Source organism: Chiloscyllium punctatum, chromosome 37 (genome assembly GCF_047496795.1).
Source record: "Chiloscyllium punctatum isolate Juve2018m chromosome 37, sChiPun1.3, whole genome shotgun sequence".
Taxonomy (NCBI): domain Eukaryota; kingdom Metazoa; phylum Chordata; class Chondrichthyes; order Orectolobiformes; family Hemiscylliidae; genus Chiloscyllium; species Chiloscyllium punctatum.
Window position 1 is genome coordinate 7,690,116 of NC_092775.1, and position 72,089 is coordinate 7,762,204.

The following is a 72,089-nucleotide window of genomic DNA, read 5'->3' on the forward strand; positions in this document are numbered from 1 at the left end:
TGAGACGTTTATGACGTAGGGAGAGTGGCTAGGGTTTCTGGATGGGTTTTGTCTGCTTGTAGGGGTTAATTGCTGAGAAATCAGCGGAGTGTGTTCACTGGGTACCCGTTCTTTTTGAATACACTATGTAGGTGATTTTTCTCAGCTCTGCATAGTTCCTCTGTGCTGCAGAATCTCCAAATAGCGCGCGTGTGCTGCAACTTTTTGACGGGTTCCGCCTTTGTCCTATACAGGACAATGTTGGAGAGGTTATTTAGGGAAGGGGGGGGGGGGTTGAGGGTACACCCCTATGTAGAACTCCAGGGAAACTGTGTAGGAAGAGAAAGAGAGGGGTTGGGAGGTCAGTCAATTAGAGACGGTGCCCATGCTCCCATCATCCAGGACTGTTCTCAGCAGCACTTTTAATCACTGTAAACGTGATCAGTGTTGGATCAGCGAGCAAACCTGCATCCAGAACCTCAACTTGAGCTACAAATATTCTCAAAACTTACTATGGATAAAAGCTTTAAAAATCGAGCAAACCTATGATGCCCTTAGAGAATAATTATTTTGGAGGAACTCAAAAATTCACTGCCTGAAGTAGTGCAAACTCATGTGGAAGAGCAGAGAGTTAACATGGCAGGGTTAGCAGCTGAAGTGGCTGGTGATTATGAGCTGCTCCATAAAACTCGGTTTGGCTTCCAAAGAAGTTAAAAGCTCCAGTGTTCTCATTATAATCAAGTGGGCCACACAAAATCACAGTGTTCGTGGGCTAGGAGAAAGCCAGATGTAAGAAAACAAGACAAGCCTGGAAGTTTTGTTGGACCAGTTAAAACAAAAAGCACAAGGGAAGTTAGACAACTGCCTCAGAGTGTACAAATGATCAGAATATTGATTAAGGAGGAAGTGCCAGATCTGCTTAAAAAATATACACGCAAGGGTAAAGTTTATTCACATTTGCCAGGAGTAGCAGGTAAAGAGGTTACAATATTAAGGGACACAGAATCCTCAGTCTGTGATGCTGAAGGATGAGGAGATATGTACTCCTGAAGGACAATTCCAGAAAAGGTACTGGTAACAGGAATTCGTGGTGAATCAAAAAGTGTTCAGTTAGGTAAAGTGAGAAGTGAGGCTAGAGAGTCCAGAGAAGAGTGGAGAATTTGTGGTAGGAGTACTGGACAAACTCTCAGCTCCTGGAATACAATTTGTCCTTGCAAATAGCTGATTCATTAGTACGCATGCTGCCTACTCTAGTTGAAAAGCTGGTGGAGATGCTGGTAACTGAAGACATGGAAAATGGTTATCCAGGAATTTTCTGAGATTGTGTGATCAGAAGATCATAGAGGCACAAGCTGATGCAGGAGGGATCAAAAGGCACAGATAAGTGGCACAGAGGAGCAACTAGGTAAACATGCAAGTATCTTTAGCTCTGCTAAACTGATTGAATTACAGCAGAAAAATGAGAACTTAAAATAGTTATATCAAAGGGCATTTACAGAGAAGGAGAGTGAATGCATCTCTGTGTGTTATTAGTTAACAAATGATGTCTTAATAAGGAAATTGAGACCGTCATGCATTCAAACAAATGAGAAATTGGTAGAGATTCATCGAATTGTTTTGCCCGCAGGGTATAGAAAGGAAGTGTTGCGAGTGGGGCATGAGCTACTACTTGGATGTTATTTAGGGGTGAGGAAAACACGGGCTCAAATACAAAGACATTTTTATTGGTTTGGACTACACAAGGGTGTACTCAAAGTTTGCCAGACCTGTCATACATGTCAGCTAATTGGAAAACCATAGGCAGTAATAAATCCTGCACCTTTAATACCTATTCCAGCATTTGAGGAACTTTTCACACAAGAGTCTTGATTGATTGCGTAGGTCCCCTACCTCAAACAAAAAGAGGGAATAAATATTTATTGACAACAATGGATGTGTTGACTAGATTTCCAAGGGAGACAATCCCATTACACAACATCACAGCCAAAAGAGTTCTAGGAGAATTAATTAAATATTTTACTAAATATGGACTACCAATAGAGATCCAGTCAGACCAAGGATCAACCTTTACATCCAAACTATTCAAGGAGGTTATGGATAACGTGGGAATAAAGCAATTCAAATCTACTGTGTATCCAGAATCACAGGGAACGCTAGCGAGATGGCATTAAAGACTAAAGACAATGTTGAGGGCGTATGGTCAGGATTATCCAGATGATTGGTTGAAGGGAGTTCTGTTTGCACTACTTGTGACCAGAGAATAAATCAACCAAATTCAATCCATTTGAATTAATTTTTGGGCATGAAGTAAGAGGACCATTAAAATTGATTAAGGAGAAATTAATAAGTCAGAATTCAGAGACTACCCTTTTGGACTACGTGTCAATTTTTACAGAACAATTAAATAGAGCTGGAGAGTTGGCTAGACAGCATTTAAAAGTATCACAGCAGACAATTAATAAGAAAGCAGATAAGAAATCACAAATTCGCAATTTTGCAATTGGGGATAAGGTGTTACTTCCAGTGACAGGGTGAGCCTTTCAAAGCAAGGTTCAGTGGATCTTATTAAATAAAGAAGAAATTGAGTGAGGTGAACTACTTGTTAAGGACTCTACACAGGAAGAAATCTCACAGAGTGTCATGTGAATATGCTCAAATGGTATTTTGATAGGGAAGGAAAGCAAGAGGAGAACGTGTTAGTGATTACAGCACAGAAGGAAGAGCCAAGATCAGGATTCTGAACTGGATATTCCTCAAATCAAATTGGACAATGAGGAAATTGGACATTCCTCAAATCAAATTGAACAATGAGGAAATTGTCAAAAATTGGGATAAATTATTGGGTTACATTTCACAAGAAAATCAAAACAACCTGAAAGAGTTGGGGAGATATGCAGAAATAAATGGGGAAATACTAACCTAATTGTGCATGATGTAGATATAGAAGATGCTGTTCCCATTAAGCAAGATCCCAAAAGGCATAACCCTGTAAAGTTGGCACAGAAGGAGATAGAGCGCGTGCTCCAAGATGGCATAATCAAAGTGAGTTACAGTGACTGGAGCTCACTTGATAGTCATAGTGCCAAAGCCAGATGGTACCCGATGGTTATGTGTGGACTATCACAATGTCAACGCCGTTACAAGGACTGATGCAAATCTAATTCCACGGTTGGAGGACTGTGTCGAAAAGGTGTGACAAGGAACTTACGTTTCTAATTTGGACTTGCTCAGAGGCTACTGGCAAGTACCTCGGTCAGAGAGAGTAAAGGCAATTTTGGCTTTCATAACACCAAAATGGATTATAACAGTTCAAAGTCATGCCATTTAGTATGAAAAATGCTCCAACCACATTTCAGAGACTGACTAATAATGACCTGATGACTTTTACTCACTCATAAGAGAAACATTTACAGCATTTATCAGAAGGCAGGCTTGGTGGTAAACTGAGTTAAAAGTGAACTTCCCAAAGCCCAAGTCACCTTCCTGGGCCATGTTATTGGACATGGACAAATCGTCCCACAAGATGCAAAAATGAAAATAATTGGAAAATTTCCCACACTGTTGACGAAAAAGGCAGTACTACAGTTCCTGGCATTGAGTGGATTTTACTGAACGTTTGTGCCGATGTTTAGCAGTGTGGCTGCTCACTCACCGAATTGTTAAAAAAAAAGGGCAAGAAGTTTCAATGGACAGCATTGGACATTCCTCAAATCAAAAGGCATTTGACAGCCTAAAAACTGTGTTAACCACTGCCCCAGTATTAGCCACTCCGGATTACATGAAGCCTTTCAATGTGGCTATCGATGCCAGTGATGTGGGTGTCAGTGCGTTGCTCCTGCAGGAGGATGATGAGGAGACAGAAAGACGCATCAGGTATTTTTCCAGGAAGTTGGATGTTCATCAACAGAAATATTCAACGGTGGAGAAAGAGACTTTGAGGTTGGTGTTGGCATGACAACATTTCAGTGTTTATATTACCAGCAATGCATTGGAGACAATCGTATACATTGATCATAACCCATTGACATTTGTGGAAAAGTTTAAGGACAAAAATGCCAGACTGTTTAGATGGAGCTTATTGTTGCAGCCATTCAATTTGACAATTGTGCATGTGGCAGGTTGCAAAAGCATGATTGCTGCTGCATTATCGAAACTTGAATGTGATAGAGAGGTGTTCAGTGGAGGGTGTACCATGGCCTGAATTTGCATGTGGTAGTGCATGTTTGCATGTTAATAGTTAGTATAGTGTATCTGTGCACTTAAACTACTAACCAGGTTTTTGAAGGGTTAAAAATGAAGACATCTTTTGGTATTGATGGTTCATTGTTTTTTTAAGGGGGGAGGTTTCACAAAGCTAGTCATTTTTTACCTAAAAGCTGTTCCTTGGCTCAAGGAGACTCTGTCCTTGTTTTTTTCAGAGGGGTAATAAACTGGGCCGGGCTCCGATCGGTCTGGTTTGGTACAGAGATGAAAAGGATTTTGAGAGGTCTTTTGTTTATATGTAAACAGATGAGACTTCAGGCCAAGTGGTCATAGAGTCATAGTCATAGAGATGTACAGCATGGAAAGCTGTCAACATGTACAGCTTTGGTCCAACCTGTCCATGCCGATCAGATATCCCATTAGAAGTGACCTGTGGAATGAAAGGGGAATGGTCAGCTCTCTAGCTGAGTGGTTTAATTCAGTCCAGAACTAGTTGGGAGTTCAACAGGGAGCTGTGTGGAAATTCTCTCTTCTGCCCTTCTAACTTCAACCTGTAAGCATCTGACCCTTTTTTGTACTGTGTTTTAAAGGGGGTTTGCTTATTGGAACTGTTGCGTATATTCGGAACAGCATACTTAAGTCTAGTTTGGATAGATTGAATTCTATAGGGGTTCTTTATTCTGTTCTTCATTTTTCATTGTGTAATTTTGTGAATAAATATTTTGTCTGTTTTAAGCCTGGTAGTCAACCTCACTAACTTAATTGGTTAATCTTCACTGTACGCTTAACGAAACAAATTGCAAAGTTATGGTCTGAACTGCCTGCTTAAGAATCTTTTGAGTGGTCTGTACTAGTCCGTAACGAGTCTGGCTCTTTACTGATGATGCAAGGCGATGGTTACATTGGTTCTCAGCTTTTCACTTCCTGATCGAAAATTCACTCTTTCAGTCTCTCTCAATATGTTTTCTCATCTTTTCACTTTCAACAGGGGAAATGCAGCTTACAGAGAAAAGATGAGGGAGAGTAGCTAACTACAGTACTAGGGATTTTATTTACCACTCCACACAGAAGGGAGAGAGAGAGAGAGAGATGAATATTTTCTCTTCATAGGCTGGAGGCTTCTGCTGTATTCTCCAGGAACCAATCAAATGTTTGTTACTATGACCTCTCTTAGGTTCACAACACCTGGTGCCAAATGAAAAACAATCAAAAGACTGTCTCTGGACATAACTTTCCTGAACACAGGAGGTGCTGATCTGTCTGTGTTTCCCTACCAAAGGCAACATAACATAATGCACAATATACTCCTGCAACTTGTTTTTAAAACTACAAACTTCTTTTATGGTTTATACTAGTATTTTTTCCAATTTTTAGTCCACAGTCCAAAAAGCAATAAAACTGGACTTGATTTTTGCTTCTGTTGTCAATGACTTTAAATTGGTTTTTTTTCTTCAGAGAAAGGTGGGGAGGAAGTTTGGTAGAAAGTGTGTCGGATGATGAGAGGCATTGAGAAGGTGAAAAGGGATAGGGGTGGCTTGGTGGCTCAGTGGTTAGCACTGCTGCTTCATTGCACCAGGCGACTGCCTGTGTGGAGTTTGCACATTCTCTCCGTGTCTGTGTGGGTTTCCTCCGGGTGCTCTGGTTTCCTCCCACAGTCCAAAGATGTGCAGGTCAGGTGAATTGGCCATGCTAAATTGCCCGTAGTGTTAGGTGTATTAGTCAGAGGGAAATGGGTCTGGGTGGGTTACTCTTCGGAGGGTCGGTGTGGACGTGTTGGGCCGAAGGGCCTGTTTCCACACTGTAGGTAATCTAATCTAACTATTGGAGGGGTCAGCTCAAAGAGAGCATTGATTTAAAGTAAGAGGAGAGTTGAGGAGAAATGTATTCACCCCAAAGGATAGTAGGAGGAACTGAAAGGCTGGTTAAGTCTGAACTCCCATAGTATTTAAGCAGTTTTTAAATACTCTCTTACATTACCATAGCCTCCAATAGTTGGGCCAAGAGCTGGAAAATGAGGTTCATGCAGTCAAAGTTTTGTTAACTGCCATGGGCATCATGGGCTGAATGGCCTCTAAAAGGTGCAGTAGATGCCTATGAGTCTAAATATGAAAAATCATGAAGAGACTGGACAGAGTGGATTAGTGGAAGGAATGAGAAGATGTCACAGCTTCAAGGTAATTGGCAAAAGAAGATCTGGAATGCACTGCTTCATGTTGCTCAATTGTCCCATACTTTATCAGAATGTCCTTTATTTTAACTGTTTGTTCCATGACATGTATTATGTCTCTCTCGAATGTCTTTGGTCATACAAACATAAATATAAATGAGGCGTAGTTGGCCATTCGGTCCCTTGATGGTTTTTCTGTTCTTGTATGGGATGTGTGTGTTGTTGGCAAAGTTGACACTTGTTATCCATCCCTAGTTTTCCTGGACCTGAGCAGCTTATTAAGACCATTTTTAGGGTCGATTAGGAGTTGTAAGGGATCACAGAGTTTCCTCTTTTGGACGATAAATTAAACTGAAAGCTGGACTACCACACAGCAGAAATACCAACAAAGATTTGTAACTTTGAACAATCAAATACACACATTTTTAGCTGTGCAAGACTGTAGTGACTGAAATGAGGGCCAGTTGGATCTCATTGACCATGAGATTCTTAATGAGTGTTATTAAGCTGGGCCAATCAGGAAGCCCTGGCTGACAGATATGAACAGGAGATTGGGCACCCAGTACGGAGGAGGGAGGGCAGGTCCGAAGACCTCCTCGTGGGTCTGCTCCTGCTCCTGGGCCTGGCCAAATTGGCCATCAACAGGTCCAGGCAGCGGGCCGTGGAGGGGGTCGTTAGGGCCGACTGCCTGCCCCTCTTCCGGGGTTACGTTAGAGCCCGGGTGTCCTTGGAGAAGGAGCACGCGGTGTCCACCGACACCCTGGAGTCGTTCAGGGAGAGGTGGGCGCCGCAGGGAGTGGAGTGCATCATTTCTCCCTCCAACTCTATTTTGATTTGATCCCTACCCTCCCCTTCACTGTTTTGATCACACAGCATTGCCCTGTGGTTTGAAGGGCAGTGCTTGTCACTGGCCACTCGGGTGTCTTTCCTATCTTCCTGGTGGTGGAAATTGAATAAAGATTCGTGCACTTTGTGTCTTTTCACTGTGTCTCACACCTGCACACACACACCATGGGTGCTGGGGAATAAAAATAAGCACTACCGCACTTAGGCGGTAGTGTGGGGGTTAAAAATAAAAAAATAAAAAACATTAAAAAAAAAACAAAAAAAAAAAAATGAACAGGAGATTGGGCACCCAGTACGGAGGAGGGAGGGCAGGTCCGAAGACCTCCTCGTGGGTCTGCTCCTGCTCCTGGGCCTGGCCAAATTGGCCATCAACAGGTCCAGGCAGCGGGCCGTGGAGGGGGTCGTTAGGGCCGACTGCCTGCCCCTCTTCCGGGGTTACGTTAGAGCCCGGGTGTCCTTGGAGAAGGAGCACGCGGTGTCCACCGACACCCTGGAGTCGTTCAGGGAGAGGTGGGCGCCGCAGGGAGTGGAGTGCATCATTTCTCCCTCCAACTCTATTTTGGTTTAGTCCCTACCCTCCCCTTCACTGTTTTGCTCACACAGCATTGCCCTGTGGTTTGAAGGGCAGTGCTTGTCACTGGCCACTCGGGTGTCTTTCCTATCTTCCTGGTGGTGGAAATTGAATAAAGATTCGTGCACTTTGTGTCTTTTCACTAAAGAAAAAAAAAAAAAAAAAAAATGAACAGGAGATTGGCCACCCAGTACGGAGGAGGGAGGGCAGGTCCGAAGACCTCCTCGTGGGTCTGCTCCTGCTCCTGGGCCTGGCCAAATTGGCCATCAACAGGTCCAGGCAGCGGGCCGTGGAGGGGGTCGTTAGGGCCGACTGCCTGCCCCTCTTCCGGGGTTACGTTAGAGCTCGGGTGTCCTTGGAGAAGGAGCACGCGGTGTCCACCAACACCCTGGAGTTGTTCAGGGAGAGGTGGGCGCCGCAGGGAGTGGAGTGCATCATTTCTCCCTCCAACTCTATTTTGATTTAGTCCCTACCCTCCCCTTCACTGTTTTGATCACACAGCATTGCCCTGTGGTTTGAAGGGCAGTGCTTGTCACTGGCCACTAGGGTGTTTTTCCTATCTTCCTGGTGGTGGAAATTGAATAAAGATTTGTGCACTTTGTGTCTTTCACTGTGTCTCACATCTACACACACACACACCATGGGTGCTGGGGAATAAAAATAAGCAAAAGAAAAAAAAAAGTAAAAAAAAAGAAAAAAAATACTTTGGCCCCGCCCTTTGATGTGAAGGGCAGTGCTTGTCACTGGTCACTCGGGTGTTTTTTCCTATCTTCCTGGTGGTGGAAATTGAATAAAGATTCGTGCACTTTAAAGAAAAAAAAAATGAACAGGAGATTGGGCACCCAGTACGGAGGAGGGAGGGCAGGTCCGAAGACCTCCTCGTGGGTCTGCTCCTGGGGCTGGCCAAACTGGCCATCAACAGGTCCAGGCAGCGGGCCGTGGAGGGGGTCGCTAGGGCCGACTGCCTGCCCCTCTTCCGCGGTTACGTTAGAGCCTGGGTGTCCTTGGAGAAGGAGCACGCGGTGTCCACCAACACCCTGGAGTCGTTCAGGGAGAGGTGGGCGCCGCAGGGAGTGGAGTGCATTATTTCCCCCTCCAACTCTATTTTGATTTAGTCCCTACCCTCCCCTTCACTGTTTTGATCACACAGCATTGCCCTGTGGTTTGAAGGGCACTGCTTGTCACTGGGTGTTTTCCTATCTTCCTGGTGGTGGCAATTGAATAAAAATTCATGCACCTTGTGTCTCTCACTGTGTCTCACACCTGCACACACACACCATGGGTGCTGGGGAAAAATAAGCACTACCGCAGTTAGGTGGTAGTGTGGGGGTTAAATTTTTAAAAAATGAAAAATGTAAAATATTCTCTCCCTCCCCTTCACTGTTTTGATCACACAGCATTGCCCCTTGGTTTGAAGGGCACTGCTTGTCACTGGCCACTCGGGTGTTTTCCCCCCTTTTGGAGATTGGAAAAAAAAATGAACAGGAGATTCGGTAGGAGTACAGGGGTGGGCTGCCTTAGAGTGGCTGGAAGGTGGGAGGGACGGGGTGGGGGGCTTGCTGGGGGTTTGTATTTTATGCACCTTTTTTATGTAATTGAACTGCCTTAATGTACATGTCATTGTCACTATTTTGTGATGATTGAAACTGGGATTTGAGGTTTGTCCTCATTTCCCTGAAAACTGGTTGAACGGTAGGGTTTGGGGCCTGGCTTTGCTGCTCCTCTCCCTTGTAAAATTGCTGTTTCTCTGTGTACGGCTGTTAATGTTCACTGTTTTGTGAACTGTATTGTTCAATAAAAGAAAAAGAAATTAACAGGAGATTCAGAGAGTCATTCTAGGGACTGGCTTGCTGCCTATATATTGTGCACACGTAAATAGAGGGTTACTTGGTGATGAGGTACCTGCCTTGTTGGAGTTTTTTTTTAAAAGACAATATTCTCTTTCAAATAAATAAGGGAGATACGCTAAGACGGAATGGCGTCAAGAGTCCTTGCATTAAGGAAAATCTGCCTGAGAACAGCCTTTTGGGTTGAACTGCAGTGTGCTACAATGCTGGGCAGCTGGAGACATCCAAAATGCACAAATTAAAAATATCTCCCTTTCCGTCTCCCCTCTGTGTGAAAAGATACGAAAATTCAGAAAGTTTAAAAATAATTGTAACAATAAAATTCTAGGTCCATCCCATCAACCATCGAAGTGAAAAATGAACATTTCTTTACAAACTGTAATCAAAAGGAACTGAGAGAGGCAATTTGGTCTCTCTTGAAACCTGGACTTAAGATCTTCAGAATTCTTTTTCCTGTTGACAGTATTATTTCTCCGAGATAAAAACAATGACTGCAGATGCTGGAAACCAGATTCTGGATTAGTGGTGCTGGAAGAGCACAGCAGTTCAGGCAGTATCCAAGGAGCTTCGAAATCGACGTTTCGGGCAAAAGCCCTTCATCAGGAATAAAACCAATGAGATTGATATCAAGCTGCCTGTCTTAACCATAAATGAGTATGTATGTATTTGGGGTATTTAAAGGGGTGCAGATTAGGTCACATAGGAGATGATGAGGAATTCTTTCTTTTCTCTGTAAAGTTATTTTCTATTAATGGCGAAACCTGATGTGAATTGCTTTTGTCCTAAATTGTAGTCACAGGCAAATTGGGATTTTATATATTTTGTCACTGCTCATGAAACTGTGGGGCATAATTATCAGTGTGTCTTCTGAGATAAATTCTGACAACAATTTGGGGCTCTATGCTGGATATTTGAATATGGATAATGTCCGATTACAGATGGAGTTAGGATAATTGGGAAAAGATAAAGGGACTGAGACCATGTTTCTTGTACTAAAATAAGATGGTAGTACATCCTGATTCCTGAAGAAGGGCTTATGCCCGAAACGTCGATTCTCCCGCTCCTTGGATGCTGCCTGACCTGCTGCACTTTTCCAGCAACACATTTTCAGCTCTGATCTCCAGCATCTGCAGTCCTCACTTTCGCCACATCCATAAGCATCCACTTCATCTGTCCCTGTTGTTCAGTAGCAGCAATGTAAACCATCTACAAGGTGCACAGCAGAAATTCGCCAAAGATCCTCAGCCAGCACCTTCCAAACTCACAAACACTTCCACCTGGAGGAACAAGGCCAGCAGATGCATAGCAGAACCATCACCTGCAAGTACCCCTCCAGGACACTCACTATCTTGGCTTGGAAATATACCACTGTCCCTTCACTGTCACTGGGTCAAAATCCTGGAATTCCCTCCCTAATGGCATTGTGGACTGCAGCAGGTTAGGTGCATTAGTTAAGGGTAAATGTAGAGAAATAGGGTAGGGGAATGGGTCTGGGTGGGTTACTCTTTGGAGGGTCAGTGTGGACTTGTTGGGCCAAATGGTCTATTTCCACACTGTAGGGTTCTATGATTCTATGATAACAGTTCAAGAAAGCAGCTCAGCATCACCTTCTGAAAAGCAACTTGAGATGGCAATACATGTTGACTTAACAACATAAGGACTAGGAGCAGGTGTAGGCCGTCTGGACCTTCAAGCCTGCTCCACCATTCAATAAGATCATGACTGATCTTTTTGTGGCCTCAGTTCCACTTACACGCCCGCTCACCATAACCCTTAATTCTTTTACTGTTCAAAAACATTTATCTATCTTAGCTTTAAAAGCATTTACTGTGGAGGCCTCAACTACTTCCCTGGGCAGGGAATTCCATAGATTCACAATCCTCTGGGTGAAGATGTTCCTTCTCAATTCAGTCCTAAATCTGTTCTCCCAAATTTGAGGCTATGCCTTCCTGTCCTAGTTTCACCCAGCTGTGAGGTCCATGTCCCATGGCTGAATAAAAAAAGTCAGTAGCATGAGTCATGGAGAATGACAGTGTTGGTAAGAGGTAGGTAAGGTTAACTTTCACAAAGTGAACCTCCTATGGCTTGACTAACCAATACTGGAATACTGTAACTGTTAGCTAATTTTGTTTTGTACTAAGAGGAAAATCGACAGGAAGATCTAGTAAGATTATATCGAAAATTCAAGGAAATCTGTAGAGATATGCCACGCTGTACAATGTTAGCAAGACATCATCTGAATATAGGGAAATCAGTACAGATAAAACAATATCCTTATTGGTTAGGAACAGAAAAACAAACTCAACTGGAAATGAAGCTTCAATACATGCTGAAAATTGATCCCAGTCAAAGCAATCGGAATTCACTGATGGTGTGAGCTTCTAAGCCAGATGACTTAACTAGATTCTACTTAGATTATGGAAAAGTAAATGCAGTAACAAGAATAGACTCACATCTAATTCTCAGAGAGAAGACTGTGCCTCATTCCTTGCTAAGATTGATCAATAGAAGAGATACTGCCAAATATCATTAACATCAAAAGCTGAAGAGGTATCAACTTTTGTTACGTCAAATGGTTTAGATCAACGTTGAGTCAAGCCATTTGGATTGAAAGTTACCTCAGCTACATTCAAAGAATTATGTATCAAACTATTGCTAAAGTGCCTAAATGTGAAGTTTATTTTGATGATGTATTAACACATCTACAAAGGATATGTAAACAATTCAAGGGAAGAGCTGAAGAGCTGCTTAAGTAATTATGGTTCACTGGCTTTGAAATAAATCTCACCAAGAGCGAATTTGCAAATAGAATATAGAGGAAACAGACCTTTCGGGTCTAACCAGTCCAAGCTGACAAGGCATCCCAAGCTGATCTCATCCCATTTGCTAGTATTTCTCCATATCCCTCTAAACCCTTCCTATTCATATACCCATCCAGGTGCCTTTTAAATGTTGTTATTGTACCAGCCTCTACCATTTCCTCTGGCAGCTCATTCCAAACATACACCACCATCTGCTTGAAAAAGTTTCCCCTTAGGTCCCTTTTAAATATTTTCCCACTCACCTTAAACCTATGCCCTCTAGTTTTGGACTCCCTTACCTTGCAAAAAAGATCTTGGCTATTCACCTTATCCGTGCCCCTCATAATTTTATAAACCTCTTTAAGATCAACACACACACACACACACACCTTCCAATGCTCCTGGGTAGAGAGCCCCAGCATATGCAGCTTCTTCCTATAGCTCAAACCCTCCAACCCTTTCCAATCTTTTAAGAACCTTTTCAAATCTCACATCTTTCCTGTAGCAGGGAGACCAGAACTGAAGGTAACTCACCTAGGATGCATTGTAGGGTAAAGGATGTTATCAAGAACAGCAAAAGTGAAGCCTCTGATTGAATTTCCCATTTCTAAAACTAAATGGAAAATCATAAGGTTTTTGGGAATGTGTGGGAATTTATTTGGAAATTCATGCCTAACTTGAGCATAATTGTTGCACCTGTAAAAGTTGGTGATGAAAACAGGCAAAGCTAGTGTGGTCAGCAGAATATCAAGTGGTTTTTTGAGAAGCTGAATACCAGTTTCATAAATGAAACAGTATTGGCTACCCCTGCCTTTACAAAACTTATAAAATGGTGATTATTTTCAAGTGATTAGGGATAGGCGTGATCTTACTGCAAAATAATGAATCTTAAATAAAGATGCCAGAGGGATACTTTTCAAGAAAATTTAGCCAATGTCAAAAAAAGCACTCTACAGCGAAAAATTAGATTTTGGGTTTGTTACCTTAACATTTTGGATTCTATATCCATCACATGTGTAAAGAAACACTAATATTGCTATTTTTAATCAACTTATTCAGAGATGTTTTGATTAGGTAGACACCACCACTTCACTACAGGATGCCTGACATTCATGTATACTGACCACAATCTGCTACCTTTTGTAGAGAACATTCTCTTTTGCAGACAAATATAAGACTTGTATAGTAAGATTACTCCAATTGAGCGTATTGAGTGAACAAGTTAATGTGATAATTGTTCACATTGCTGGAAAAGATAATGTATTAGCAACGCTTTATCAAGAATGTGATTGTGCTGGAATACTTTAAGAATTAAGGGGGACAAATGATGGGAAATTATTTAAAAACTGAATGAGGAATAAATGAATGAATGTAATTTTCTTGTGCTGTATTGTATATATTTTATGATGCTTTGTGGTGAAATGCATTTAAACCAGTCTTTAATCTCTTTAAGCTTGGAAGTATGTAAGGAACCACATATTTTCCTTTTTGGACTATAAACTAATATGGAAGCTAGACTGCTATGTAGCTGAAATAGCCAGAGTGAGTAAATCAAGTGTGCAAGTATCTTGCTCTGCAAGACAACATTGCTTTCAATGATCTTTGGACATGCACAGCAAACTTCCTCTGGTCCTCTGTACTTCCAAGGATCCCACCACTCAATGTGTACTTGTTGGTTTTCCCAAAATGCACCACCTCACACTTTTCAGGATTAAATCCCATTTGTCATTGTTCTGCCAGGTGATCAGCCTGTCTATATTGTCCTGTAGTATAAAGTTTTCCTTCTCACTATTTACCACAGCAATATTTGTGTTATCTGTGAAGTTACTGACCATACCTCTTGCCTTCATGTCTAGATCATACAACAAACAGCAAAGTGACTGAGTGGTATGCAGCTGGACACAGACTTCCAGTAAATACACCCTTCAACCGTCACCTGCTGCTTATTGCCACAAAGTCAATTTCTGGATCACATTTGACAAATTGTACCGGATTCCATGGACGCTTTGCTTCTTAAGCAGTTTGCAGTGTGGGACCTTGCTGCAGTCCATGTCAACAACATCCCTCACCCACACACACAATCAACACATTGAAAAATTCAAATTTATCCAATTGCAACATTTAGGAGGCATTTGGGTGGGTAAATGAATAGGAAGGGTTTGGAGGAAAATGGGCCAGGTGCTGGCAGGTGGGACTAGATTGGGTTGGGATATCTGGTCGGCATGGACAGGTTGGACTGAAGGGTCTGTTTCCATGCTGTACATCTCTATGACTCTATGACATGGTCCCCTCTAACAAAGCCGTACTGTCTATCGTTGATTAATCCTTGCCTCTCAATGTAAAGATTTATTCTGTCCTTAGAATTTTTTCCAATAGGTTCCCTAGCACAGATGTTAGCTTCACTGGCTTGTAGTTTTCTAGTTAATTCCTACCATCAGTCTAAAATAATAGTACCACATTGGCAGTCCTCCAATCCTCTGGCAAATCCTGAGATTTGATCATTGATTAAGAGATCCTTATCTCCTGCAGCAGCCTGGGATACAGCTCATCTGGGCCTAGGGGTTTATCCACTTTCAAGCCTGCTAAGACTACTAATACTTCCTGTTTCTCAATGCCAGTTTGTTCAAGTACAGCACAGCCCCGCTCCCTCTAATTTCTAGACCTGATTTTGTTCAGTATTGTTAATTCTGAGGAAACGTACTCATTTAAAACCTCAGCTATTTCTTATGGTCCCGCACAGATTGTCATTTTAGGCCCTAATCTTTACCTGGTTATTCGCTTGCTCCTAATATACTGATAAAATGTGTTTGGATTTGTCATACTGTGACCCACTCATGTTTTCTCATGTCCCCTTTTCGCTATCCCAATTTATTTTTAAAGCACCCCACCTCCGCATTTCCTATACTTTTCTCAGACATGCACTTTTTAAATGTCTACTACAAGCTTCTTTTTGTTCTTATTCAATTCTGTACATCCCTTGACAATAGAGGGTTCTCTGGATTGTTGGTCCCACCCTTCACCTTTACATGGACACGTTGGTCCTGCACTCGCACTATTACCCTTTTGAATACATCTCACTGCTCTTACGTGGACTTTTCTGCAAGTAGCTACTCCCAGTTCACTTTGGCTAGATCCTGTTTAAAACTGATCTTCCCCCAATTCAGAACCTTTATTTTCATCAACATTTGTCCGTATCTATAATTACCATAAATATTACTAAATCATGGTCACTATCACTGAAAGACTCCCCCACTGCCATTTCGATCACTTTTCTGACTTTGTTCTCTAAAAAAAGGTCCTGATCTTTTTTAGGACTTCCTTTGTGCTGGCTTAAAATAGCTTAGTTGGAAACCTTTCTTAAATGGAGAAAGTGAGGACTGCAGATACTGGAGATCAGAGTCAAGATTAAAGTGGTACTGGAAAAGCACAGCAGATCAGGCAGCATCTGCGGAGCAGGAAAATCGACGTTCCTGATGAAGAGCTTTTTCAGCACCACTCTAATCCCAATTTTTCTAAGATGTCTGTCCTCTAAGCCTTACCTGCTTTGTCTATTCCATTTATTATTGGGGAAGTTTAAATTCCTAACTACTATTACCATATTATTTCTGACATGTCTGTCGAAAAATGTCGATCCATTTAACTCTTAGATTTGCGGATGCACTACTGTCCTCCAGCTAACAATCAAGCTTCAAAACCCAGCACTAAAACTGATCAACCACTGGTAATTCCAGTAACTGTGGTCATCCAGACTGCCAGGTCTATATATAATCTCCCTCATTGAGTACTGAAGACTGAGAGCCCTCAGGGAGAAAATCTTTTCCTCATCTCTGTGTCCTATTTCCTGGGTGTATTTTGGTGTCAAATACAATTCTGACATTGGAAAGGGAATTAGATCATTATCTGCAAAGCGAAAAAGAAGCAAACAAAACCAGAAATTGCTAAAAAACACACAACAGGCCTGGCAGCATCTGTGAAGAAGAAACAGAGTCAATGTGAGTCGTGTCCCTTCTTCAGACCTTTCTGCAGCATATACCTTTAAAATGCCACAAACAGGCACAAGAAAATAATCAAGAAGGCTAATGAAATTCTGACCTTTATATCTAGAGCATTGGAGTATAAGGATGCAGTTATACAAAGTCCTGGTTAGACCCCACTTGGAGCATCAGCACATCACACCTTTGGAAGGATACATGAGCCTTGGAGGGAGTACAATGTAGTTTAAAAGAATGATACGTGGACTTCAGGGTTAGGTAATGGAGAGACATTAGGTCTGTTTCCCACAGAATTTAGAAGGTTAAGGAGTGATTTAAAGTCTTCAAGATAATAACAGGAAAAGACAGGATAAATAAACTACTTCCAGTGGTTTGAGATTCTAGATCTTGGGCCATAGTCTAAAAATTAGGACCAGACAATTCAGGAGAGATGTTAGGAAGCACTTCTACAACCAGTCCCTGAGTTGTGAATGTGTTCCATTCTTGAGGCCATTCACAAGTTGGAAAACAATGCAGGACAATGGGAAGTATCTGTTCATAAGAATAGGAAATGTCCATAAAATCACAACCACGTATGGGATAAGTACAAGTGTTTATAAGTTAGATGTTTGTAAATTGGTGACCCCCATCCCCTTACACACAAAGGATAGTAGAGGTTTGAAACTTCTTCCCTAAATGGTAGGGAATGTACGATCAGTTGTTAATTTTAATTATCAGTTACATTTTTGTTAAGTCAAGGTATTAAGGGACAAAATCAGAAATTGCTGGAAAAACTCAACAGATTTGAAGGCATTTGTGGAGAGAAAGCTAAATTAATGATTTGGGTCCACTTCTTCAGAACTGATTGTAGCTGGGAAAATCTTTGTATAAATGCTAGAGAAGGGATGGAGGAAGGGTAAAGGATAAACTATAGCTGGAGATGGACCTAGAAAGAGAGAATAGTTGGGTAGACAAAGGAATGCATGAAGGAGAAAGTGAGGTCTGCAGAAGGAATGCATGAAAGTCAGCCTGAGATAATGATTAGCTAGGAGAAAGTGAGGAGATGCTGGAGATCAGAGCTGAAAATGTGTTGCTGGAAAAGCGCAGCAGGTCAGGCAGCATCAAGGGGGCAGGAGAATCGACGTTTGATTAGCTAGCAAGTTTTGACAAGATTTGTAACTCAAGTTGAGGTTCTGGATATAAGTTAGCTCACTAAGGTTCCATCTCAACAAGCAAACTTACATCCATAGTGATTAGCTGCTAACGGGCAGTGTTTGGCCATGATGTGGAGGTGTCGGTGTTAGACTGGGGTGGACAAAGTTAAAAATCACACAACACCAGGTTATAATCGAAAAGGTTTATTTGAAATCACAAGCTTTTAGAGTGCTGCTCTTTCAATAGGTAAACCTGTTGGACTATAACCTGCTGTTTTGTGACTTTTAACATTGTTTGTGGTAGCAGCCCATTTGGGGATTAGGGAAATGAAATGGGAGAAGGTGCTTGGGCCCTAAAATTATTGAACTCCATATTTTGTCCGGAAGGTGTCAGGATTTCCTAGTGGACAATGAGGTGTTGTCCTTCTAGCTTTGATTTGGAGATGCCGGTGTTGGACTGGTGTGTACAAAGTTAAAAATCACACAACACCAGGTTATAGGAGAAAGTGAGAACTGTAGATGCTGGAGATCAGAGCTGAAAATGTGTTGCTGGAAAAGCGCAGCAGGTCAGGCAGCATCCAAGGAGCAGGAGAATCGACATTTTGGGCATGAGCCCTTATTCAGGAATGTTTCGGGCATGAGCCCTTTCTGAAGAAAGGCTCATGCCCGAAACGTCGATTCTCCTGCTCCTTGGATGCTGCCTGACCTGCTGTGCTTTTCCAGCAACACATTTTCAACACCAGGTTATAGCCCAATAACCTGGTTAATTGGAATCACTAACTTTCGAAGGTCTGCGCCTTCATCAGGTGGTGGTGAAGTAGCTTGTGCTGGTATTAAGAGATATGGGCTACAGGCATGTATATGGAGTTGTGCCAGAGATCAACCATGATCATATTGAATGGTGGAACAGGGCCAATGGGCTGAATGGCCTCCTCCTGACCCTTTCATCCTTCTCTCTGGCCAAGCCAGAACCGGCGTGTGCACGAGAGCCGCGCGTGCGCAGTGGGCGGTTAGCTGATGCAATTCTGACCCCGGGGTGGGCGGGGTTAATGACGCATTTATTGACAGACTGTGAGTGTGACTAATCAGAGTGAGGGGGTCTGTGCAGGATTGGCCAATAGTAACGGTTAGGGGGCGGGGTGTGTCCTGTTGGCGGTGACAGGGAGTCGGCGAGTGAGCAGCGCGGTGCGGCAGCTTCTTTATTTATACCGAGAGAGGGGGTGAAACGTAACAAAAATTAATAATAACTAACACAAATCCTCGGCTCGATATTGTACATTTGGAGTTTACACAGCCCAGAAAGTCGCCATGTCTGGAGATGAGGTAAGTTTGAAGTTTCACGATGATAGAGAGAATGCGCCTCGGGCTCGAGTTCGAGCGGCGCCCGTCCTGTGTGAGGCAGCAGCCGGCGTCTGCCGGGCGGAGGGTCGGGGAGGAGCCTGAGGCCTACTGGGCCCCGCCATGCACTCTCACTGAATGGCTTTGAATTTAACTGTTTTACCACGTTTAGTGGGTGAAGTGAGAGGTAATAACGTCTGGGCGGAAGTTTACTGTCTTTTACGTTGTTCTCTTTTGTTTCTGAGGTTTTGGATTCACAGATTCCCTGCCCCACGTTTCGTCTAAATGTCACAGGCTGTCCCGCTGCAGTGGGCATCATATTAGACCTGGTCCTGTCCTTGTCCTAATGTTCTATAATGTACAGAATTCAAATCCCGATGTATAAGTTCTTGATTTAAATTCAGCAACTGTTGCAGTTAGAGTTGCAAACTCTAAATGTTAAATTCTTTTAAATGTTTTAAAGTGAAAGGAACTTGAGTAGCTTTCGGTTTTCTCAGTTTCCATTACTGTAGTCTTATTTTGCAAGAATTTGATTGATTAGATGCTTCCCTACAGTATGGAAACAGGCCCTTCGGAGTAACAAGTCCAAGCTGATCCCCTGAAGAGTAACCCACCCAGACTAATTCCCCTACCCTATATTTACCCCAAACTAATGTACCTAACACTAGGGACAATTTAACATGGCCAGTTCACCTGACCTGCACATCTTTGGACTGTGGGAGGAAACCGGAGCACCCGGAAGAAACCCACGCAGACACGGGGAGAATGTGCAGACTTCACACAGACAGTTGTCTGAGTCAGGAATAGAACCCAGGTCCCTGGTGCTGTGAGGCAGCGGTGCTAACCCCTGTGCCGTCTGTAGAAATTCTGACTCGTCCGGGATCTGAACCCAGAATCTCTCTCAAGTCTGCAGAGTTGAAAACCCAAAGCAAAAATCATATCTCTAGACCAACGAGCCACACTGCATCACTTGAGTGACGCATAGAGTCATACAGCATGGAAACAGACCCTTTGGCCCAACCTGTTCATGCCAACCAGGTTTCCTAAACTGAACTAGTCTCATTTGGCTGATATCCCTCCAAACATTTCATATCCATGCTCAACTGTCTTTTAAATGTTGTAGTTGTATTCGCCTCTACCATTTTGTCTCGAAGCTTGTTCCATATATGTACTACTGTGTGATAAAGCTCCCCCTCAGGTTCCTTTCAAATCTTTTTGTCTTCCCAGCAGATTTTTTAACATTTCGGGAGTAGTAGAAAATTGAGGGGAGGAACCTAGAACAAAAGGTATTGCGAGAGAAATAATACCAGGAAACCAGTGAGATTGTAAGGGCTAAAATGTTTCATGGAATGTAGATGGTCTGCATCTTCAGGTCTTTGTATCTGTGAAAGAAATATTGGTTATAATCTTCCAAATTTTCCTAGAATTTGAAAAGGTCCTCGTAGAATGGTGCTGCTACCCAAGAAAGACAATAGACAATAGATGCAGGAGTAGGCCATTCAGCCCTTCGAGCCTGCACCGCCATTCAATATGATCATGGCTGATCATTCCCAATCAGTATCCTGTTCCAGCCTTATCTCTATAACCCTTGACTCCACTATCTTTAAGAGCTCTATCCAATTCTTTCTTAAATGAATCCAGAGACTGGGCCTCCACTGCCCTCTGGGGCAGAGCATTCCACACAGCCATCACTCTCTGGGTGAAGTAGTTTCTCCTCATCTCTGTCCTAAATGGTCTACCCCGTATTTTTAAGTTGTGTCCTCTGGTTTGGCACTCCCCCATCAGCGGAAATATGTTTCCTCCTGCCAGAGTGTCCAATCCTTTCATAATCCTATACGTTTCAATCAGATCCCCTCTCAGTCTTCTAAACTCAAGGGTATACAAGCCCAGTCGCTTCAGTCTTTCCGTGTAAGGCAATCCTGCCATTCCAGGAATTGACCTCGTGAACCTACGCTGCACTCCCTCAATAGCCAGAATGTCTTTCCTCAAATTTGGAGACCAGAACTGTACACAGTACTCCAGGTGTGGTCTCACCAGGGCCCTGTACAGCTGCAGAAGCACCTCTTTGCTTCTATACTCAATTCCTCTTGTTATGAAGGCCAGCATGCTATTAGCCTTCTTCACGACCTGCTGTACCTGCATGCTTGCCTTCATTGACTGGTGGACAAGAACACCCAGATCTCTCTGAACAGCCCCTTTACCTAATTTGATACCATTGAGGTAGTAATCTGCCTTCAAAGGAGGGAGATGGAACAAAAAGTAACTTAGTTCCATTTTTCTAGCCTTTCCCCAATGTCCTGCAACTTTTTATTTTTCCACATTTCAAATCCAGTTCCCCTTTGAAAGCCAGGATTGTTGCTGCCTCAGATTTGAACTCTGATTTCTCCAGTTTCCTCATTTCCCCCCCACCCCTCGTCTCTGTCAAATCCCTTGAACTCAGCACCGCCTTCCTAACCTGCAATCTTCTTCCAGACCTCTCCGCCCCCACCCCACTCCGGCCTATCACCCTCACCTTGACCTCCTTCCACCTATTGCATTTCCAATGCCCCTCCCCCAAGTCCCTCCTCCCTACCTTTTATCTTAGCCTGCTGGACACACTTTCCTCATTCCTGAAGAAGGGCTTATGCCCGAAACGTCGATTCTCCTGTTCCTTGGATGCTGTCTGATCTGCTGCGCTTTTCCAGCAACACATTTTCAGCCTTGTTGCTGCCTCTGTCATTTTCTCTGGTAATGCATTCAAATGCAAACACTTTGTGTGAAAGTAATTTTCCTCAAATTGGCATTCACTTGAAATCAGTGATCTTTGATTGTTCTGCCAATGGCATCATATGACATCTAGTACTTGACACTCAGAAATTTCCTCCCAACTAAACATTAATAAGAGTGATTCTGGATTAGTGGTGCTGGAAGAGCACAGCAGTTCAGGCAGCATCCAAGGAGCAGTAAAATCGACGTCTCGGGCAAAAGCCCTTCATCAGGAATAAAGGCAGAGAGCCTGAAGCATGGAGAGATAAACTAGAGGACGGTGGGGGTGGGGAGAAAGTAGCATAGAGTACAATCGGTGAGTGGGGGAGGGGATGAAGGTGATAGGGCGGGGGAAGGGTGGAGGGGATACGTTGGAAAAGAAGATAGGTAGGTAGGACAAGTCATGGGGACAGTGCTGAGCTGGAAGTTTGGAACTAGGGTGAGGTGGGGGAAGGGGAAATGAGGAAACTGTTGAAGTCCACATTGATGCCCTGGGGTTGAAGTGTTTCGAGGCGGAAGATGAGGCGTTCTTCCTCCAGGCATCTGGTAGTGAGGGAGTGGCGGTGAAGGAGGCCTAGGACCTCCATGTCCTCAGCAGAGTGGGAGGGGGATTTGAAATGTTGGGCCACAGGGCAGTGTGGTTGATTGGTGCGGGTGTCCCGGAGATGTTCCCTAAAGCGCTTTGCTAGGAGGCGCCCAGTCTCCCCAATGTAGAGGAGACCGCATCGGGAGTAATGGGTACAATAAATGATATTAGTGGATGTGCAGGTAAAAGTTTGGATGTGGAAAGCTCCTTTAGGGCCTTGGATGGAGGTGAGGGAGGAGGTGTGGGCACAGGTTTTGCAGTTCCTGTGGTGGCAGGGGAAGGTGCCAGGATGGGAGGGTGGGTTGTAGGGGGGTGTGGACCTGACCAGATAGTCACGGAGGGAACGGTCTTTGCGGAAAGGGGTGGGGAGGGAAATATATCCCTGGTGGTGGGGTCTTTTTGGAGGTGGCGGAAATGTTGGCGGATGATTTGGTTTATGCGAAGGTTGGTAGGGTGGAAGGTGAGAACCAGGAGCGTTCAGTCCTTGTTACGGTTGGAGGGGTGGGGTCTGAGGGCGGAGGTGCGTGATGTGGACGAGATGCGTTGGAGGGCATCTTTAACCACGTGGGAAGGGAAATTGCGGTCTCTAAAGAAGGAGGCCATCTGGTGTGTTCTATGGTGGAACTGGTCCTCCTGGGAGCAGATCCGGCAGAGGAATTGGGAATACGGGATGGCATCTTTGCAAGAGGTAGGGTGGGAAGAGGTGTAATCCAGGTAACTGGGAGTCGGTGGGTTTGTAAAAAATGTCTGTCAAGTCGGTCGTCATTAATGGAGATGGAGAGGTCCAGGAAGGGGAGGGAGGTGTCAGAGATGGTCCAGGTAAATTTAAGGTCAGGGTGGAATGTGTTGGTGAAGTTGATGAATTGCTCAACCTCCTCGCGGGAGCACGAGGTGGCGCCAGTGCAGTCATCAATGTAGCAGAGGAAGAGGTGGGGAGTGGTGCTGGTGTAATTACGGAAGATGGACTGTTCTACGTAGCCAACAAAGAGACAGGCATAGCTGGGGCCCATACGTGTGCCCATGGCTACCCCTTTGGTCTGGAGGAAGTGGGAGGATTCGAAGGAGAAATTGTTAAGGGTGAGGACCAGTTCGGCCAAACGAATGAGTGTCGGTGGAAGGGTACTGTTCGGAACGTTGGGAGAGGAAAAAATGGAGGGCTTGGAGGCCCTGGTCATGGCGGATGGAGGTGTAGAGGGATTGGATATCCATGGTGAAGATGAGGCGTTGGGGGCCGGGGAAATGGAAGTCTTGGAGGAGGTGAAGGGTGTGGGTGGTGTCTCAAACGTATGTGGGGAGTTCCTGGACTGGGGGGATAGGGCAGTGTCGAGGTAGGTAGAGAGGAGTTCAGTGGGGCAGGAGTATGCTGAGACCATGGGTCGGCCAGGGTGGTCAGGCTTATGGATCTTGGGAAGGAGGTAGAACTGGGCAGTGCAGGGTTCCAGGTCTGTGAGGTTGGAAGCTGTGGGTGGGAGATCTCCTGAGGTGATGAGGTTCTGTATGGTCTGGGAGATGATGGTTTAGTGATGGGGGGTTGGGTCATGGTCGAGGGAGCGGTAGGAAGCAGTGTCCTCGAGTTGGCGTTTGACTTCAGCGGTGTCGAGGTCAGTGCGCCAGACTACCACTGCGCCCCCTTTATCTGCTGGCTTGATGGTGAGGTTGGGATTGGAGCAGAGGGATTGGAGGGGTGCGTGTTGTGAGGGTGAGAGGTTGGAGTGGGGTAGACAGGTTGAGTCGGTTAATGTTCCGGCGGCAGTTGGAAATGAAGAGGTCCAGGGCAGGTAATAGGCCAGCACGGGGTGTCCAGGTGGATGCAGTGTGTTGGGGGTGGGCAGGAACCCATTTGCATCTTAGAGACTGGAAAAGGCAGTGTTAGCCATTACTTGGATACACTGGTCAAAATTATTGTGGGGCACGCTTTATCATTTTTGTGTACATCAGAGTTAACCTCTGCAGCTGTGCCCTGTATGAGATTTTGGAATTGATTTTGAGTAATCACGAGAAATGACCAGTTACTGTTGAATTGCTTTCTAATTGTCACAAACCTATCATAGTCATAAAGCATGGAAACAGACTCTTCAATTTAACCAATCCATGCCAGCCATGATGCTGATCTAAAGTTGTCCCACCTGTCTATGATTGACCCATAACCCTCAGGTTTCTTATTCATGTACTTACAAAATGTCTTTTAAATGTAACAACCACTTCTGGAAGTTCATTCCATGTATGAACTACAATGTGTTTTTAAAAATTGGCCCTCATGTCTTTTTAAAATCTTTCTCCTCCCACCTTAAAAATGTACCTCCTAGCCTTGAAATACCCCACCCTAGGAAAAAGACACCTGGTGTTCATATATATAACATTTATATACCTCATGATTTTGTAGACCTCTATAAGGTCAATCCTCAACATCTTAAGCTCCAGTCTCTCCTTATAACTCAAACTCTCCATTCCCTGATAAATCTTTTCTCAACCCTCTCCACCTTAATAACATACATCCTATATCTTGCATGGCTTTTCGTTTCCCCTGCTGTTTGCTGCCCTCTTCCTCCTCCACTATGCCTGACAGTCTCTCCGTAATCTCTGTTTTGCTTGGCTCTAAGTCAATAGTTAATGTGCACTTGTTCCCCCAGATTTATCCAGTGCATCATCCAGTTTAACCATTGTGATGCATTACTAAAGGAATAATGCACTGTGCTACCATCCTTGGTAGCTGCCTATTAAACTTGTTCCATGATTCAACTGATTAATTTATTTTGTAAGAGAGAGTTCTGAGTACTCTGGAGAATACCCCTCAACCACTTTTTAAAAGAGGTTCTACAGTTGTACATTGCTGCATATTTGGAGATTTTCTCTTGTGTGAATTGCATTTCCCTATAGAAGACTTGGTGTAGTTATTTTTACTTAAGTATAAAGAAGTTATTTGTGATTTTTGAGAAGATTTGTAGCTCACGTTGAGGTTCATGTTGTAAGTTTGCTTGCTGAGCTGGTAGATTTGGTTTTCAGATGTCTTTGTCACCATGCTAGGTAACATCATGAGTGAGCCTTCGGTGAAAAACAGCAGCGCTTCACCAGAGGCTCACTGATGTTACCTAACATGATGGTGAAACATCTGAGAACAAATCCACCAGCTCTGAGCAAACTTACAACCTGAACATAAAGAAATTATTTATAATTGGAAGTGCAGTGGACAGCAAAGAAGGTTACCACAGATTACAATGGGATCTTGATCAGATGGGCCAATGGGCTGAGAAGTTGCAGATGGAGTTTAATTTAAATAAATACGAGGTGCTGCAGTTTGGGAAAACAAATCTTAGCAGGACTTATATAACTTTTTTTAATGGTAAGGTCCTAGGGAATGTTGCTGAACAAAGAGACCTTGGAGTGCACATTCATAGCTCCTTGAAAGTGGAGTTGCAGCTAGATAGAATAGTCAAGAAGGCGTTTGGTATGCTTTCCTTTATTGGTCAGAGTATTGAGTACAGGAGTTGGGAGGTCATATTGCGGCTGTACAGAACATTGGTTCGACCACTGTTGGAATATTACGTGCAATTCTGGTCTCCTTCCTATCGGAAAGATGTTATGAAACTTGAAAGGGTTCAGAAAAGATTTCCAAGAATGTTGCCAGGGCTGGAGGATTTGAGCTATAGGGAGAGGCTGAACAGACTGGGGATGTTTCCTGTGGAGTGTCAGAGGCTGAGAAATGACCATTACAGTAGAGGTTTATAAAATCATGAGGGACATGGATAGAATAAATAGACAAAGGCTTTTTCCCTGGGGTGGGGGAGTCCAGAACTAGAGGGCACAGGTTTAAGGTGAGAGGGGAAAGATATGAAAGAGACCTAAGGAGCAACTTTTTCGCACAGAGGGTGGTACGTGTATGGACTGAGCTGCCAGAGGAAGTAATGGAGGCTGGTACTTTTGCAACATTTAAATGTATTTGGATGTGTATATGAATAGGAAAGCTTTGGACGGATATGGTCCGGGTACTGGCAGGTGGGACGAGATTGGGTTGGGATATCCGGTCGGCATGGACAAGTTGGACCAAAGGGTCTGTTTCCGTGCTGTGAATCTCTATGACTCTATGCTAAATAAATACAAGTTGATCTACCTTCTCTTCAAAGTGCAGACATGATCAAACATTGGAGAAGAAATTGAGAAGCTGTTTTTTTTCATCTAGGTTTTCCTAAACATCTATAGGTAGATGGTCAGTCCTTCCCATCAATTGGCTGATCACAATAAACATCTTTCTTCAGCTGTTTGAGAGTACAGGTGACATTGTCAACCCATGCTTGCAAGCCCCATACCAGAATGTCTACTATTACATATGATCCAGCCCGAATGCTCTAATTGCTACATCAATGGCAGTTGTTCAAGGGATCAGTCGAGTTTGTAACACATTGCTTCAAACAGAAAGTGTAAATGAACCATAGATATATAGAGGGATCGGGATGCTGCAAATAAATGGAATATGTTTAAGCCTTGAGCATCTCTAGAATTGCCCAGTGCTCGACGAACCTAATGTGTGAGCCTGAGATTGGCAGAGGCACTACTACAATCAATTTGCCAACTGATGAATGCCTTTTCCTATTACATGAATTATGATTGTTTGAAATTTAGCATTCTTGCATTTGTCCTGATGAGAGTAAGGTGAACAGCTACAGCAACTTCTCTCTTCACCAATAATTCAAGTTCTGTGATACCAGCTGGTGCAGAACATAGAACGTCAGAAACAGTGAAAGCTTTTCATTTCCACCCAATGTCTCTAAATCTGCCTGTATATCTGAAATTATAAGCACTTTGCAGGGGGGGGGGGTGTAAAAATGGAAGGAAAAGTTTGGACTTCTGGATCTGTAGTTACCTGTCAGTTTCAGAGAATCATATAATCCCTACAGTGTGGAAACAGGCCATTTAGCCCAGCAAATCCAAACCTACCCTCTGAAGCATATTCCACCCCTACGCTACATTTTGTCCTGACTAATGCATCTAACCGACATATTCCTGAACACTACGGGCAACTTAGCATAGCTCATTCACCTGACCTGCACATCTTTGGATCGTGGGAAGAAACTGGAGCACCCAGAGGCAACCCACGCAGACACGTGGAGAATATGCGAACTCCACACACAGTCACCTGAGGCTGAAATCGAACCCAGGTCCCTAGCTCTGAGAGGCAGCAGTGCTAACCACTGAGCCAGCGTGTTGCCCCACAACTGTGAATTCACTTCCCTTAGGATCAGAAGTGGAGGGCTGTACACCAGACCATTCCAGTCTGATTCAAGGTTGCCACATGGGTAAAGTAGTCTCAGCCATCTAGAAGAATGTACAGCACTGTAGGAAGAATATATGTCTTTTATCTACATCTCCACCAGGATATGGTTGGCAATCTTCTCTCTGATACCTCACCCACTTTCCACTAAGGCTCATAATCTACTACACTCACTGTTGCCTGTAACGTCTTCCCCATTTACCCTCACCCATTCTAACTCTCAACACCTCTAACCTTATATGCTCTCTGCACTGTCTGCTCACTCGCTTGGAAAACTTTGTCACCTGCATCTACAGTAACAGGTGTCACCCAGTTTTTACTCCTGTAATAACTGCTCTCATTCCAGGAGGGAAAACCCATAATATGGCAAAGAAAAGTCAAGATGAATGATATGCTTCCTATCACTCAGCTCCCCACCTGTTTTGAGAGGATACTGAACTGATTAAGTTTTTTGAAGAAGTAACAAAGAGGATTGATGAGGGCAGAGTGATAGATGTGATCTATATGGATTTCAGTAAGGCGTTTGACAAGGTTCCCCATTGGAGACTAGTTAACAAAGTTAGATCTCATGGGATACAGGGAGAACTAACCATTTGGATACAGAAATGGCTCAAAGGTAGAAGAGAGAGGGTGGTGTTAGAGGGTTGTTTTTCAGACTGGAAGCCTGTGACCAGTGGAGTGCGACAAGGATCGGTGCTGGGTCCTCTACTTTTTGTCACTTATATAAATGATTTGGATGCAAGCATAAGAGGTACAGTTAGTAAGTTTTCAGATGACAACAAAATTGGAGGTGTAGTGGACAGTGAAGAAGGTTACCCCTGATTACAGCAGGATCTGGACCAGATGGGCTGAGAAGTGGCAGATGGAGTTTAATTCAGATAAATACGAGGTGCTGCATTTTGGGAAACCAAATCTTAGTAGGACTTTAATGGTAAGGTCCTAAGGGAGTGTTGCTGAACAAAGAGACCTTGGAGTGCAGTTTCGTTGTTCCTTGAAAGTGGAGTCACAGGTAGATAGGATAGTGAAGAAGGCGTTTGGTATGCTTTCCTTTATTGGTCAGAGTATTGAGTACAAGTGTTGAGAGATCATGTTGCAGCTGTACAGGGCATTGGTTCGACCACTGTGGAATATTGCATGTAATTCTGGTTTCGTTCCTTTCAGAAAGACGTTGTGAAACTTAAGGGTTCAGAAAAGATCTACAAGGATGTTGCCAGGGTTGGAGGATTTTGAACTATAGGGAGAGGTTGAATAGGCTGAGGCTGTTTTCCCTGGGGCATCAGAGGCTGAGGGGTGACCTTCTAGAGGCTTACAAAATTATGGGCATGGATAGGATAAATAGACAGTCTTTTCCCTGGGGTGGGGGGAGTGCAGAACTAGTGAGATGGGAAAGATATAAAAGAGACCTAAGGTGGTATAAGCTAGCACAGTTGCAACATTTGAAAAGGCATTTGGATGGGTATATGACCAGGAAGGGTTTGAAGGGATGTGGGCCAGGTGATGGCAGGTGGGACTAGATTGGGTTGGGATATCTGGCCAGCATGAATGGGTTGGACTGAAGGGTCGGTTTCTGTGCTGTATATTTCTATGACTCTATAACAGACATAGTCATGCAACACGGAAACTGACTCTTTGCTTGCATGGATTAGTTGGACCAATGTTCCCAAACTACACTCATCTCACCTGCCTGTGCTTGGCCATATCCGTCCAAACACTTTCTATTCATGAATTTATCCAAATGTCTTTTAAATGTTGTACCTATATCCACCACTTCCTCTGGCTGCTCATTCCATACATGAACCTCTGTGTTTTGAAAAAAAAAGTTACCTCCATGTCCCCTTTTAAATCTTTCTCCTCTCACCTTAAAAAATATGCCTCCTAATTTTGAACCCCCCTCTAAAACCCCTAAGGGAAAAGACCTTTACTATTCACCTTTTTTGTGCCCCTCATGATTTTATAAACCTCTATATGACCACCCCTCAACCTCCTCGGCTCCAGTGAAAAAAAAGTCTACCATGCAGAATCTAGTCAAAGGCTTTACTAAAGTCCAAGTAAGCAACATCTGCCATCGTTAGTCTTTTTGGTTACTTGCTCAAATCCAGTTTGTGAGACTCTTTCCCCAGCACAAAAGCATATATCAATATAACTGTTTCCCTAATCGTTCCTTGCCTCTTCAAATGCACATAAATCCTATTTTTCAGAATCCCCTCCAACAACCTACCCATTGATGTCAGACACTCAGGTCTATAGTTTATAGGGTTTTCCTTAAATATTTCAGAAGCATGTTTTTATTTAACTAAATTATTAATATATCCATCGGCATCTAAATTCCAAATGGAAACTTTTGTTGCAGAAGTTCAGAATTTAAGCTGAAGAAGTTTTTTTTTATTTGCACTTGATTTATGTTTAGCATTCAGTGGACTTTTCCCTCCTCCCTCCTATGTCTCCTAGATCTAAAACCTCATGCCTTGTTCTTCAGGCTCAGGACTGTTTAAGCCAAAGCACCGATTTCTCCTGACCTTTTTTTCAGTCCATCCCGATTTTTCTCCCCTCCCAGTTTTCATCCTAAGATGCATTGTGAGATTATATGCAGTTTGGACATTGCGGTTGTAGGAGGGGATTAGGGCTTCTGACAAAGTGGAAATGTCACTCGATAATCAAAACAGAGTACCATCCTTGTGGTGTGGGAGTGAGGGCTCAAACGCCACCACATGAATAGGTGAAATTTAAATTCATTAAATAAATAGAGTTTGTATCTATTGCTGATTTTGTTGTAAATACTGGATAATGTCTAGGGAAGGAAATCTACTTAGTTTGGCCAGCCTGTTTGCTTCAGGTGTAGATAACTGTTCTTAAACAGTACTAATCCGCACTCTGGCAAAACTACATGGTGGAATGCTGAATATTGGTAGCTTTGAGGTCAGAGGGTGTGCATCTATCGATTCTGAGCATCGAGGACTGAGGGATGACCTTGCAGAGCTTTATAGAATCATGAGGGGCATAAGTAGGGTAAATAGACAACCTCTTTCCCGGGATGAGGGAGTCCAAAACTAGAGGGCATAGTTTCAGGGTGAGAGGGGAAAATTTTAAAAGGTGCCTAAAGGGTAACGTTTTCACACAGAGGGTAGTGCTTTTGTATGGACTGAACTGCCAGAGAAAGTGGCAGAGGTTGGTACAATTACATTTAAAAGGCATCTGGATGGGTATATGACTAGGAAGGGTTGAGAGGGATATGGGCCAAGTGCTGGCAAATGGGACTAGATTAAGTTAAGATATTTGGTCAGCATGGATGAGTTGGACCGAAGGGTGTGGTTCTGTCCTGTACATCTGACTTTATGAAATGACAGTACGGACAGTCTTCTGAGTCTTGGTGAGCACTTAAAGCTCTGCATTTGCTTTAAGTTCATATGCTGATTTGAATTGATGGTCTTAAGGAGGCTTTTGGTAGTAGTGTCCATTCCTCTGGGCCAAAGAGGGCTAGGTTCAAATCCCACCTACTTCAGAGGTATCAACACAACCTGACAGGTCAGTTTTTTTTTTAAACGTGTTGCTTTGATGGCCTTTGACATAGCCTTTTTTTATTAACTCTTGGATGGCACTGACTGGGCCAACATCGGATGGAGACTCTTGGTTTTATTTCTCTTCAGTTTAATGTTACTTCAAATATTTCATTTAAATTGCAATACTGAAGTATCTTTCTAGTATCTCATTCCTTTTTCTGTTTTATTTTGCTAAAAATGACAAATAGTCTGAGCTGAACACACCCTTTGGTCCAATTCATCCCTGTTGACAAGATAGCCTAACCGAATCTAGTCCCATTTGCAAGCACTTGGCCCATATCCCTCCAAACCCTTCCTGTTCACATACCCATCCAGATGCCTTTTAAATGTTGTAATTGTACCAGCCTCCACCACTTCCTCTGGCAGCTCATTCCAGTCACACACCACCCTCTACATTAAAAAGTTGCCCCTTAGACACTTCAACTCAAACAGCAAAGGCAGTAACCGTGCAGATTCACTGCTGTGTCAGACAGCAGTGTAGGTTTCTTTCTTTCTCTGACCATGTGGTCTCTACCTTTTTTGTCTTCCTTTTTTTAAAGTGCTGTTGTTTTGATCTTTTCTTTCCCCATATGTTCCGAAACATGCAACAGCTTATAATATAGTAATTGCTACTCCTGGAATCCGAGAAAATCACCACCTCCCAACACCTAAACTACCTCAAAAAGAAACCGCTTTTACAGCCACAAGTTCTCTTTCTTCCCCCCCCCCCCCCCCATCTTGGGTAACCTAGATAACCTAGAATTCAGTCTCCAAACCCTTTTCAAATTTGATCTAGTTCTAATCATTGGTATTAACTTAATTGATTCCTTAAATACCCAGTTGTATCAACTGATCTGCAGTTCTCCCAATTTGCCAAGAGTCACTTATCAGCAGTCAGGATGACTTGGTAAAAATGTGATCATGACTTCAAACCACAACAAATCCAGGAAGTCAGTTTTTTTGTTTTTGTTTCATTTCTGAGCTGTGTATACTACTGACAAGACTGACGCATCTTGCCCATTTCTACTTGGCCCTGTGAAGGTGATCATGGGCCTTCTGCATGGTCTGTTGCAGCTTGTGTTCTGATGGTATTTCCACATAGTAGAATGTAGAGAGTCTGATGGATTTTGACCATAATGAAATAATACCAATGCATATCTAAGTTGGGTTCGTGTGTGCCCTGAAGGGGATTTGCATGTGGTTCTGTTCTTGAGCACTTCTGAACTTCAGCTCTGCTGAAAAAAATCTTGATGAGTTGGTGTCCTGCATCTTATTAGGTAGGTCACTCCACCATTGGCAATCATTGGAGTTGTATCATAGAATCTCTCTAGTGGGGAAATGGGCCATTCCGCTCAACAAGTCCACACCGACCCTCCAAAGACCATCCCTCCTAGGCCCATTCCCCAACATTTTCTCCTAACTAATGCGCCTCTGATCTCCACATGAACACTATGGGCAGTTTAGCATAGCCAGTTCACCAACCTTGCACATCTTTGGGCTGTGGGAGGAAGCCCATGCAAACATTGGGAGAATGTGCAAAATGCACAAAGACAGTTTCCCAAGGCTGGAATCTAATCCGGGTCCCTGGCACTGTGAGGCAGCAGTACTAATCACTGAGCCACTGTGCTGCCACTGGTGTAGGTGTGTGGCTGTTTAAGCAATAGATTAACAATGTGGCAAGCGGCTTTGCCCTCCTAGATCTTTCACTCTCCAAGCAGCCACATGATTCCCCCTCAATCACTTCCTATGTGTGACTGTCATATTTTGGCTTACAGCATAGTTGTTGACATTCTGAGGGCTCAAACCTAGCATGCTGCTGCCTAGTTCATGTGTTGCATTTTCAGAAGTCAAAGGGATTTGTGAAGCAGGACATTTTCTTGTAGTCAGTGCAGGCTGTTTTGTTATTAATAGTTAAATTATTTGACAAATTAGAAAATGAATGCTTTGCTACTTCAAAATCAAGCTTTTCAAATATTATGGTGCACTTAACCCAGGAGTTCTGATTCTGGAGAGTGTATTTGAATGTCAGTCATGATCTTTGTGGAAATGCCTTTGCTCCTCCGGTGGAGGTAATAAACTGGATCAAATTGGTATCCATGATGTGGAGGTACTAGTGTTGGACTATGGTGGACAAAGTCAGAAGTCACATGACACCAGATTATAGTCCAACAGATTTATTTGAAATCACACAAGTCTTTGCAGCACAACCCCTTCATCAGCTGCAGAGAGATAGCAGGGCACGTAGACACGGTTTATGGGTGAAAAGGTCAAAAGATCATACAACTGGTGTGAGTGGAGTGTCAGATAATAAAACTCTACATGTGACCAAAAGTGTTAGACCGTGTGTAAAGTGTTTATAAAGTCAATGTAAGTGCTGTGCTATATGACAATCTGGCAGAACGATAGGGATATACAAAAGATGACACCTCTGGTCACACAGTGAATTGTAGGTGTGAACGTTTGTTCAGAATCTGGCTCCATTTTAACCTAGAATCAGGTTGGTTTTATTTTGAAAGCTGGAATTTATAAGATGCCACATTGACTGTGACTACAAATTGTTTTTTTGAACAAAATAGAATGTATCTGCAAATAAATGTCTTGGATGAAGTGATTTATAGATTTAATATAGATGTATATGAGTGTGTAATAAATAATTCAAACTGTACAAACTAAGGTAGAGAGGTGTGGGGGAGAAAGTGTGTGTGTGTGATTTATGCTTGAGAGAGGACCCGTGTTTGCGAGGGTGTGTGGTATCGCAAAACATATAATTTATGCTTTCTTTTCAATTTAGCTCAAAATATTAAAAGAGAGCAGGGTTTCTAAAGATATTTTTAGTAATGTCCCTAATACTCCCTTATTTTGTGGTCAAAGCATTAAAAACATAGTCCTCCAATATGACTTTAAGTTTTTTGTGTTAACTGATCACCGCTAACAGAAAACAAAAACATTTTGTGCCAGTCACCCTGGCATTGCTCATTTCTATATTTTTGCAGCCGCTACATTTGTCCTCAAAATTTGAAAGCAGTTGACTAAAGGTCAGTCTATTTTGGGAATGGTGCTCATTTTGGGTCAAAAACCATGGTTGGAATACTTTTTTTGAGACTTGGCATCATGAAAATCACTTAATATTTGCACTGGAGTCTATAACAGTGCTTGAGTTTGAAGCTGTCATTTGCTATTCTGATGATCTAGTTGTGAATGAACAGATTGTACTTGAATGGACTGTAAGATTCAATTGCTATTTAAGAAAATAATTCTGGGCTTGTGTGCAAAACTGCAAGTATTTCGTTTTGAATCTCAGGAGCTAAATTTGAGCTAAATTCTATTTCTTGAAGTGAGCAATGGAACATTGAGAATGTAACTTTTAAATTGTGCTAACCACTATCTGATCCAATGTTTGCTGTTTCCCATGAAAAGATGATTTTCGATCCCACAATGACAAAGAAGAAGAAAAAGAAGAAGAAGCCCTTCATGCTGGAAGAAGATGGGATTGAGCAACCAACCGAGGAGACACCAGCGACTGAATCCAAGGAAACTGTCATATCAGAGAACGTGGAGGAGAAGGTTACAGAGGCAGATGAAGAGGACAATAAGAAGAAAGGTATCTTGGTTCTTTAACTATATTCAATTTCTTTTGACTGGAATTCCGAGTCATTTTGGGAATTCAGTTTGGGAATTGTGACTTGTATTGATTTAGGAGATGCACAAAGATGACTTGAATCTTGTCTCCTTTTAAGGATGTTTCATTATTGTTCCAAAGTTGTAGTGAGAGGTTTGAGATTTTTCAAGGGAACAACCTCTTTGGACCATTACACATTCTAAAGAGTCCTTGTTGAGTCCTTTTGGCTTCTTGGACAGCTCTAAACACAGTCATCAACTATTTAAACATTGTGGAGGTATTGACCTGCTAAATTTCCTTCCAAATGTTTTATCTTTAACGGTTTGGGATAGAACTTCATGTGCTGGATTCCCTTGTGGCTGGAATGACTTGACATGCAGCCAATCAATGTAAAGAAAACACTACTCAGTTGGAGTCTGTACTACAGCTACTGGGCTGAAAAAGCTAAAAGGAGCACATGTGGAAAGCATCACAAGTTAGATTCATATAAAATGCTTTAAAGGGATTTTGAGTCTGCACACTTTGAAGGATGGAAGTGATGAGATCAAGCAATCTCTGGCAATACACTGTATGATTTCTGTTCTCCCACCCAGGGAGAGAAACTCAGCACTTCTACTGTTTTCCCCCTGTTGTGCAGATGATCATGTTGTGAACAGAAACTGAAAAGCACATTGATACACAGATCTCATTTGTTTCAAGTGATGGGTGGTTTCAGCAGAAGACACTTATCCAAACAAAGATCAAGTTTTCTTGAGTCATAATGTCAGGCGGATATTATGATCAGTTGTTTTCTATTCAGATCAGTCAGGCTTTAACTGCTTATCAGCATTACAATATGTCTTTAATTCTTTCAGCCTCTAATGGCTCGCAATTTTAATGAAAAATAGCTGTTCAGTGCAATTTCCTTGCGGTATAGTCTGCTACTCATTAGTTATCAGGTTGAAATCCTCCTTTCATCTCAATAGAGCTTTTGTTCTGAGATGGTGAATCATGAGCAAAGTTAGTTTTGGGGTTTGTTGTATTTCACATATATTCCAAAGTCTTCTGTAGCTGAGCTAACAATCCAGGCAGTTTAAAGATCATTTAAAAGACCAGTACATTCAGGAGATTTGTGATGAAAATCAAATAGTCATAACCAAATGTTATTTTCTGCATTCACATTTTGTGCTGTTATGTTTACATACAATATGAAATTATGCAGTGGAGTAATAAATATTTGCAACCTTTATTTAACCCCATTCACCTGGCACACATTCAGCAGCCCAACTCATTGTAAATCTACAGGGGTGGAACAAAACTTGTGTAATAATTGCCTCAGTTTCAACCAAGGACACCTGCGACATTACTGCATTTAATATCAGAAAAAAATAAGACTGAGCTTGGTGATTTTTGTGTGGTATGTGATGGCTTTGTAATAACAACCATACTTGAGCAAATTGACATAAAATCTGTTTATTTTCAATGTTGTCCTGGAATGTAAGAAAAAGTGAATATTGTTGTCTGGAATTTGTCCAGTAAGACTAAGTTGGTGCTATGAATTTAATCTTTGATGCAGCAGGTTACAATCACAGATCCCAGTATCAGCACCGATTGCAAAGATCTCTCTCTCTCTCGCTCTCTTTCATGCGTTCTCTCGTGCAATCTCCTTGGTTTAGTTTTGATGTAATGAACACATGATACTTGTATCATTTCTGGAAATGGCACAAGTAAATGCACAAATGTTTTTCCATGTGGCTTAGCTCCTGTGATTGGGTTAAATCTTAATTTAACATAATGATAAAAAGATCATTTTAAGAAACATTATTCATAATTTCACATTGAAAAGGCTACTCTATAAAATCACATAGCACCAGACATTTAAGAAACCACAATGCAACCAGCATAATAATTCCCAAAAAAATTGCTTGTAAATAGCTTATAAAAGTTGTTCTGTTATAACCCATCCAGTTTGTTTTTGTGCTAAGGGTTGTCATCTTGTGACATATGGGAACCTTGGAAGATCTCCTTTTATAGATAGTCCCCTACAAAGATTGATCACTATTTGTTTTACCCATATGCTTGAATTTGTCTCCTACTTAGATACAACAGATGATTTAGATGACTTGGACTTCTTCAATCAAAAGAAAAAAAAGAAAAAACCCAAGAAACCTATTGGGATTGACAATGGTGTAAAGGTTAGTGTTGACAGTAAGCAGGGACTCTGAGAACCTTTGGAATTTGCAAGAACTTTGCCAAGCTTATTCTCTCTCAGTCCAAAATTGCAGACTATTGATAACAGTTGAAAAGTTATATCTCAAAGGTGCAAATTGTCATAGCAGGAGGAGGCCAATCCTACTCTGCCATTTAATATGATCATGGCAAACATGCTGATGCCAAACATTGAATGTCAAAAGATTCTCCTGTTGGAAATCTTTCTTGTCTATCTCTTCTAAGCAACCAAAAGCTGCACATTATCCAATTGAAAAATGTTTTTGCGTTAATTTTTGTTACTTCAAAGAGTTGTATGAATGTGTGAGATAAAACATTTGTCTGTCAAATATTGGGTTTCACTTCAATGTGGCAGCTCCAATGAAAATAATGTCTTTAATACAATGATAAATTCTGCAGATGCTGCCAATCTGAAATAACAAAATGCTGAAAGCACTCAGGATCAGGCAGCACTTGGTCAATCTTCTGTTGATAGGTCATTTACATGCAATGTTAACACTGTTTTTCTTAACACTGTTACAGTCAGACCTGCTGAATATTTACACCATTTTCTGTTCCTTAGGATTATAATATGCCCTCCTTTCTCCAATGAATTCAACTTAAAATTGATTTGGTATAAACTCCCATTAAAATGTTTTCAAGAACTGAATTGTTCTGTTTTACTATCAATTGTACATGTACCTAATCCCCTGAAGAGGGTGTTCAAAGGAAGAAAGGGCTGAAAACTTGTGTGAGCTTTACTTACACAATCCATTCATTTAAACAGTGAAACTTAGCAGGCAGCTCACAGAGAGAGAAAAAAGTGTCTAATAGCAGTGCATTTGCTATCAAAATGATTTAAAGCTGGGCCTTTTGGATAGGGGGAATAAGTTGCTTGGAGGGGACTTATGTGAGGGATTAATGATAAATCCAGAACATTTCTTCAAATTTAATTTATAACAGTGCACATTAAGATTGACATATTTAAGAGTTGATGTATACAGTTCCTCAAAATATGATCAACAGCTGGATTGGATGCCTGGCTGGTGCAGTTAAGTCAAAACACAAATCATTTCAAAAACAGTTGAATGCAGTGTTTCCTCTTAAGATCTGGAGCCAAGCAGTAATCTGGAATATACTCTATTAAAACATATAAGTCACTCTCAAACTTCTGAAAGTGGTGTCTTTTTAAATGTGTAGGGATTTTGTTTTATTAAATGGCAGTACTTGTGTGTTAGTAGACATTCAATACAAAGGTTTAGAAGATACATTGCTTTGAAGACTTTTTAATTCTGTTGGATGTGAAATAGACTGAAAACAAATGTGCCTACTTCAACCACATCAAAATGGCCTTTTCACATGTGAGATGGGTACAAGGGGAATGCACCTCTGCAATGCAACATTCCTATCTTGCAAAAGTATGCTAGTGAGAAAAGGAAGTTTCCCAAATTAGCATTCTTATTGAAATTTAGGTTTGAGATAAAGTAGTGAACATCATTCTGTGTCCATCTTATTATGCTGTGCCTGACTTGATTTGTACTTTTCTCTCTTGTCCATAGTACAGTTTTCCTTCTCTGCATTCCTTTTCCAGATCTAGAGAATGGGCAACAAGATTGTTAATGGCTGTTCAAGTGTGTCAACTAATAGGGTCTCTAGAGAATCTACAGTGATCTGTTCAGTGTCTGCCCTCTCCTCTTATGTAACAGCTGGCTACTTGTAGAACCCAGCAGTTTGTGAGCATAGCATCCTGTTCTGCTCACAATCAAGATGCTGTGTCTTTTGAGTGTAATGTTCTGGTTGCGTGCAGAGCCACTATATAGCAGGCACATATTGCTTACAGGTGTTTCCTGACTTTATCCTGGTATGTTTTCTTAAAACAGTCTGGTTTAAAGAAAAGCATTTTAGCCTATTTGGTTTTCCATGCTATTGTGAAACATTTCACTAACAAGAACTCTGGTGTTACAGATTGAGACTGATGTCACTGAGCAGGGAGAGGTTGATGATGATGCCTTTGACATCAGCATGATGAAGAAAAAAAAGCCAAAACCCGTGACCTTTGTGGTTGAGGAGTTAAATGAAAGGACAGATGACAGTAAGTATTTCATATTTGGAAGCCATCTTTGTTTGCCCCACACTGAGGTTATCGGATGAAGTGTATACGCTGCATCAGTGGCAAGGGAGTTTAATGGATGAATATGGCTGAGATTTATTGGAGTGTGACAGTTCTTTTTGGGGAGGCGAGGGGGTTGGGGGGCACATACTTTGAATGGGAATGAAATAATCTTAACAGCGAACAGCAACTGAGATTGCTGATTACCTAATTGCAGATTATATGGAATATGGTCTGATCATCTCTATGTACCTTTTTAAAAAATAAAGCTGCAAAAATGTGTCTAGTTTGCTTTTATTTTTAACAGCATCGTGAAATTATTTAATTATTGCTAAAACATAATGTTGCTAGCACATGTACTAGTGGTGTCTGTATTCCTGTACTTGCGGAAACAGATTTTGGAGATAAAAGTCAACCAGTGCAACTGTCATCTGTCTCCCTTTTTCAAAGGATAAAAGTCCTAAATGATATTTAATAAGACTTCTATGCAATACACTGGCTTGATCATACTTCTGGAGTGGTGAAAGAAGAGAAATAAAACACCCAAAATTATTTTGGGAGATAGATTAATAGATTTAAAATAGTTGATGGCATTTTCGTTTTGGATTTCCATACCAACTTTTCATGTAACTTCAGTAAGTTTTGTTTGTACCTGCAGCTGCACATAGTTTGAATTATGTAACTGCCCTGATATGCCAAGACAAAAAAGTATCTAGCAAACTAAACATGAATGCAGGAAATATGGCAGTAAATTTAAAGTTGATTGTCAAAATTGGTGCATGGTGAAGACCATGGCCTTTAGACTATGCGACAATATAAATGGTAAAGCAAATGGCATTTAATCCTCAAAGGTGCGAGGAGATGCGTTTTGGGAGGGCTAGCAAGGCAAGTGAGTACACAATGAATCCTAGGACCTTTGGCAGTATAGAGGATCAGGCGGACTGTGGTGTGCATGTTCCCTAGATCCTTCAATGCAGTAGGGCAGGTAGGTAAGGTGTTTCAGGCAGCAAATGAACTTAGCATAGCAGAGAATTGAAACTGGTTAAAATTTAACTTTGGTAACTTTTAGCATGGCAACTCTTGGAGTTAAAGCAATATCCTGGGTTTCATGACAAATTGTAAATGGAAAAACAATTTTGAGCAAAATTCACTGATTTAATAGGTTTGTAAATATGATGCGTTCATTCAAAATCAGCAGCCTTGGAACTGAGGTCCTGCTGAGTTTGGATTTTTTTGGATTTCAGTTCAGGTCAGTCTGGTCAAAGAGTTGCTTGTCAAGAGTGGGAATGAACCACTGCTTGAGCAATGTACCTGATAACAAGTCCAGCACCATGCAGTGCTGAGCGAAATGTAGAAATGTAGAAATGTTAACCAATTTTTAAAAAAAAATATATGCACAGCATTTTATAAAAATGTCTGCGTTTCAGACCTATCATTCTACTTCCTGATGTTTTTACCCACGTGGTGGGGAATGTGCAGACGCTTGCACTGTGTTGTATGAACTTTTGAGGAGGATGTGTGTTTTGTATATCGATCTCTTCCTCTCTGATGCTGTTTACTTCTGCAGAACTTGATGATGATGAAAGTAAAAGGGATGATGGCATCACTTTTTCCACTCAGAGTGGTCCAGCCTGGGCGGGATCAGAACGAGACTACACTTACGATGAGGTAAAAATACAAATTGCATTGATGTGTGCCCATTCGCTCTTTGTTGTTTTTTCCCTTTTTGTGTTTTCAACTTAATTCATGTAATTAATGGAATGAAGAGAAGGAATAAATATTTCTTCAGCAAATGTTTGTTGCAGACATTGAGTAGGTATGGTTTTTAAACCCTTCGGTTTGATTTCTTGCTACAGAAGGCCAGGGTCATACATATTTTGCGGGCCATCTGCCATTCGAGTCCTAAACTATGCTGTGCAGTTGTTTGTTAAAATATTCAGTAATCTAAGTATCAAGTGAAGATATGTACAGGGGAGCCTCGATTATTGGAACGAGATGGGCGTGCACTATTTTGTTTTGGGCAATCAGTTATTCGGTTAATTGGTTAAATGCCTTTCCTCTGGGGCTCGGAGTTTTTAAAGTCTGCTCTCCGTTCAAGAGACTGCAGCAGCACACAGCATGCAAGACCCTGGCCCCAGCCCACCCAGTCCAGCGCTGCCCTCTGCACCCCCCCCCCCCGGCCCCCCGTTCAACGCTGTTCTCTGCCCCTTCCCCCAACACCACCCCCCCCCCCCCCCCCCCCCTCCCTCCCCAGGGCAGCTGGACTGGACACCAACAATAAGACTCCTGCTGCCTTTGTGGGGTAAGTCTCCAAATTACTCTCGCGCACGCACACACAACCCCCTGTAGAACTCCAGGGAAAGTGGAGAGAGAGAGCGGGGATGGGAGGTCAGTCATTTGGAGACAGTGCCTTGGAGACAGTCATTTGAATCACTGTAAACCAAAGGGGTGATCACTGTTGGAAACACGTCTTTGATGTAATGTTTCTATCAGGACCTCGAGATCTCCTTTGGATAATCTGATTTTTGGATAATTGATGTTCAGGTAATCAAGGTTCCTCTGTATTTCATCAAAGTAATGGCAAAAAAACTATGTCCCTTTACCCTCTCTTTATTGTCTGCATGGCAGAAACCCCACCATTCAAAGTAACTAATGATGGCTTTTATGGCTGACCCCTTTGTCCAACCCAGTACTGACTGTCTGTCTACCAAGATGCTGTTTCTCTCCCTCTTTTTTTTTTTATATATTGTACTGAAACATCTCAGTACATCGCACCCATTTATTTTTCCTCCTCGATTTGATGTCCCCTCAAGACCATTGAGTATAGGAGTTGGGATGTCATGTTGAGGTAGTACAGGACATTGGTGAGGCCACCTTTTGGAGTGCTGTGTGCAGTTTTGGTTGCCCTGTTATTGGATGGATATTTTTAAATTGGAAAGTGTTCAAGAAGGACTTACCAGGATGTTCCCAGCAATGGAGAGTTTGAGTTATAAAAATAGGCTGGACAGGCTGAGACTTTTTCACTGGAGCATAGGAGATTAAGAGGTGACCTTGTCGAGGTTTATAAAATCATGAGCATAAATAAGGTGAAGAACAAAGGTCTTTTCCCTGCAGTGATTGAGTTCCAAACTAGGGTGTATATTTTAAAGATGAAAGGAGAAGGATTTAAAAAGGACCTGAAGGGAAACATTTTCACAGGGTGGTTTGTATGTGGAATGAATTGCCAGAGGAAGTAGTAGATGCAGGTACAGTTAGAACATTTAAAAGACATTTGGGTAAGTACATTATTAGGAAAAGTTTAGAGGGCTATGGGCCAAATGCAGGCAAGTGGGCAGAGTTTAGTTTGGGAAACTTGGTCAGTGTGGATAAGTTAGACCAAAGGGTCTGTTTCTGTGCTGTCTGACTCTAAATCTATAGCAGAATTAGGTTGTTGACATTCACTGCCAGTTTGGCAGGTGTAGATGCAGTTGTCTTGATCAATCTTTTTTTCTGCCCCTTTCAAATAAGACTTCCTAGCATGAGGCTTTTTTCCCCAATCTGTATTGTTACAGATGTGTATTTTGCTATTACTTTCTAATGAACATATCAGCTAGAGCGTTAGCAATATGGTGACATTTCTCATTCTCATTATTATCAGTTTGGGCAATTACTCTATGCTGTGCTCATGACTGTGTTGCAAGATCCAGAGCACTTCTACATTCCTGACTGCTTTTTTTTTATAGAAGACAATTATTCATAAAATAATGAAACAGCGGTTTTCTCCCACATCCAAAGATGTACAGGTCAGGTGAATTGGCCATGCTAAATTGCCCAGTGTTAGGCGTATTGGTCCAGGGTAAATGTAGGGTAGGGGTGGGTTATTCTTCAAAGGGTTGGTTTGAACTTGTTGGGCCAAATGGCCTGTTTCCACACTGGGGGAATCTAATCTGAAAAAAAGCACTTGATTTAAATGTTGATTCAATTCTGTAGTAAATTAGCAGTAATTATTGCTATTTCATGCTCATTTGTTTCTGTTTTCATGATGTATGAATATTAATGAATTTGTACTGAGAAACTTAACACTACTGCCACTATCCCTCTACGCAAACAGTGAGCCAGTCCACCTGGTTATCATTTCTTGTTGCAGCAGATAGGAGTATCTTGATGTTACTCCTTTACTCCTCAGACTTTTTAAACATGTTTCAGTTCTGTCCAACATTTTGTTTCTATATTTGTCAGCATGTTAATTCCATATTAACAGCACAATGGTCTGTGACATTTGATTCAAAGTTTTACACTTATGTTACGTGGTTTTCTGTCTGACTGGCACAGAAATGTATTTTCCAAAGCAGCAGCAAATCTCTTGTCCTCACTATTGGCTCTCTATTGTTGAGTGTGGCACTGGAAGGGCACTGGAAGAGCACAGCAGGTCAGGCAGCATCCGAGGAGTAGGAGAATTGACGTTTCGGGCAAGAGCCCTTCATCAGGCTTGTGCCCGAAATGTTGATTCTCCTGCTTCTCGGATGCTGCCTGACTTGCTGTGCTTTTCCAACATCGTGCACTTGATTCTGGTCTCGGGCACCTACAGTCCTCGCTTTCTCCCCATTGGTTCTCCATTGAGTAGATGTATTTATATGTACAGAAATGTGTATTTTGAAAAGTGATTTCTGATGTTAATACCAAGTTCTTGTTTCCATGTTCAGTTGACTGCTGTATAAACAGTATTAGCGATACATCTCACCACTCAGCCTAAAAGCTTAGTGAAAAGTGCGATGTGTTATTTTGGGAATTAACAATGTTAGGTGTGTCTAACCAACAATTCTGTCATTCTACCCTATGTACATAATATAACAAAAAACAGCTTGACTGTTTTATTGAAGATTTTTTTTGCATGTATGTCTTCACAGCAGGAGTGCAGAGTTTACAGTGCGTGACTGAATTGATTAAAATATTTCTTATGTATGGTTTTTCACAGCACTTCAGTTGGCAGCATCTCAATTTACCTTAATCTGATACAATTTTTATATAGGCATACAACTCATTATCCAAAATGCTTGGGACCAGCTGGTTTTTGGAATTCAGAATTTTTCGAATTTCAGAACAATTGACAGTTTGGTGAAATTGTTTTAAAATCTTATCAATAGCAGATGTACTGTAAGCAAAATGGGCCCTGAAGCAGAATTGAGGCCTGCCAGTGCTGGGCCATGTCCCCACACGTTGCATCTGTGTGACACTCATCGAGTGGGTGTGGAGTTGGGTTAAGTCTTTGCACGCCATCAACTTTGTGAATGAAAAAAAGCTTCACGAAAACGTCTTCGGAATTCGGAGCTTTTTGGAATTTCGAAATAAAGGGTTGTGTACCTGTATTATGTGAAAAATAATCTATTTAAACACTTCTGCCACCTTATTTCCCTCCTGGTACTCATTTCCATATTTGTAATATAAACTCCTTTTATACAATATATCCAGTGCTTCTGAGTACTGCCTTGATATTAAAATGTGCATCTCTAATATGACGATAAATAACTAAACATTTTAAAAAATCATAAATTCTTCTGTCCTACACCTTTCATATATTTGCATTGTTTTAGCTCTGGCCTGTTGAGCATCCCAGTTTTAAACTTTTTTGCAACACACTTCATTGTTACTTAGTATGTAGTGATAAATGTCTGCAAGGTACTTATGATTCAGGCTATAGAGTCATAGGGATGTATAGCATGGAAACACACACTTCACTCCAACTTACCCATGCCGACCAGGTATCCTAAATTAATCTATTTGCATTTGGCCCATATCCCTGTAAACTCTTCCTAATCATATACCCATCCAAATACCTTTTAAATGTCATAAATGTACTAGCCACTTCCACCTCCTCTGGCAACTCATTCCATACATGCATCACCCTCTGCATGTAAAGGTAACCCCCTTGGGTCCCTTTTGAATTTTTCTCCTCTCACCTTAAACTAATGTCCTCTAACTTTGGATTCCCCTACCCTGGGGAAAAAGATCCTGAATTGTTTATATACTTCGGTTCAGTTTGTCCAACCATGTGTTGCCAGCTGTCCAGGATTAGTCTTGGAGTCTCCAAGGTTTAAAGATGAATCTCCAGTTTCTTTAAATCCCTTTTTTTTTGGGGTTGGGGGGCACATTGATTTGTTGTAATAGTGGAGGAATGTGAGTGGTAGCTGCCTGATGATTGGAGGTGGAAACCTTTCAAGTTTGTATTCAGAGTTGAGAATTGTATTTTTGTTGAAGATAACATTCCCTCTTGACTACCTATACTACATTTTCACGAATGTCACTACATAAATTTTTTTAAAAAAGGATTCTCCAAGAAATGAAAATTTACAGCTATAATTATCCCTTGAATGAAAGATACTTCCAGTTATGCGATTGGACCTCAGTGGATCCCAAAAATATTTTATTCCTATAAGAGTTTAGTGAGCACTTTGTTATTTCCTATACACTTTGATTTCAAGCTAATTATTTACCTGTTCTTCATGTGTCTGCAAGTCAGGCTGTACTAATTATGTTAATGTGCATTCTCATCTCCTGTCCTTCAGTTGCTGACTCGTGTATTCAACATCATGCGAGAAAAGAATCCTGATATGGTGGCTGGAGAAAAGCGAAAGTTTGTAATGAAACCACCTCAGGTGGTCAGAGTAGGAACCAAGAAGACATCGTTTGTGAATTTCACAGATATCTGTAAACTGTAAGTTTTCAGTACTAATCACTTCCTCTGTGTTGTGTTAGTGGAGGTTTCCAGAGATTAGTAACAATATTAATCCAAAGAAGTAAACTCCAGATCATTAAACAAGATTTTATTTAGAGTCATAGAGATGTACAGCACAGAAACAGACCCATATTTGGATCCACAGAACATCGAGATCTACATTCTATCCCTTATTTCTTGCTCCAAGATGGTCTTTGCCTTCATTTAGTTTTTAGATGCCTTGTGCTGCTGGTGTTTTGTCTTCTGTGGAAATAGACAGTCTTCATTTAACACATTTGGCATTTCCTTGCCCTTTAAAAATCATATTCTGTCTGGCATTCACCTTTTATTTATTTTTAAAAAATTTTTGTCACACCCTTACAGTTCTATTCCCTTTGTTCCTTGTTGCTTTTTATAACTGTCCCACTAGTTTCCCTTTATACCACAAATATTTTAGTTCAGTTTTGCCTTTGGTTTGTTGATCATGCTTGTTTAATGTGATAATGAAGTCTTTGCTTTTTTAGGCTTATGGGTTTTTTTTTTGCACCAAATGCTGTTTTTGATGCTTCCCGCATTTTGAAAAACTGGTATTTTTAGAGCGTACAATATGAGAACACTTCGAATGTACTGAAGTATTTAAAAATATGTTCTGAAAGTTTTTGGGATGCAATGTAATGATTAAAGTGATATCATTACTGCCCAGTAAATTATGGTTAATTCCATAAAAGAATATTCCGTCTACAAAGTTTTGTTGTAATACAAGTCCAGTTTTTGTGTATAACCTTTTTTTTTCCTACACTTAGTTTTATCCCAGAATGGGACAATGCAGTGATTTATTTTTTGGTTGCTGTATGATCTAGTGCACCTTAGCAGGAACATTACAAAACTAAGACTCAGGCAGCTTTCTTCAAAATGAAAAGATGCAAAGTATTTCCCTGTAATACTGGAAGCAACAAAGGTACTTGTTATTTAGTGGGAGGTGGCACACTGGTTGTTTGTGAATGTTAATTCTTCTATGGAGTCATAGAGATGTACAGCATGGAAACATGCTAAGATAGAATGATTAAGCTCTGAGGAATGAGATTTTCTTCGAACAGAAATTGCCGGTTTGAATCAAACATATACAAGTAATGTCTTAATGCTTGTGAGTTGATAATTAGATAGAAATTTACTGTAACTTTAATTTGTGGCAATACAGTAAAATGTGTACAAGTTGCACCAAAAGCAGTGCCATTTAATTATACAATTTGTAAGGCAAAGTTAAGATTTTTTTTGTTCATTCCACAGCCTCTGCCATTGGGTCACCATACTACAACTTATTAATAGCATGTGTTTTGCATGAGGGCCAAGAAGATATCACATCACTGTCAAAACCATCTTGAAATGATAGTTGGCCTTTTTAAAGTTTGGGATATGGAGGCTGCTGATGCAGTTGGCAGGGAGGCTGTGCAGGGCGGTTTTTTAAACTGCTGAATTTAAGTAAAGTGTATTTGGGTTTTCTACTGGGTTTTTCAAGACTGGAATCAGGCCTGAGAATGGACTAGTCAGACCATGTCTGCTAAAACAAACCAAAAACCTAAAGGAGTCACAGAGTAATTAGCTCTGTGCCAGAACTCCTTGGCAGATTTGTTGCCCCAGAGCTTTTGACTTCAAAACTTCAGCTTTGTGACCCCATTTTGCTGCAGTAGCTGGCTGATCTCGTCTTTCTGCGTTCAACTCTGTATTTTGCTGTTTGGTTTGTGCTGTTTGTTGTGTTTGGAACCTTGCCTCCCCTTTCTTGCATGATAGTCCTTTCTCTTCCTGTTCCTTTTGGTGCTTTGATCCTGTAACAGCTATGGTGTCTGCAAATGAAGACACCTTTTCTTTTGATTTTGTAACTAATAAAAGATGATGGAAGGGCAGAGTTACACAAATACGTAGTGGCTTTAGAATGTTCTGTATCCTCGCTATACGATAAGTGAACCCTTGTGGCAATTTGTATGGTTGTAATTAAACAGTGTCTCTCTTAAATGTCTGTAATACAGCTGGAACTTTTTTTTTTAACCTGAGCAGAGCCTCAGCATTGAAATGCTGAATCATGCTTACTGCAAGTTGTTATAATACAGGACGTGGACATTTTATTTCCCTTAAACTGTGAGCCTACTCTTTGTTTGTTCTACACTCGTTCCTAACATTCCAGGTTAAGCTAAATTTCAGGGGATGGAATCAGATTTTGGATGTAGATTTGCTCGCTGAGCTGGGATGTTCATTTTCTGACGTTTTGTCACCATACAAGGTTAAATCTTCAGTGAGTCTCCAGACAAAGCACTGCTGATGATTCCTGCTTTCTATTTATATGCTTGGATTACTTTTGGGTTGGCGATGTCATTTCCTGTTGTTTTTTCTCAGGGGGTGGTAAATTGGGTCCAAGTCAGTGTGTTGATAGAGTTCTGGTTGGAGTGCCATGCTTCTAAGAATTCTCGTGCATGTCTGTGTTTGGCTTGTCCTAGGATGGATGTGTTGTCCCAGTCAAAGTGGTGTCCTTCCTTATCTGTATGTGAGGATACTAGTGAGAGAGGGTCATGTCGTTTTGTGGCTAGTTGGTGTTCATGTATCTTGGTGGCTAGTTTTCTGCCTGTTTGTCTGATAGTGTTTGTCACAGTTCTTGCACAGTATTTTGTAAATGACATTAGTTTTGCTTGTTGTCTGTATAGGGTCTTTCAAATTCATTTAGCTGTTTTAGTGTGTTCAAGACCATCAATAATACCCTTACTGGCATAAAATTCACTAAAGAGGAGGAAAACAACAAACTGCCATTCCTAGATGTCACAATAGAGTGAGCAACCAGTGGGGAACTTCAAACCAGCGTCTCCAGGAAAACAACACATACGGATCAAATATTGAACTACAGAAGCAATTGCCTCAACATCCACAAAGCTGCATCAGAACATTATTTCAACAAGCCAACACACTGCAGCACAGAGGAACTACACAGAACAGTGTATTAAAAAAGAATGGGTATCCAATAAACGCAGTCCGCAGATTTCTCAGCAACATTCCCAAACAAGCTGACAAAACTCATCCAGAAACCCTAGCCACTCTTCCCCCTACATCAAAGACATCTCAGAAATGACTGCCAGACTGCTTGGACCCCTTGGCATCATGGTAGCACACAAACCTACCAACATGCTAGAACAGCAGCTAATGAACTTGAAAGACCCTATTACAGACAACAAGCAAAACTAATATCATTTACAAAATACCGTGCAAGGACAGTAGCAAGCATTACATTGGACAACCAGGCAGAAAACTAGCCACCAGGATACATGAACATCAACTAGCCCTCTCTCACTAGTATCCTTACATCCAGATGGGATGGGACAACACATCCATCCTAGGACAAGCCAAACAAAGACATGCATGAGAATTCCTAGAAACATGGCATTCCAACTGAAACTCAATCAACAAACACATTTGACTTGGACCCCATTTATCACCCCTTGAGAAAAATAACAGGAAATGATGTCACCACAGGAAATGACATCGTCAACCCAACCAAAGATAGAGAGCAAGAATCATCAGTGCTTCAATTGGAGGCTCACTGAAGATGTTGCCTAGTATCTGAAAACATCTGAAAATGAACTTCCAGCTCAGCAAGCAAACCTACATGGAGAACCTCAACCTGAGCTACAAATCTTCTCAAGACTCGCTAAAACTGGACTTTATTGGTTCAGGGACAACAAACTTATATTTGTTTTAAATTTTGCAGCAAAGCAGTTGTATTTACATTTAAGCAGTATCTCTCACAGGCTCAAACTCTCCAGAGAAAGTTCAGCAGCCAGTAAAGCACTTTAATGTTTAGTCAGTGTTGCCTTCGGTGCGCATGTCAGTAACTTCACAAGCTGAAGGTATTTTCTAATCAACTTGTTCAGAGATATAATCACTTTTTTATTTGGAGCAGATTGGACTTGAACCTGGGTTTCCTGGCTCAGGTAGGGCCACTGCCACAGCTTCACAAGACCCCTTCTAATTAACCTACAGTATAAATCCAAAGTCTGGTTAAAACACCAGGGATTGACAATGAATAATTGGGTCGCTCGAAGTATTTGTGGCTGTTGTGGGCCATACTGTCTACTTGTTTGGATAAGTGCAGCTACAACATTCAGTTTGTTTTTTCTGTATGTGGGATGTGGGTGTCGCTGGTCAAGCATTGCCCTTTCCTAATCACCTTGAACTGAGAGAATTGCTGGTTAGAGGATTTTGCTGTGGGCCTGGAGTCACATGTAGGCTGGACCAAGTAAGGATGGCAGATTTCCTTCCCTAAAGGGCATTTATTACCCATCTGGATTTTTAGGACAATTGACATGGTTGCCATTAGACTAGCTTTTTAATTCCAACTTTTTAGTGAATTCGCATTTCACTGTGTCCCCAAAATGTTCCCCTGGGAGCCCAGACTGCTAGTCATGCAACATTACCACTGCACCAGCTTCCCCTGTGGCCTTCAGTCATTCCACCACCAACACTGAGTAGCAGCAGTGCATGGCATCTACAAAATGCAATATAGAAATTCTCCAAAGCTTTTCAGACCGATCCTTCCAGACTTATGCCCACTATCGTCTCGAAGGACATGAGCAGCAGGTTCATGGGAACACCAGCACTTGTAAGTTGCCCTCTAAGCCATTCAGCATAGGATCATAAGAAATAGGAACATGAGTAAGCTGGTCGGCCCCTCAACGCTGCTTCAATAGGTTAGTGGCTGATCTGATTCTCCTCAATACCACCTTCCTGCATTTCCCTATAACCTCTTAGATTCTTGATCAGCAACAGAATAAATCTTGGCCAAAATATGCGCCAGGACTATGCCTTCAAAGTGGTCTGTGGCAAGAAGTTCCAAAGGTACTCAACCACTTAATCTTAGTCTTAAATTGGTGCTCCTTTATTCTGAAACTGTGTCCTCTGGTACTAGGCGCTCCCATGAGTGGAAACATCCTCTCAGCACTTAGCCTGACAGGCCCCTTCACAATATGTTTTGATGAGATCCCCTCTCGTTCTTCTCATCTCCAGTGAGTAGAGTCCCAACCTGTTTAGACTTTGCTCAAAGACAATCCTTCCATAGCTGGGATCATCCTGGTGAACTTTTCTGAACTGCCTCCAATAAATGATGTCTGTCCTCAAATAAGGGAACCAAACTGCTCACACTGCAGATGTCTCACTAGCACCTTGTACAGTTCCCCTAACAATTCAGTTGCAGTAAGACTTTCTGATTCTTGTACTTCATTTAAATAAGAGCCAGCATTTGGTTAGCCTGCTGCATCTGTGGACTAGCTTTGTGTTTCATGCACCAAAACCCCAAGTCTCTTTTTATGTTGCAGCTTTCTTCAGTTTTTCTCCATTAATAATTTTTTTTCTCTCTTTGAAAATGAACATATACGCTATTTGCCGACTTAACCTATCGATATTTCACTGTGACTGTTTGTTTGTTTGTATTCCCTTCACAATCTGCATTTCCACCGATTTTATATTGCCATTCCTTCAGTGTTCAAAATCCTGGAATTTCCTCCCTAATGGCATTGTGGTCTGTCTACAGCATATGGACTAGGCCAGACCACTCAATTTGTTCCTGTCCGTGCACAGTGAAAATTACCCGGATTAAGCTAGCTAGGTTGACGACTAGGTTTTAAAGCAGACAAATTTATTCACACAGTTACATAATGAAATACAAAGAACAGAATAAAGAATCCCCGCAGAACTCCATCTATCCAAACTAGACTTAATTACGCTGTTTCCAGTATACGCAACAGTCCCAATAAGCAAACCCCCTTTTAAAAAAAAGTTTTTAAAAATGGAACAGATGCTTACAGGTTGAAATCAGAAGGAGAGAGGGAGCCTGTTTCCACACAGCTAAACGCCTAACTAGTTCTGGCCTGAACCGCTCAGCACAGAGCTGACCACCCCCCTTTCTTTATACAGTTTCCTTCTAAAACATGACCACTTTGGCCTGAAGTCTTATCTGTTTACATACAAACAAAAAGGCCTCTCCATGCCCTCTTTAGGCTCTGTACCAAACCAGTCTAATCGGAACCAGGAGCTGTTCATGACCCCTCTGAAAAAACCAAGGGCACAATATCCCTGAGAAAAGGAACCGCTTTTAGAAAAAAACGGACCAGCTTTGTGACCGACTATAGCAATTAAAGAAGGCAGCTCGCCACCTTCTTAAGGACAATGATGCCCATATCCTTTTGGAAAATGGATTAGAACAGAGAGCATAAGATGTTCTGTCAGTTTATTTTAAAATTATTTTGCTAAAACAAATTTACCTGCTGGTGTTATTGGAGACCAGTCTGGAGATTTTGAAGTTGATTTGTTATTAAAGATAGTTATACTCCCCTGGATTATTAATTCCAATTCGGTTTGCTTGTACCTCCAAGATATCATCTACTCTTGTTTAAAGCAGTGTTCTCAAACAATTTCTATGACAGGAGAGTATGTTAAAAGTTAAACAATATTTTTATATAGAATCTAACAATATGGGAAATATTCAGATTTGATGATGTCAGTGATGGCACAAAGTCAGTATTTTAGATTCTAATGCCCTTTCATCAAAACAAATGAATGTAACAAGCTTCTGATAAATGGTTATTGAACTGGTGTTTTGCGAACCTATTTTATTGATGATGGAATGAAGAATTTCTGAAAAATACCAGTATCTATAAAGCTGACACCCCCCCCTCCCCCACCGCTTCAGTTTTTTTTTGAAAAGCCTTTAATCAGCTGTTCATTTTTGACGCTTGTCTGGATAATCACTTGTTTCTCTGGGTATTTCAGAAATTCTGTGTCTAATGAAAACAATCGTTCGATGCTGGTGTTGTGTATGATTTTCTGTAATATCCATTTTAAGCCTGTTTGGTATATGGTAGTCCTATTCTAAGGAAGTATTTTTTTGGCATTGACTACTGATGTAAGGAACCTTTTTTTAAAAAAAAACTTTGTCTGATTCTGATTAAGATGTGTAGTAATTATCTTTGCAACTCATTTGGGAAGGTATAGAAAAGTTCATTGACTCCTATTAACAATGCTTTTGAATTGAGGTAATAATGCAAACCTGAGTGTAGAACTGTAACTTGCAAGTTTGTATTTGACACCGATGCAATTCTGAATTTTTAAAAAAATTTCTGCCCTCAGGCTACATCGTCAACCAAAGCATCTTCTGGCATTTCTATTGGCTGAGTTGGGTACAAGGTAAGAGGGTTTTTTTTTCCAAGAATTATATAACTAACTAAAATGTATATAGTATTGAAACACCTCAGTTCTTTATAAAGATTGGAAGGGTGTGTGGGGGAGTTTAGGCGAAGAAAGGGGAAGGATAGGAATCTAAAAGGTCCCTCTGCTTTGATGTGACTGTGAAAATGTCTACTGGGCTGTTGAGTTCTGAAGTGCCTCAGTGCAGTAGGTTATTGAAAGAAAGGGCAGCATGCTGGCTCACAGTGCCACGTTCGAATCTGGCCTCGGGTAACTGTGTGTGGATTTTGCACATTCTCCCCATGCCTGCATGGGTTTCCTCCCACAGTCCAAAGATGTGCAGGTTGGGTGAATTGGTTGTGGGGAATTGCCCATAGTGTTCAGGGATGTGCACGTTGGGCGTATTAGTAAAAGTAAATGTAGAGTAATAGTGTAGGGGAATGGGTCTGGGTGGGTTACATTTGGGATGATTGGTGTGGACTAGTTGGGCCAAATAGCTTGTTTCCACACTGTAGGGATTCTTTAATTTTATGAAGAGAAGCAACAGTGAAACAAACTTGCGTTATTTCTGGTCAATGGCATGTAGTGTATGGAGAGCTCCCCTTGTGATGTCCTAATCCTTCAGTATACGTCTTCCAATCTGAGAGAAATCTGTTGAAACTAAGTTGAAATGTTAACAGCTGACAGAAGGCATGTACAAAGTTACTGCCAATTTACTTGCAAGGATCAAAATTTCGTTCTACTTTTTAAACCTTTTTTTTTTCTCCAGTTTTTAATTTTCATTCATCAAGCTTGCATACCTGTGGCAACAGGAATATCCTCTCTTGAAAGAAAGTGAGTTTGAGGGTTGAATGCCAGTATTTTTCCACGTGTGTTGCCTGGCTTACTGTTTATGTACAAGGAGGACTCCCTGTTGCCACCTAACTGGCGCAGAGGTGGGGAGTTGGACTGCTGAAGCAAGCCGATTCTGTCTCAATTTATTTCATTATGACTTTTACCGTGCGGCGGCTGATGAATCAGCCTATCTGCTTGTAGCTGTGGTATCATTCTTACTGCTGCACGGTTGAGTTCAGATACTGTGGAAACCGACAACCTTTTCACACAGAGGGTGGTAAGTGTATGGAATGAGTTGTCAGAGGAAGTGGTGGAGGCTGGTACAATTGCAACATTTTAAGAGGCATTTGGATGGGTATATGAATAGGAAAGGTTTAGAGGCATATGGGCTGGGTGCTGGCAGGTGGGACTAGATTGGGTTGGGATATCTGGTCAGCTTGGACTGAAGGGTCTGTTTCCATACGGTATATTTCTATGACTCTATTCCCTAATATTCTACAGTGATAATGCACATTAGTAATTTCATTTCATTTCATATTTTTGGACTGTTCCAGAGCATTTGATCAAATTATATTTCCTTATCCGGTCTTCCCATTTGCACTTTACTGGGATTAGTCCCCCAGTTATCTTAAATTTTAAAACCATTGTTCTGTTCCCCTTATCTGAAAGTGCATTGTAGTTTTTTCTCATTTTATCTTGCAGCCACCACTTCCAGTCTTTTTGAGAAATGATTCCACTGCATCATGTGCAGCCTCAACGCTTGGTAGTAGACTGATTTAAATCTGTGGTGTGGAATACAGAGGCACCTCAATTATCTGAAGGACACTGGTGGGGTCAATTTCCTTTGGTTAATTAAACGCCAGATAACATTGTTTAGCCGAGCATTTGAACATGACAATCTTACGGGATAATCTGATATCTGGATAACCAAATGCCGGATAATCGAGGTTCCTCCGGAGTCTGCTGAAACTACCCTCCTCCCTCCTTCTTCTCCTTGATTAGGGATAGTCAGCACAGTTTTGTGAAGGGAAGATCGTGCCTCACAAACCTTAGAGTTCTTTGAGAAGGTGACCAAACAGGTAGATGAGAGTAAACCGGTTGATGTGGTGTATATGGATTTCAGCAAGGCATTTGATAAGATTCCCCACAGTAGGCTATTGTACAAAATGCAGATCAATGGGATTGTGGGAGATATAGCAGTCTGGATCAGTAATTGGCTTGCTGAAAGAAGACAGAGGGTGGTGGTTGATGGGAAATGTTCATCCTGGAGTCCAGTTATGAGTGGTGTACTGCAAGGGTTGGTGTTGGGTCCACTACTGTTCGTCATTTTTATAAACTATCTGGATGAGGGTGTAGAAGGCTGGGTTAGTAAATTTGCAGATGGCACTAAGGTCGGTGGAGTTGTGGATAGTGACGAAGGATGTTGTAGGCTACAAAGAGACGTAGATAAGCTGCAGAGCTGGGCTGAGAGGTGGCAAATGGAGTTTAATGCGGACAAGTGTGAGGGGATTCACTTTGGTCGGAGTAACCGCAATGCAAAGTACTGGGCTAATGGTAAGATTCTTGGTAGTGTAGATGAGCAGAGAGATCTGTGTCCAGGTACACAGATCCTTGAAAGTTGCCACCCAGGTTGACAGGGTTGGTAAGAAGGCATACGGTGTTTTAGCTTTTATTAATAGAGGGATCGAGTTCTGGAACCATGAGGTTATGCTACAGCTGTACAAAACTCTACGGCTTCACTTGGAGTATTGTGTACAGTTCTGGTCACCACATTATAAGAAGGATGTGGAAGCTTTGGAAAGGGTACAGAGGACATTTACTAGGATGTTGCCTGGTGTGGAGGGAAGGTCTTAAGAGGAAAGGCTGAGGGACTTGTTTTCGTTTGAAGAAGGTTGAGAGGTGACTTAATAGAGACATACAAGATAATCAGAGGGTTAGATAGGGTGGACAGGGAGAGCCTTTTTCCAAGTATGGTAACACGAGCACGAGGGGGCATAGCTTTAAATTGAGGGGTGATAGATATAGGACAGATGTCAGGTAGTTTCTTTACTCAGTGTAGTAAGGGCATGGAATGCTTTGCCTCCAACGGTAGTAGATTCACCAACTTTTAAGTACATTAAAGTCCTCATTGGGCAAGCATATGGATGTACATGGAATAGTGTAGGTTAGGTGGGCTTTAGATTGTTGCGCCGACCTGTCATACCATTGAGTACCGTAGGGCCTGTACTGCGTTGTAATGTTCTATGGAGGCCATTCAGCAGTGTACCAGGTCTTTGGTGGTATCTGTTTTAACCCTTTTGCAGTTTGTCCTTCATGGTGTGAGCAAATTTCTACTTCAAGAATTTCAGTTTCTCTTTGGAAACCTGCCACGAAATTCACTTCTACCATCCTTCTAGAAATTGTCCATGACCAATAATTGCCGGCATAACAGGAGAGCAAAATCACCTTGTTTTGCTTCCGGACCTTTTGTAATCACTTTAAATCTTTGTCCTCTGGTTACCCATTCTTCTAGCACTGCAGGCTGTGATGGAGCAAGGTGAAACAAACTGGGAGGGCGTAGGCATTTGGATCATGAATGCTGTCATGGGTCATTGGGACAATTGGCCTGTTTATGCTGTAACTTCTTGGCAATTCTTTAGCCAGTTGTATGCCATGTTAGGTCTACTCCAATGACCATTTTTAGTGGTTGCAAAGTTGACATGGTGGTATTGAAACCTAAAATAGTGTGCTGTTTTCATTAAAATTGGTTAGGAATACCTGTTTTCCATTGACTCTCAATTCACTTGGGCATGGGCTCACAAAGTTTTGTTGTGCCTGAGCCCTTACCAATCTGTCTGGTTGCATTGTAGGAATTGATGCCTGAATTGGACTCAACAGCAGATGCTACCAGAAATTATGTGCACTCATGCTTATTTTTTGTGACAGTATCATTTTAAGAAAAACAAAAAAGACTTCCCGATGATGCTAGGAAGTATTTTTTAAATTTAATCAGAGTGATCAAAGAATTGGGATTGAATTCCTCTAAACGAACCTTAGAGCATTTGAAAAGAATTAATTTGATGAGGTAATCAACTGTTTAGATATTTATAAACCCTGCAAGGGCTGTGATTTTTAATATATTTCTGTAAATGTGAGCAGTTGACTGCATTGAATGTGAAAAAGGGAAAAATATTTGAACAATGCTGTGATTGCAAGCTTTAGAGTAAAAGTGAGAGAATAGGGCTAATTTCAAATCATTCAACACGTGCAGGAAGGACAGTGTGGTCTTGTCCCATCTTTTATGCTCAGCTTTCAGAACAGGAATGTCTCTGTTTAATATCTTTAAGAGATGATCTTCCAGCAGTATTCACATTCTCTTAGTGTCTGTTTACCCTTTTATAATATTTTTGAGGTAGGTCCAAATATGACTTAGCCCAATCATTTGAGGAAGTAACATGGGAGATTGGCATGCAGTTGATGTAGTCTGGTAAGGATTTTGCCAAACTCCACATGGCAGATTCATTTTTTTTACAATGAAATGGGAAATCTAGCAACCAGGTGATGAAATTGGCTCATTATTAAAAAGGTTGACTGGTGCTTTTGCAGTTGGAGAGCTATTTCCTTCTGAGGTTTGCCATTAAGACCCTTTGTTGGTGTATACGTTAATGATTTAGATGTAAATGTTAAGGGCATGACCAGCATATAGATCAGACAAATTTGGCTGCCTGGTCGATACTGAAGATGGAAAGGTTATATTGCAACAAGATTCAGTGGGTTGATCAGATGGTTAGAGTGACAAATGAACCTCCATTCAGAAGTAAGATCTATGGCATTTAGGGAGATCAAACAAGGCAAAGTACTGGCATGGTGTTGAACTGGGGTGGATAATTACAAAAAATTAAAAATAAGGTGGTGCTAGGAACAAACCAAGTTAGTGGAATCACATGGTGGGTATAAGAGTTGTATGCTGAGAGTCTAGCCAAAGTAACAAGTAATCCAAAATTGCACAAATTAATTAAGGTGGATTCTCTCTGCCTCAATTAATCAGATTCCAGGTCATCCATTCACTTGCTATTGTTGGCACTTTACTCACACTGTATGATACTCTTGATCATCTGCTGAGGCTGTTTATTCAGCCTGTCGACTCTCCATTCAATCATCTTTATGTTCTTTTGATCGCTCTGCTCATACGTTCTGTGCCTGTGGACTTCTCTTCATTCCACCTAATAAGGGAGCAGTGCTCCAACCGCTTGTGATTTCAAATAAACCTGTTGGATTATAATCTGGTATCGTGAGACTTCTGATCATGGTAAAGTAATTCATCATTAATGGGTGAACAGAGGTGTTAAGGAAATGAGGACATTGAAGATGGCAGGACAGGTTGATAAGGTTACCCAAAAGGCATGTCGAATCCTTTTAACTGAGGTATGGAATACCAGAGCTCTCCTCTTGCAATGACTGCTGTATTTGAGACTGTGTAGTCAGTGCGCATCTGAAGCATTTGTGATAAATTTAAATGCTAACATTTTACTTGACAGTGTTTTTTTTATCTTTTTAATAGTGGATCCATTGATGGTAACAACCAGCTTGTAATTAAAGGGAGGTTCCAGCAAAAACAAATCGAAAATGTATTAAGGAGATACATCAGTGAGTATAATGGATTGTTTATCATGTGGAGGCACAGAAACTACTAGGAAAATAAGTGATGTAAGGATAAATTATTGACCAGGATAAATAAGGCTCTGAGGGAACTTCATTGAACTCTAAAATAAAAATCAATTGAAAAAAAATAATTTAATGTTTCCCTCCTAATTCCTTCATGGTCGTCTCTTAACCTGTTAGTTTACTGGTCTGGGCTCACATCTCCCTCTGTACTGAAGTAGTGTTGCAATATCGAAGGTGGGGTTAGAAATCTGTAACACATGTAACGTTTGACTTTTTTTGAACAGCTATGAAGTTTATTTTGAAGTTGATCATAAAATATCCTGGCTTCTTTGTGTCCCACAATAGACTTGGCAACTAAATCGCTTTTGTTTCTTCGGCCTTGCTCTCCTACTGTGCAAGCGCAATCAAATATTAAAACAAACAACTGCGGATGTTGGAAATCTGAAACAAACGCAGAAATCACTGGAGAAGCTCAGCAGGTCTGGCAGCATCTGTAGACAGAGAAGCAGAGTTAATGTTTTTAGTCCAATTATGGGCCTTGACACACTAGCTCTGCTTCTCTGTCTACAGATGTTGGCAGACCTGCTGAGTTCTTCCAGCAATTTCATTTGTACTACAGTCAGATATTTGTTGGTCATCTTTATTTTGCTCCATGTCTCTTCGGCATCTTTGACACTTACAACAAAAGCAGAAATTGTTTATGAACTAAGCAGGTCTGGCAGCATCTCTGGAGTGAAAACAGAGTTAACTTTTTGGGTTCAGTCACCCTTCTGCGGAACCATTTTGAGAAAGGTCACTGGACCTGAAACTTTAATTCTGCTTTCTCTCCACAGATGCTGACAGACTTGCTGTGTATTTCCAGAAATTTGTTTTTGTTTCTGATTTTCCAGTGCTCATATTCTTTTGATTTTGTTTTAAAAAGTCATTTAGGTTCATTTTTCATCTAAAAGAACATAATAGAATTGTTCTGGATTATCTGTGAAATATTTTCTAACGTGCATTTGTATTTTTAATCCTGTTCTCCGCCCCCCACCCCCACCCCCACCTTCCCTGACGTTGCCACCCTATTACAGAGGAGTATGTAACCTGCCATACTTGTCGGTCGCCAGACACCATCTTGCAAAAGGACACAAGGCTGTATTTCTTGCAGTGTGAGACCTGTCATTCTCGCTGCTCTGTGGCCAGCATCAAAACCGGCTTCCAGGCTGTTACCAGCAAGCGTGCACAGCTCCGTGCCAAAGCACATTAACCTAAACCTTAACCACTGGAGAGAACAGGAACTGGGAGTTTAATGTAATTAGGACTGTTTTACCAAACAAGGGGTGGGTTTTAAGCAGATTAAAATACAACAATAAAATGCTGCTGACTCGGGAGGGTGGGGAGGAGGAAAATAAACTAATGGTGAGCATTGTTCTGCAAAGTCCTCCTGAACCTCAGTGTATTGTAACAGTACTGTTGCACTGCTCTCTGTTCATATCCTGTCCAGTCAGCAGTATAAATGCAGAAAGAAAATTGCCTTTTATACCTTGTAGGCTGCTGGAGGTACAGCTCAATTTCCTGGAGCTTGGAAATGATCCACTGAATGTTGTTAAAGTGTGCATAATTTCTTTTTTGATTATACCTCACCCTGGCTGGTTATTTGCTGTCTGGCTGCTGTATTATTTTTTTTAACAGGGAGGGTGGGGAGGAGGGGAGTTGACCAAATTACGCTAAATAAGTTTAGAAATTTATTAAACAAATTCCCTGAAAATATTTAAAATTGTGGACTTTTAAAATTGATTCCATCTTTAAGTCGAAATCTTTCCAATGCCAGGGTGAGGTCGGAGTTGCAAAGCATAATCTATGCTGATTTTTTTGCAGTGGTGTTGAAGGTGTATCCTTATTCAGCCGTGGATTGGTTGGGAGAGGGTTTTTAAAAAACGTGACGCCTTGTTGAATTGATTACAGGCTCTGGATTGTACACCATCCGGTGACGAGAATGCAAGAAAAAAAGTAATAAAATAGTAAAACTAGTGGTTACCAGCCATTCTCCTCTGCTTCTGCTAATGTTTGACCCAAGCCTGACTCTTGTCAAGCTGGTTGTGACCATCAGCCACTTCTAGCATGTTCAAAGTGTAGGTACCAACTTGAAGGCTAGCAGCAAAAGGTAAGGTCTCTCTCTTACAGCCATCTAGTCACCAAACTGCTAAAGCAAAAGGAGCCACTTGCCTTTACACAACGTAGGCAGTGTGTTTCATGTTGGTGAGGAGTGGTGGGAGTGTCTTTGTGTTGATGCTGTTCAGAAACCTGTGCAAAACAGTCCTTTGCTGGCTGTAATCGTGAATTAGCTGGAATGTTGGCTGAATTTTATCTGGGACACTGCCCTCTATTGAGGCTAAACAGCTCCCCATTTCAAGGATGTTGCAAAACCCTTTGACAAGTTCAAAGCAAATGTTTAATTGTGGATTTGGTTTCATGGCATGATTTGGAAACTTGAAAGAAATTACTCCATAAGACTTGGGCCTCAATCAGAATGATTTGATCCTTGTTGCCTGGATTGTTTAATGAATTGCCTGCTATGACTGTGCTCATTACACTTCTCTTGTAAAAATACCCCATTCACACATCACTCCAATTGAATGTGGTTTGTTTAGTAGGGTTTGCCTTCAGGAAGGGTAATTAGAAAACGGCTGTTATCGAGGTCTGCTCCCCCAGGGTACATGACTGACAAGGCAGAATATTTGACGTTATTTCAAGGACAAATCCCATCCTCCCAACTTTTGATTAAAATGGCACCTGACTGGAATTGACTTGTTTTTCAATTGGATACATGGTCAAGTCCCACCAGTTTTCAGATCTGAAGAGGAGGCTGAATGAAACATATGTGAATCTGCTTTAAATTTGTTGTTGGATCCTAATATCAAATTCCTCCACCCAGTCAGCAGACACTTGGATGTGAGGGCTTGAAATATGTTCCTGTAATATGTATTCCTGCAACAATACATTGGATTTGATGTTAGCTAAGTCAGGTTCACCTTTCTTGATTACACCAGCAATATTTTCTTCCTGCAAAAACTGGTGAAGGAAACATTCATGTCTTTTAACACTTTGAGTTAGTAAAACCTAGCAAAGATTGGGCTGTTTTTCTGGTTGGAAAAGAGTGAAGGCTGTAAGTCAAAGTCTGGGATGGCAGTGGTAGCCTTTGCTACATTAGCAAAGTTGACCATTTTACAGTGAGTTTGCATGAGCAGACTAAACATGTTTACAGTAGAATCAGTTTAATTTGCTCTAAAATAGAGATTGTATGGATTGTTTTTGAATTGACTTACTGATTGTTAGTGACATGAATCCTCTGAAGATCTAAAAGCACTAATGTACTTGTGGCTGTTGAGGTGAACCACATGCACATACATTCCCTGCTCCCATTTTGACATTGAGGCGGTTGAGACCTGAGAATGGTTTTGTCTCCATCCATTTTTTTAACGTGAGTACATGAGGATGCTTTACTAACTTTGTCTTTGCTTTTTCTTCCTAAAATTGACACTAAAATGTTATAGGTGCGGAATAAAGTGGTTTTTGTAACTTCAGTGCAGCACACCTGAGTTCAGTTATTTTGAAGCAAGCTGCTACATTATTCCCAGATCATGTTGTAATAGTCAAAATAATCCACTTGACATAGCGTTTAAAAAATAAATGAAAAGACCTTTTGTTGACTGGTCTGTTACAATTCAAAATAATTTTAGCTACATTAGAGTCTTCAGCTTGAAGTTGAATTGTATTGTATTGGATGTGAGTGGAGTTGGATGGAATGTAAAGAGCACTCTTGTGTGATTTTTGTTTTTCTTTTTTGGCTGTGAATTAGTGAATTGACATCATTTTATGTTGAGTACATCATTGAGAATAATACATCTGGAACACATTGCAGAACAGAACAACAGGAGTAGCAGGGTTGAATTCACTTGACTACAAATACTGAATTGCAATGACTACAGCACAGAAGGTGACTGTTCTGGGCCTCCGAAGGAGCCATTTGACTAATGCTGCTCTGAGTTTCTCCATCTCGCCGTGAATGTTTGTGCTTTGCAGATATTTCTAAAGTCAAAAGTGAGCCAGTTTAGTAATGGCCATGTAGGAGTATTTGGGTAAAAGTGTTGGTCTAGTAACCAGGAGATTGAGAGTTCATATCTCAACAGTGCCTCGATCTATGTCTCTCAATTAAAGGCTTTTAAAACTTTGGTGCAAGGTGTGCATCTGTGATGCTGGTGAAATTTTGTCACAATTCTGTAGTAAAGAGGTTATCACATTCACCTTGCGTGTGAGATTCCTGAGCAAAATCATTATCAAATTGTATGAACATTTTGCAGAAAATTAGCATGCCTCTTGTGGTTCTGTTAGTGCAGACTTGGGCTGAAGGGCCTTTTCTGTGCTATGAGTGTAACTCCCCATACCAGCTTTACCACTATCACTTTTCAGTGAGTCCCTCACCAGCATTCGGGCATCTCTGAAGCAATGATGAGCACCAGCTTTGTCATTGTTAGTCCTTCATACAGCTTGGACGAACATTATTTTGCACTTCGAGCTGCATCAATCCTGGGCCCTATCGACAGCCAGTGCCATCGTTAATGTCTCACCAGGATCCTGCATAAAAATGCACATGGTATTGTCAAGTAAAGGATTGGGAATATTTACGGGATGTGGGCTTGTTAAGTCTATTTGGACACAGTAATTTGAAGCCCTCTTACTGAGGCAAGAGAACTTCCAGGTCAACCTATTGCACTTCAAACCTGTGTAAAGATGTAGGTAGTTATGGATTTTAAAAAAAAATCTCATTAAGCAGATATCTCCTAATTTAGAAACTATAAATCCTTAGACTACTTATTTTAAGTTATGCTACGGACTACAGACCTGAAGGTGTCTCCTCTCAATGCACTGAATTTTCTAGTCATGTGATTCAAGGATATAAACTGGTTATAGAGGGCTCTTGTGGTGCAATGGTAATGTCCTTACATCTGAGTCAGGATGTCCAGGGTCAGATTCCACTTATTTCAGGTGTATCTCATTATGTCTGAACAGGTTGATTAGAAAGTATCTGTAAACTGGCCACAGGTACTTAAAGAAGTTAAGGATCAGTGCTGGATCCTCTACGTTTTGTCATTTACATAAATGATTTGGATGCAAGCATAAGAGGTACAGTTAGTAAGTTTGCAGATGACACCAAAATTAGAGGTGTAGTGGACAGCAAAGAGAGTTACCTCCAATTACAACAGGATCTGGACCAGATGGACCAATGGGCTGAGAAGTGGCAGATGGAGTTTAATTCAGATAAATGTGAGGTGCTGCATTTTGGGAAAGCAAATCTTAGCAGGACTTGTACACTTAATGGTAAGGTCCGAGGGAGTATTGCTGAACAAAGAGACCTTGGAGTGCAGGTTCATAGCTCCTTTGAAAGTGGAGTCACAGGTAGATAGGATAGTGAAGAAGGCGTTTGGTATACTTTCCTTTTTATTGGTCAGAATATTGAGTACAGGAGTTGGGAGGTCATGTTGAGGCTGTACAGGACATTGGTCCACTGTTGGAATATTGCGTGCAATTCTGATCTCCTTCCTATTGGAAAGATGTTGTGAAACTTGAAAGGATTCTGAAAAGATTTACAAGGATGTTGCCAGGTTTGGAGGATTTGAGCTACAGGGAGAGGCTGAACAGGCTGGGGCTGTTTTCCCTGGAGCATCAGAAGCTGAGGGGTGACCTTAGAGATTTACAAAATTATGAGGGGCATGGATTGGATAAATAGACAAAGTCTTTTCCCTGGGATCTGGGAGTTCAGAACTAGAGGGCATAGGTTTAGGGTGAGAGGGGAAAGATATGAGACCTAAAGGGCAACTTTTTCACGCAGAGGGTGGTAAGTGTATGGAATGAGCTGCCAGAGGAAGTGGTGGAGGTGGGTACAATTTCAACATTAAAGAGGCATTTGGATGGGTATATGTATAGGAAGGGTTTGGAGGGATATGGGCCGGGTGTTGGCAGGTGGGGCTAGATTGGGTTGGGATATCTGGTTGGTGTGGACAGGTTGGACCGAAGGGTCTGTTTCCATGTTGTAGCGTCAAATTGAACGAAGAAAAAATACATCCTGGCAAGGATTTGTGGTGAACAGGAACTTTTTGTATTTGGTTGTCTTTTGTTGGCTTTTAAAAGGGTGGAAAATTGTAGACAAAGTAGCAAGTAACATGAAAAGAGTTATGGGGTTAAGACAAGAAAATGGAGTTGACGATCATCGGATGGCCCGAATGGCCTTGGTCAATGCCCACTGCACGAAGCTGAAGTCATTAATTCAGGGGCAGTTAGGAATGGGTAATAAATGCTGACCCATCCAGCAATATCAACATCCCATGGGTTTTTTTGAAAACACATGTTCAGAATCCAAGAATACCGTGCAGAACAATGCTTCACTATCATGATGGAAAATGTTCACAGTTATAGATGTTTCTGGAACCACATTCTGTTTATGTATAGATAGAGAAATTTGTGTTCAAAACCAAACAGTAACTTCCATTAATATAGCTCACTTTAAAATAATAAAACAGCTCAAGGTGCTTTCCGGGTATGTTAGCAAGGAAAACTTTGGACTCTAACATGAGAAGTTTGCTGTGTATGGTAGGTTGGATGACCTCTGGTTTGTGGAGGTGGAAGATGGGAGGCACTCTGGGAAAGTATTTCAATAGTGAAATCTTGCAGAAATAAATATCGAGTTGATGTAATTGGTTACAAATGCATCTTCTGGTGTTGCCCTCCCCTTTTTGCTGCACGATTCTATGGATGTACAAATAGTTTGGATGCTTGCCAATTTAAGACTTCAATAAACTGATCATTCTCATTGGGGATAAGTGTGCAGGAATCTCTGATTTCGAATGGTCCCTGTTAGTTGAAGTGGGCAGATGAGGCAGTTTGTCAGAAAAGCTGGATATCAATTGTAAAAAAGCAAGATAAGGTTGTTAAATTTGCCCCTCATCACCTAGACTGATAAACCAGTGGTTACTTTGAGTCTCTATGTTTAATTACGATTTGGAGGTGCCAGTGTTGCACTGGGGTGTACAAAGTTTTTTTAAAAATCACAACGCTAGGTTATAGTCACAGGTTTATTTGGAAGCACTAACTTTCGGAGTACTGCTTCATAAAGTGGTTGTGACAGCCAAAAGCTTCCAACTAAACCTATTGGACTATAACTTGGTGTTGTGATTTTTAACTATGTTCAATTACAGTTACCAAGTTTCTACCTTACATTGACCCTAACACAACCCTTGCCACTGGGGAATAGTTTTTTTTTTAAGTATAATCCCAGAACCCCACACAGTGATCCACAGCTATTGCCTCCTTTTGACACTCCCAGCTCAAAACAATTTTTCTGGGGACATGGTTTTGGAAAATTTGGATTTAATAATGACCATGACTAGATACTGAATTATTGCTACCCATTAAATTTACAGTGCAGATACAGGTTTTGCTAAATCTATCATTTGTAGGACACAAGCAGTGCCAGCAAGCCCAGCATTTATTGTTGTTCCTTAATTACCCTGGAGAAGGCAATAGTGAGTCACTTTCTTGAATGCTGTAATCTGTGTGGTACACTCTGGAAGGAAGTCCCAAGATTTTGACTCAGCAGTAGTAAAGGAAATGATGACATACTTCCAAGTGAAAACTGATCTTGTTCCTCAGTAACTTCAGGAAGCTGCTGATTTGTCTGAAGTGTATCCTGTCCTGTCAATCAATGCAATTCTCTGGTTGTTGCCATAGCAATCACAGTTTAATTTTCTGTCCATTTTTTTAAACACTGAAGAATATTTTAAAGAAAATTAATACTGCCAACTTTAAAAAATAAAGATACAATTCACAAATCACAATAGATTAATGATAAACTTATTCAGAACAATGGCAAGAATTGAAAGGTTTGAAGAGTGATTTGAGGCAGGGACAGAAACAGTTCAGTAAAACAGGTCTGCAGAGTATAATACAGTTTGCAATGTGCCAATTGTCTGTTTTAATGTCACGGGAATGAAATTTCACTTTTAATTCTCTGAAAGGCCTACCCCTGCTCCTACTTCATGTATGCTCATACAACTTACCATGGAGGGGTCTTTGCTGATGGGTAATATCAAACAAGTAGGGCCTCCAGTTTTACTCTGGCTCACAGGGAGAAAGTTGGTTATCAACTCTCCACCATTACCCTCGAGTCTCCAGGAGCTACCTCTCAGACAGAAAATAATGCAAACATATTTGTCATTTTCTTTTGGTCACTTCTGTTTAATGGTTGCAGAAGGATTTGGGGTAGGAAGATACAGGCAGAGTCTTGTTACCAGATTGGATTCCTTCCATGTTTTTTGCTTTCCATTTGGCTATTGGGAAGATGGGGTACTGCAAGAGTGGAGGTATTGAACAACCAATGACTAAAGTGAGGGGCTGGGCATCTTTTGAAGGTAGTTATGTGATGAAACCTCCAGGAATCTATCTGACAGTTAGCAACCCAGTGAGATTGTGGATGGGCAGTTGTCTGGAGTTAGATTTATACACCTATCCCACTGCAATTCCTGGGAGTCAGAGTTGTGGGATTGTGGGGTGGGGGTGTGAGAGAAGTGGAATGATTCTGGCTTAATTTAAACTAGTAACAATGGTCTCGATGTCATTGAGCATTTAGGTGGTGAGTTCAGTTCTTAAACAGTCCTGGCAGTGAACATTTGAGTCAAGGTAAAGCTCTTAGATGGCTCAGATACTAATTCATGGGTAAAATGGTTGGTGAGTGTCTTGGAAATGTTTAGGGGAGAAGGGCAAAAGAAAATTTGGAGAGGGGAATTCTTTTCACAAAATGTGACTGGGATTCTCATGTGCAATGAAAGTCAACAGCAACATTTGTACGTATCAAGAAAGTGGGAGCAATGAATTTTCAACCTGAAACTTGTCACAAATCCTAGAGAGTTTGCTGTGATAGTGAGTCCACAGTCTTGCCTGTGGTGTGTGGTGTTTCTTGCAGCAACTTCTATGGTACACCAGCAGGTTTTTAACCTTTCTTCAGTGACGCAGGATCAGATGCTTAAATGTTTTACAGATGTCCCCTCGTCCTCTTGGTGTAATTGAGCTGAAGGTAGCAGTAGTCTGTATTTTTTTTTCTCTCTAAATTGTGTTGAGCTCCTCAGTTGGTTGCATGTGGTTTCCCCATTACTCAAAGCCTGCTGGGAACCACTAGTTTGCAATCTGTAAAATAAAAGACAAATGACCGACACTAACACATGAGGCAATATGTCTAATCTGTCAAAGGTTCACACTGTAGTTGAGATTCACTGGGAATAGCATCAAACACATTCTCTCTCTCTCTCTCTTAGAAACCCTGATTGACAATTCAGGATTGACTCAACTTTTAGTTCTGGTTTTTCTTGTTTTTAACTTTGCAATCTAATAAAATTAATATTCCAGATTTTTCTTTTCAATCCCCTAACTCTGCACCTCAATAAGATCACCTCTCGTTCCTCCTTTCAGTGTAGAATAACCCAAATCTCTCCATTCTCCTTAAAACAGTCTGATTACAGAGATTAATCTTACGATGCTTTCCTAAATTGCCCTAACACCCGAATATCTCAGTTGTCTTTTGATAGGATACTACAGATGGAGTTTAAACTCTGCTCCTCTCTCTTCTAACTCTGTGGTTTTGACTGGGTATTAAACTGGATGAGTTTGCTGATTGGCACTGTCTTTTCTTCAAAACATTGCCGGTAAGTGGCCATTGGTTACAAAATAATGAGCCATAAATTCAGTCTCCAGCACTTACAGTAATGATTAATGCTATTATCCTATTGTTTCCAAACCATCTGGGTATAGTGATGTTAAGATATGCTGCTACAACGTTGTGCAAATGAGTACAATATAGCCAAATGTGGAACACAAAGCAAAGATATTGGTACCACATAATTCAAGAAAGGCCTTCCAAAGAAGGTAGATAAAAAGGGTAATGGGTCTACCAGACTATACGTCAGCGCTCTCATTACAGAGAGATGACTCGTGGTAGTTTAACCTGAGGCTCACCATGCCTCTGGTAAGGGGAGAGGTTGAGAAGGTGAGTCCTTCATGTTAATAATGGGGGTCAATGAATCTGACTGAGGTCTAGGCAATTAGCAGACTTGACATTCAGTAATTCAATCTTGCAGTAAATATATTAGTGCAAAATAGACGCTACTTATTGATTGTTGTAAAAGAGACCATTGGTTTTTATTCACTCCCCACTGTGACATCTCTAACTCATTACTGACATCATGAAATCACCATGTACTCCGTCATTTAGTTTATGAAAATCTACAGGGGGCAGAAGTGTCAGGCAGTTGGAGGTAGGTTCAGCTGTGTGTGGTTGAGGATGTGAGTGTGTGGGTGTGAAGGTGAGAGTTTAGGTTAAGCGTGTGTATGGTGGGGTGTGGGTGGGGGTATGAGGGTGTGGCGGTGAGAGTGTGGATGTGAGGGTATCTGTCATTAAGGATGAGCAATGTTGGCAGAGCATTATCTCAAATTGCTAGTTCCTGACAAGTTGTTTGATGAGGACAACTGTGAAGTACAAGATGTATTCAAGGTCACAACAAGCCAAAATAAATTACAGAAAAGAAAGCAAAATCAATACCTTCTATTCTAATGTTGTCTCTGTTTCTGCTCTGTGATGGGTTTCCTGCAAGCAGAAAAGGGAAATGTATTGATCCTCATGATTCCAGTGCTTCTATGATAAAGAAATATAGAAGGAAGGGGCATAAATAGGCTATTCAGCCCCTTGAAACTGTTCTGCTATTTATTGCTGATCCAGTATCTGAATGTCATACTATGCTCTTGCCCCATGCCCCTCAACACTTTTAACCTCTGGAAATCTAATTCTTAAATATATTCACTGACTTAGTCTATATAGCTTTCTGTGGTAGTGAATTCCTTAGATTCATCACCTTCTCAGGCAATAAATTTCTCCATAAACCCTAAATGGCTTTACCCATCCTTTCCCCCAACCTTAGTCAGCTTCCCCCATGTCTGGGACTCCCAGCAGGGAGCCATCACCCCTGCACCTGGCTCATAAACCTGACAGATTGTTATGTCTCAATCCATCCAAATACAGATTCAGTCAGTCCAGCCTCATACAAGAAACCTGCAATCCGAAGGTCTCCATCCCATGAGCATTTGGTGCACTCCCTTGATGTCATGTTTATCTTTCTTTCGCTAAGAAGTGGTTTCAATTCTTTATGTTCTCTAGTGTTTCAACTTAGAATTATAAAGCACTTTTAATTGCAATAAAGCAATCCAAGGTGCTTCATATTACATAGTGTTATAAGGCAGATCACTGAAAATGTGATTGAAGAGCAACAGAGAGTTGGAGAAGCAGAGAGAGAATGCTAGAGATTAGGGCCTAGGTAGCTGAATGTACCGCAGTCAGTGCATGAAGTTAGGATCTATAAGAATCAAGGAAACAGTTTTCTGAAACAAATACAGAAAATGCTGGAAAAACCCAGCAGGTCTGGCAACATCTGTGGAGAGAGGAAAAACTGGTATGACTCATCTTGAATGGTCATTGCATATTTTAAAGATGGAGGTAGCTGGATTATTGTTGGATAAAGGAATTAAGGGTTATCATAGGTTATTGGAAAGTGTAATTCAAAACACAATCTGACATGATCTCATTGAACAGCAAAGCAGGCTTGATGAGCTGAATGGCCTATTGTGTTCCAAGTTCTTATGTTGTTCTGCTGACAAATGTGCCCATCATACCAAACATAGATAAAATGATAGCATCACACAAAAATACAGCACAGGGGGAGGCCACTCAACCCTTCAAACTTGTGCCTAATGTTTGGTATAGCATCCTTTCTGATCTACCTCCCCAAGGGACTTTAGACTAACATTACAGGATAAACTCTAGGCCACGTTCTTGAAGATTCCCCCGGCCTCTGGAACTACTTCGACACCATTAGCCATGCAGCTGGTGCAGCTGCCACCCCACGATGATTGATGTCACTTCTGCCCCATCATAGCCACACCCACAACCACTTCCGCCCCTCAATTCCTCATGCATCACACGTGACATCACTTCCACCCTCACATCATCACTGATGTCACACGCTCAGTGATTTCCACCACTCCTATTGCCGTGTCTGCCACCACTTCTGCCCCCACCAATGCCACTCACCTGCATTCTGCTGACACGCCCCCCCACAGACCCCACTGTCACTATCCCCAGCCCCCAGAATCCTGAGGGGAACACCACCCCTGGTCATGACTCCATCCCCATTCCCCCCACCACCACACCCACTCTGGTTACTGGCTCCGCCCCCAGCTCCACACCCACACCAGATCCCAGCTCCCAGCCCTGCCGAGTTTTCATCATTACCCCTGACCTCCCCCTCAGAGGACGAACGATCAATCCTCAACAAAGGACTCGCCTTCAACTCCCTCCGTCCACGCATCAATGAATTTAATACACGCCGTGACGTCGAACACTTCTTCCGCCGCCTCCACCTCCGAGCTTACTTTCACAATCAGGACTCCTGCCCACCTTCCGAGGACCCCTTCACCCACCTCCAACACACTGCATCCAGCTGGACACCCCACACTGGCCTATTACCCGCCCTCGACCTCTTCATTTCCAACTGCCGCTGGGACATTAACCGACTCAACCTGTCTACCCCCCCTCCCCTACTCCAACCTCTCACCCTCACAACGTGCAGCCCTCCAATCCCTCTGCTCCAATCCCAACCTCACCATCAAACCAGCAGATAAAGGGGGTGCAGTGGTAGTCTGGCACACTGACCTCTACACCGCTGAAGCCAAACGTCAACTCGGACACCTCTTCCTACCGCCCCCTCGACCATGACCCCTCGACCATGACCCCACCCCCCATCACCGAACCATCATCTCCCAGACCATACAGAACCTCATCACCTCAGGAGATCTCCCACCCACAGCTTCCAACCTCATAGTCCGGGAATCCCGCACTGCCCAGTTCTACCTTCTTCCCAAGATCCACAAGCCTGACCACCCTGGCCGACCCATTGTCTCAGCATGCTCCTGCCCCACTGAACTCCTCTCTACCTACCTCGACACTGTCCTATCCCCCCCTAGTCCAGGAACTCCCCACATATGTTCGAGACACCACCCATGCCCTCCACCTCCTCCAAGACTTCCGTTTCCCCGGCCCCCAATGCCTCATCTTTACCATGGATATCCAATCTCTCTACACCTCCATCCGCCATGACCAGGGCCTCCAGCCCTCTGTATTTTTTTCCTCTCCAGACGTGACCAACAGTACCCTTCCACCAACACACTCATTCGTTTGGCCGAACTGGTCCTCACCCTTAACAATTTCTCCTTCGAGTCCTCCCACTTCCTCCAGACCAAAGGGATAGCCATGGGCACCCGTATGGGCTCCAGCTATGTCTGTCTCTTTGTTGGCTACGTAGAACAGTTGATCTTCCGTAATTACACCGGCACCACTCCCCACCTCTTCCTCCACCATATTGATGACTGCATTGGCGCCACCTCATGCTCCCGCGAGGAGGTTGAGCAATTCATCAACTTCACCAACACATTCCACCCTGACCTTAAATTTACCTGGACCATCTCTGACACCTCCCTCCCCTTCCTGGACCTCTCCATCTCCATTAATGACGACTGACTTGACACTGACATTTTTTACAAACCCACCGACTCCCACAGCTACCTGGATTACACCTCTTCCCACCCTACCTCTTGCAAAAATGCCATCCCGTATTCCTAATTCCTCCGCCTCCGCCGTAT

The 72,089-nt window shown here is 41.8% G+C and overlaps 2 protein-coding genes across 7 annotated transcripts in view; one reads left to right on the forward strand and one right to left on the reverse strand.

The window, feature by feature from the left end:
• Nucleotides 1–18,682: 18,682 nt before the first annotated feature.
• On the forward strand, nucleotides 18,683–60,325 carry eif2s2 (eukaryotic translation initiation factor 2, subunit 2 beta). Its single transcript, XM_072556187.1, has 9 exons — nucleotides 18,683–18,862; nucleotides 34,428–34,611; nucleotides 36,709–36,803; nucleotides 38,782–38,908; nucleotides 40,494–40,594; nucleotides 45,469–45,617; nucleotides 52,779–52,835; nucleotides 58,210–58,295; nucleotides 59,387–60,325. Exons 1-9 carry the CDS (start codon nucleotides 18,848–18,850, stop codon nucleotides 59,560–59,562), a joined length of 990 nt encoding a protein of 329 aa, XP_072412288.1. The 5' UTR covers nucleotides 18,683–18,847; the 3' UTR covers nucleotides 59,563–60,325.
• A 5,409-nt stretch (nucleotides 60,326–65,734) lies between these two features.
• The window catches only part of raly (RALY heterogeneous nuclear ribonucleoprotein), a 297,200-nt gene continuing 290,845 nt past the window's right edge, over nucleotides 65,735–72,089 (reverse strand). For 3 of the 6 annotated variants that reach the window (XM_072556189.1, XM_072556188.1, XM_072556193.1), the window contains 2 exons: nucleotides 68,941–69,033; nucleotides 65,735–67,532 (listed from right to left, as the gene is read on the reverse strand). In XM_072556189.1, the coding sequence (XP_072412290.1) occupies nucleotides 68,944–69,033 (90 nt within the window). In that variant the 3' untranslated portion in view covers nucleotides 65,735–67,532; nucleotides 68,941–68,943. The remainder of the gene's footprint in view (nucleotides 67,533–68,940; nucleotides 69,034–72,089) is intronic. The other 3 variants (XM_072556192.1, XM_072556191.1, XM_072556194.1) reach the window with 3 other exon arrangements.

What these genes read in the sequence shown, in the direction of transcription:
- eif2s2 (XM_072556187.1), top strand. An exon ending in TTCACAGATATCTGTAAACT is followed by an intron (nt 45,618 to 52,778) that starts GTAAGTTTTCAG and finishes TTCTGCCCTCAG; the next exon opens with GCTACATCGTCAACCAAAGC. An exon ending in TTGGCTGAGTTGGGTACAAG is followed by an intron (nt 52,836 to 58,209) that starts GTAAGAGGGTTT and finishes TCTTTTTAATAG; the next exon opens with TGGATCCATTGATGGTAACA.